At 45.7% G+C, this 72,089-nt stretch overlaps 4 protein-coding genes across 10 annotated transcripts in view; 1 reads left to right on the top strand and 3 right to left on the bottom strand.

Annotated features, from left to right (window-relative positions):
* Positions 1-27,389: 27,389 nt before the first annotated feature.
* On the top strand, positions 27,390-35,979 carry amigo1 (adhesion molecule with Ig-like domain 1). Of its 5 annotated transcripts, none has more exons than XM_035380584.1 (2): positions 27,390-27,563; positions 28,956-35,979. In XM_035380584.1, the coding sequence occupies exon 2, from the start codon at positions 29,048-29,050 to the stop codon at positions 30,629-30,631; it is 1,584 nt and encodes a 527-aa protein (XP_035236475.1). In that variant the 5' UTR covers positions 27,390-27,563; positions 28,956-29,047; the 3' UTR covers positions 30,632-35,979. The 5 variants fall into 5 exon arrangements, with proteins under 5 accessions (XP_035236475.1, XP_035236474.1, XP_035236473.1 ...); XM_035380583.1 differs by having other exon boundaries at positions 27,391-27,563; positions 28,959-35,979; XM_035380582.1 differs by lacking the exon at positions 27,390-27,563 and adding an exon at positions 28,208-28,500 and having other exon boundaries at positions 28,959-35,979.
* A 6,283-nt stretch (positions 35,980-42,262) lies between these two features.
* On the bottom strand, positions 42,263-48,686 carry LOC118208517 (cytochrome b561 domain-containing protein 1-like). Of its 2 annotated transcripts, XR_004761577.1 has the most exons (4): positions 48,168-48,686; positions 47,881-47,918; positions 42,677-45,837; positions 42,263-42,637 (listed from the first exon to the last, which is right to left on the bottom strand). XR_004761577.1 is itself a non-coding variant. In XM_035383273.1 (3 exons), the coding sequence occupies exons 1-3, from the start codon at positions 48,325-48,327 to the stop codon at positions 45,331-45,333; spliced, it is 705 nt and encodes a 234-aa protein (XP_035239164.1). In that variant the 5' UTR covers positions 48,328-48,686; the 3' UTR covers positions 42,263-45,330. The 2 variants fall into 2 exon arrangements, 1 of the variants encoding a protein (XP_035239164.1); XM_035383273.1 differs by having other exon boundaries at positions 42,263-45,837.
* A 1,547-nt stretch (positions 48,687-50,233) lies between these two features.
* On the bottom strand, positions 50,234-65,107 carry LOC118208516 (ataxin-7-like protein 2). 2 transcript variants are annotated; one of them, XM_035383272.1, is made up of 11 exons: positions 64,975-65,107; positions 63,704-63,772; positions 60,247-60,580; positions 58,697-58,917; positions 58,221-58,303; positions 55,910-56,121; positions 55,000-55,177; positions 52,951-53,072; positions 51,768-52,620; positions 51,603-51,713; positions 50,234-50,509 (listed from the first exon to the last, which is right to left on the bottom strand). In XM_035383272.1, the coding sequence occupies exons 1-11, from the start codon at positions 65,102-65,104 to the stop codon at positions 50,492-50,494; spliced, it is 2,331 nt and encodes a 776-aa protein (XP_035239163.1). In that variant the 5' UTR covers positions 65,105-65,107; the 3' UTR covers positions 50,234-50,491. The 2 variants fall into 2 exon arrangements, with proteins under 2 accessions (XP_035239163.1, XP_035239162.1); XM_035383271.1 differs by having other exon boundaries at positions 51,603-52,620.
* Positions 65,108-70,054: 4,947 nt separating this feature from the next.
* LOC118208416 (synaptophysin-like protein 2) overlaps positions 70,055-72,089 on the bottom strand; it is a 22,405-nt gene continuing 20,370 nt past the window's right edge. The window contains exon 6 of the mRNA XM_035383071.1: positions 70,055-72,089. This exon is cut by the window's right edge and continues 286 nt beyond it. The gene's annotated coding sequence lies outside the window, so the exon portion shown is untranslated.

Raw genomic sequence — 72,089 nt, 5'->3', positions numbered from 1 at the left:
GGGAGGAATTAAGGCAGAGATTTGCTGAAGATAGAGATATCGATGTTTCCGAGCTCTCCGGGATACCCCCTCTCCGTGATTGTCAGTCCTTTCTTTGAGGCCAGACATCCTGTCATCCCTGTACACCCCAGACCAGAGATAATGACTGAGCAGGGGCGAAGCCACCCTGGCCTCTGTCCCTGATAAAATGCTCCACTCCGAAAGACAGTAGATACCTGCAGTCTGAAAACAGCCCCTTGTGCCACCTGCTAAACTGACTGTCGCCCTGCGGACGTTTTCTGATTGGATTAGAGTACCGCAGGTGTCCAGGTCAGGCGAGAGAGCGCTGCGGTGGTAATGGAGTCACCATCGCCACAACACCTGTTACTCCAGTAACTGTTGCCTGGTGACCGCTGCTGTCAATGGCGTCACCGACGCTTAACGACAACTTCTGTTAATGGAGTAACCGTTGCTTAGCGACCACACCTATTAATGGAGTAGATGTTGCTTAGTGCATACGCCTGTTGAGCCCTTTGAACCGGTTCAGTCGAACACATTTCTAGCTGGCGGTTAAGACTGGCACTACACCATTAACTCCGTCTGTCAGCAAATTACAGCACCAGGGGAATGCTACTGTATCTTCAGGAATACCAGCTCCTCACGTATTTAGCGGGGGGAGCTGTTTAGGACTAGTGAGAGGTATGAGAAATGTCAGGGGGGGGGGTCTATCAGTCATTAGATTTACAGACACCTTTAATTAGTCTGGGAAAGCTGACAGGTAGAGAGATGAGGGGGATTTGAGTGTGCTTGTTCGCCTGGCACGCTGACATATTCCTGTTAGTAGAGAGCTATCGCCTGGCAGAAGCCAACTAGGCATTGGCACTTTTAAATCAAAGTCTGACCCTGTCTGAGTAGAGTGGGGTGTTGGGGACATTTGCAGTCATACCCAATGCCCAACGCCATCATGTATTGGTTGTTAATTTGAAAGGTTAGCCGTCCTGCAGCTCTCAAAGGGCAAGGCTGAATGCGATTGCATCAGACACAAGCAGACACACAGGTTCCCATTACTGAACACTTATACATGCCAGTAGACATGGAGGAGGCCACCCACTCATCCACACAACACCCAACACAGGCTCTGGAATCACCCACACAACACCCAACACAGGCTCTGGAATCACACAACACCCAACACAGGCTCTGGAATCACCCACACAACACCCAACACAGGCTCTGGAATCACACAACACCCAACACAGGCTCTGGAGTCACCCACACAACACCCAACACAGGCTCTGGAATCACACAACACCCAACACAGGCTCTGGAGTCACCCACTCAACACCAAACACAGGCTCTGGAATCACCCACACAACACCCAACACAGGCTCTGGAATCACACAACACCCAACACAGGCTCTGGAATCACACACACAACACCCAACACAGGCTCTGGAATCACCCACACAACACCCAACACAGGCTCTGGAATCACACAACACCCAACACAGGCTCTGGAATCACACACACAACACCAAACACAGGCTCTGGAATCACACAACACCCAACACAGGCTCTGGAATCACACACACAACACCCAGCACAGGCTCTGGAATCACACACACAACACCCAACACAGGCTCTGGAATCACCCACACAACACCCAACACAGGCTCTGGAATCACTCACACAACACCCAACACAGGCTCTGGAATCACTCACACAACACCCAACACAGGCTCTGGAATCACCCACAAAGCACCCAACACAGGCTCTGGAATCACACAACACCCAACACAGGCACTGGAATCACACAACACCCAACACAGGCTCTGGAATCACCCAAACAACACCCAACACAGGCTCTGGAATCACACAACACCCAACACAGGCACTGGAATCACACAACACCCAACACAGGCTCTGGAATCACCCAAACAACACCCAACACAGGCTCTGGAATCACACACACAACACCCAACACAGGCCCTGGAGTCACCCACACAACACCCAACACAGGCTCTGCAATCACCCACACAACACCCAACACAGGCTCTGGAGTCACCCACAAACACCCAACACAGGCTCTGGAATCACCCACACAACACCCAACACAGGCTCTGGAATCACCCACACAACACCCAACACAGGCTCTGGAGTCACCCACAAACACGGGAAGGAAAAGGCAATCAGCGGAACACGGATGGATACGCAGACAGAATTCTCCACCGATAAAGAAATGGCCTCTGTTACACGTGGAGGTTTTCCTCAGCACCACAGATGGTACCCTGGGGCTTTGAATTTGAAAAGGTCACGCCGCAAGACGGGAAATGTCTGACTGCAATTAATGTTAACGTAACTTCTGCCCCGACGGCCACTGAGGGCTAATCCACATCAAAGACGGGCCACATTTGTTCATCTATTCACCCGCTCCAGGCCACAGAAAGCCGAACAGTAATAAGCATGCCGTATCCCCAAAATTCGGATCTGAAAATTACCAGTACCCTGGCGGAAAGCTGCAAATGTTTCATGTAGTTTCAAGCGCTTTAACTCCATTTCCTCTCAGCAGCCTCTGTATATCGGTGTGCCTGTGCTGCGTATGCTTTGCTTTTTTTCCTGATCTCCACAGCCTTATTGATCCTGTCCACCAGAGTCATGTGACTGGCAGACCCTCAGCAACGATACCAGATCCGTGGAACTGCAGTTCCCCCAAACCATTTCTCAAAATACCCCATTCTCAACCGACTCCTGTACATATTTACAATGAAACTTCACCCAATAATGCTTCATAAACTCCCCCATTTAAGGGGGGGGGGAGGGGGAAGACTGGCACCCCTGCATTTTCAGCTCTCAGTCTCTTGCGTTCCCCCTGACGGTGCTGTATCTCGCGTGTCACTCCCAGCTCAGTCTTTTGCGCTCCCCCTGACGGTGCTGTATCTCGCGTGTCACTCCCAGCTCAGTCTTCTGCGTTCCCCCTGACGGTGCTGTATCTCGCGTGTCACTCCCAGCTCAGTCTTGTGCGTTCCCCCTGACGGTGCTGTATCTCGCGTGTCACTCCCAGCTCAGTCTTTTGCGTTCCCCCTGACGGTGCTGTATCTCGCGTGTCACTCCCAGCTCAGTCTTTTGCGTTCCCCCTGACGGTGCTGTATCTCACGTGTCACTCCCAGGGGTCTCTCAGAGCACACAGACACACTGCCTGCCTGGAAACTGGGCAGGTGGTACAGATACGAAGGAACGTCCCTAATGAAGAATAATTGAGCGGTGTTTTCAGCCTCACTAATCACCTGCCTGGCTTTAATGAGCTGGAGGTCTCTGCTGGCTACTGTCTGAGCTGGGGAGGGACTCTCTTAGGTGGCTCAGTGACTGTGGGTGTGGCAGGTATTTATTCTTTTAATCATAAGACCATCTCTAGCTTGCAATGGCTCCATCAGACCACTGTGCCAGCCAGTGTTTCCAAGGTTCATTTTTTGTTGTTTTTTTCCGCTTTATACAAAAGTCCATGCCTTCCCCATGATCACCCAGCTTAGTGAAGATTCTGCCCGGTCGGTGTCCAATTTCTGTGCTAACTGGGCAGGATCCCATGCAACACCCTTGCAGACCAACCCTTGAACAGACTCAACATCACCTCACAAGAAACTGTTAAGTCACAGTCGTTATACATTTTTTTCGGATGAACTTTGGTTTGGGAGAAACAATGGCTGTCTATTATCAAATATTTAGATTAGAATAATTATATTAGATTGGGAAAACTTTATTATCCACGCATGTGACTACACGTGGCACATGAAACACATTACAGGCAAAACACATAAGCCATGTACTCGTAAATATTGTCCAACAAAGACATGCAAATACACAACAATACAGTACATTGTTTTCCATGTTTTGGAATTCAGAGTGCTTACTGTATTCGGAACAAAGAGCCTCTTACAGAGAATCTTAGTGGCTCTAGGCATCCTATAGTGCATCATATAGTGCCTCCTGTTGTGCATCCTATAGCACATCATAGAGCACCTCCTATTGTACATCCTATAGCGCATCATAGAGCACCTCCTATTGTGCATCCTATAGCGCATCATATAGTGCCCCCTGTTGTGCATCCTATAGCACATCATAGAGCACCTCCTATTGTGCATCCTATAGCGCATCATAGAGCACCTCCTATTGTGCATCCTATAGCACATCATATAGTGCCTCCTATTGTGCATCCTATAGCACATCATAGAGCACCTCCTATTGTGCATCCTATAGCGCATCATATAGTGCCTCCTGTTGTGCATCCTATAGCACATCATAGAGCGCCTCCTATTGTGCATCCTATAGTGCATCATAGAGCGCCTCCTATTGTGCATCCTATAGCACATCATAGAGCACCTCCTATTGTGCATCCTATAGCACATCATATAGTGCCTCCTATTGTGCATCCTATAGCGCATCATAGAGCACCTCCTATTGTGCATCCTATAGCACATCATATAGTGCCTCCTGTTGTGCATCCTATAGCACATCATAGAGCACCTCCTATTGTACATCCTATAGCGCATCATAGAGCACCTCCTATTGTGCATCCTATAGCGCATCATATAGTGCCCCCTGTTGTGCATCCTATAGCACATCATAGAGCACCTCCTATTGTGCATCCTATAGCGCATCATATAGTGCCTCCTATTGTGCATCCTATAGCACATCATATAGTGCCTCCTATTGTGCATCCTATAGCGCATCATATAGTGCCTCCTATTGTGCATCCTATAGCGCATCATAGAGCACCTCCTATTGTGCATCCTATAGCACATCATATAGTGCCTCCTATTGTGCATCCTATAGCGCATCATAGAGCACCTCCTATTGTGCATCCTATAGCACATCATATAGTGCCTCCTATTGTGCATCCTATAGCGCATCATATAGTGCCTCCTATTGTGCATCCTATAGCACATCATAGAGCGCCTCCTATTGTGCATCCTATAGCGCATCATAGAGCACCTCCTATTGTGCATCCTATAGCGCATCATAGAGCGCCTCCTATTGTGCATCCTATAGCACATCATAGAGCACCTCCTATTGTGCATCCTATAGCACATCATATAGTGCCTCCTATTGTGCATCCTATAGCGCATCATAGAGCACCTCCTATAGTGCATCCTATAGCACATCATATAGTGCCTCCTATTGTGCATCCTATAGCACATCATAGAGCACCTCCTATTGTGCATCCTATAGCGCATCATAGAGCACCTCCTATTGTGCATCCTATAGCACATCATATAGTGCCTCCTATTGTGCATCCTATAGCACATCATAGAGCACCTCCTATTGTGCATCCTATAGCGCATCATAGAGCACCTCCTATTGTGCATCCTATAGCGCATCATAGAGCACCTCCTATTGTGCATCCTATAGCACATCATAGAGCACCTCCTATTGTGCATCCTATAGCGCATCATATAGTGCCTCCTATCGTGCATCCTATAGCGCATCATATAGTGCCTCCTATTGTGCATCCTATAGCGCATCATAGAGCGCCTCCTATTGTGCATCCTATAGCGCATCATAGAGCACCTCCTATTGTGCATCCTATAGCACATCATATAGTGCCTCCTATTGTGCATCCTATAGCGCATCATATAGTGCCTCCTATTGTGCATCCTATAGCGCATCATAGAGCACCTCCTATTGTGCATCCTATAGCACATCATATAGTGCCTCCTATTGTGCATCCTATAGCGCATCATAGAGCACCTCCTATTGTGCATCCTATAGCACATCATATAGTGCCTCCTATTGTGCATCCTATAACGCATCATATAGTGCCTCCTATTGTGCATCCTATAGCACATCATAGAGCGCCTCCTATTGTGCATCCTATAGCGCATCATAGAGCACCTCCTATTGTGCATCCTATAGCGCATCATAGAGCACCTCCTATTGTGCATCCTATAGCGCATCATAGAGCACCTCCTATTGTGCATCCTATAGCGCATCATAGAGCACCTCCTATTGTGCATCCTATAGCGCATCATAGAGCACCTCCTATTGTGCATCCTATAGCACATCATAGAGCACCTCCTATTGTGCATCCTATAGCGCATCATATAGTGCCTCCTATTGTGCATCCTATAGCACATCATATAGTGCCTCCTATTGTGCATCCTATAGCGCATCATAGAGCGCCTCCTATTGTGCATCCTATAGCACATCATAGAGCACCTCCTATTGTGCATCCTATAGCGCATCATATAGTGCCTCCTATTGTGCATCATATAGTGCCTACCTGAGGGGAGTTACACAAGACATCCACAATCTTTCGCACTTCCCTCTAGATGCGAGCCGTAAGCAAATTTGAGCTGCGTCTGAGTTTTCCCCACAACCTGTCTACCTATATTCATCTCGCTCATTAACACATCTGGGAATCAACACTCACTGGGAAACTGGCAGAATGACTGTCTCCGACTTTTAATATCACTTCATATCATTTTATACTGAATGTTGACTCCTGTTCATCACCTCTGTTCAGTCTCTATTAGGGATGCGGGCAGAGGCAGATGCAGGTGTGAAACAGCTGGGGCCACAGACACAAGTGTGCATTTTAGCGACTGATTTAGCATTTAGCTGATTAAACAGTCTCGAGAGGCACTCAAGTGCTTTTCAAAACCACACCCAATATGTATGACTACGTGACTGACGTTTTCGCGCATTAATCACGGTGAATCCCATTATCTGCAGCCAAAATGTGAACAGCTCGCAAACACTGGAAGAACTGGATTTCCATGGCAACATTCAGCAGCGTTAACAGTTTCATCAAGATTAACAAGCTTAACCTCATCTCAATTTACCCCAAATTGGGCTAATCTTAACAAGAGTCCCACCCCCTCTTCCCTTCCCCCCTCCCACTTATTTATTACATGTATGGGGTTTATTAGATAGGTCAAGATATAACCCTGACCTTCTGTCTAGTACAGTGTGCCGTACAAAGCCCCCAGCCTGTAGCGCTATATCTTTTTATGATAATGAATTACATACGGATTAATGCATTGCATGGTTAATAATGAGAATGTACCTTGGAGGTGTATTAAATGACCTTTTATGTACTAGTGTAAGCTTGCCACTTTCCCAGCCCTGGTCCTGGAGCTCCACTGTCCATGCTGCCTTTCGTTCCAGAAATTTCTTTATCAGTTGAGGTGACTAAATACAAGCACTCAAGTTCTTCCATAAGCTTGTGCTTGAACCCGACTTCAACAGAACGCAGATTTGGCAAACTGCCGTTTACTTGTCTCGGAACTTGTCGTTTTCCACAAACAGTTTTAGTTTCAGGGCCAAAAAAGGTGCAAACATTTTCAGCTCTTAGGACTTCGCTGATTTCAGCCACAGGTCCATCGGCTAGCTGAATGAAGACGTGTCGTCTTTCATGAGAAAACAAAAGCCTCGGTTTGAGAAGCGATCTGATCGAGCATCTTGAAATTAATATGGAGCGCTCGCTCTTTGTGTCATAAACAGCTGTCACCGGCATAATGCGGCACTCAAAAGGTAAATTGTCCCTCGTTAGACATTAAAAGTGCCTAATTAGAAACAGTTAACAACTGATTATACTTCAGGAAATGCAATTATCGCTGGAATGTAAACAAGCATGCAGGGGAGAGGCCCAGGAACATGGATAGAAACCCTGGCCTACGGCTAGTTAGTACAATGTTTAAGCATAAAACGTATCATCTAGAGACACCTACACTGGCTGGGTTACACAGGGAAGGGGCGTGGTGACTTCCCAGTTCTGTCTATTACCTTAATTAGCCTAGCTGATAGCTGGTACCAGTAAGCTATTAAGCGCCTAAAGCTATCTCACGAAAATTTCTGTATCTAGAATGAATGTACTGACATAGCTGATAATATGGTGTATATAAATGTAAATTCCCGCACACATGTGCCAGCAGATTTTTGTGTGCCCGCCTTGCTTTCAACTGCGCAACAAGTATAGAGTCACGCTTATTTCCATACTATCATTAACAAACAGTCTTCTTTAAGACAGATCTACCGCCTGCCCACCTCCCACACACTCACACACGCGCACACAGGCGCGCACACACACACACACACAGACACACACACACACACACACACACACACACACACACACACGTGCGCACACACACACACACAGACACACACACACACACAGACACACACACACGCACACACACGCACACACACAGCAATAGCTGCCTGTCCTTTTCGCAGGTTTTCACAGCACAATTAGCCTACTATTAATCAGGGGGAATTGCAGTCATTAGCCCTGCAGCTGGGAGGCTCCAGCAGGGGGCTGGGAGGCTTCAGCAGCAGGCTGGGAGGCTTCAGCAGTGGGCTGGGAGGCTTCAGCAGCAGGCTGGGAGGCTTCAGCAGCGGGCTGGGAGGCTTCAGCAGGGGGCTGGGAGGCTTCAGCAGCGGGCTGGGAGGCTTCAGGGCTGGGAGGCTTCAGCAGCGGGCTGGGAGGCTCCAGCAGTGGGCTGGGAGGCTTCAGGGCTGGGAGGCTTCAGCAGCGGGCTGGGAGGCTTCAGCAGGGGGCTGGGAGGCTTCAGCAGCGGGCTGGGAGGCTCCAGCAGTGGGCTGGGAGGCTCCAGCAGGGGGCTGGGAGGCTCCAGCAGCGGGCTGGGAGGCTCCAGCAGTGGGCTGGGAGGCTTCAGCAGCAGGCTGGGAGGCTCCAGCAGCAGGCTGGGAGGCTCCAGCAGCGCCCTGGGAGGCTTCAGCAGCGGGCTGGGAGGCTTCAGCAGCGGGCTGGGAGGCTCCAGCAGCGGGCTGGGAGGCTCCAGCAGCGGGCTGGGAGGCTTCAGCAGCGGGAGGCTTCAGCAGCGCCCTGGGAGGCTTCAGCAGCGGGCTGGGAGGCTTCAGCAGCGGGCTGGGAGGCTCCAGCAGCGGGCTGGGAGGCCAGGGCTGCTGTGCATCTCTAATCCGGGGGCAGAGTGAAGTGGCTCAGCCTGGTCCTCTCTCTTCACCTGTACCTGAGAGCCGGGCCACCGTCGGCTCTGCTGGCTCAAAAGCACCAAGGACAGGTCCACCTGGGGATAAGGTGCTTACCGGGGTGCTTAATGGAGAAGGAATGGCTGGAGAGCTTAACAGACTGACAGGTGTGGTTTTAACAGACCATTGGTCAGTTCTATTAGAGGCACAACGTTAAAAGGCAAATAATTCTACGCTGGAAAATATTAAAGTATCTCAAAACAAAGTCAGAAATTTGCAATGTACCCACACAGAAATACAGTTCATGTTTCACTGAATAATGAATTAGAATATAAGTCCAATCATATTCATACAGCGCTTGCACAAAAAACAAGGGACAGGTAAATAACTGAAAAGGAACTCTGTTAGCATAGAAAGCAAGGTAAGGTATCGCCATTTCCAAAAATACACTGTCATTTCTACAAAGCTCCAATCAAAACTTGGCTTGCACTGACAAATGTAAACGATTCCACCCACGTCAGTCTATGACAGCTTATGTTCTTGTTATTTATGGCACAATAATATAACAACAAGTTGGGGAAATACATAAAAATTAAAATAAGTGGCACAATAGAGAATGATCTTTAGGACAACACAACAATGTCTAACTTTTATAGCCATTCTATGTACAGAGTTTGAAGTTTTATCACAGTTTTTATCACAGTTTGCATTACTTAAGGTTAGGAATGCACTGCGGTCATCTTGATAGATCTTCAGGATCCATTAAATTCCCTGTGTGACTTCAATCCTCACATATAGCCAGTACAGCCTGAGACAGAACTGTCTGTTTCAACAAGCCTTACCCCCAGACAATGGAATTCATTCCTACAGATTTAAATCTGTGTAACTAAGCAACTGCAACCTGTATCTAATATTTATGACATACTGACTCTACCTTTTAATGCTTTTGTGCCCTACGATATCTGAGAACTGTTGCAGTGTATGATTTTGTCAATATTTTAGCCTACATAAATGTAGTTATTCCAATTTACATTACCTTACAATCATTTATCAATCATTCTTACCCAGACTGATTTGCAATACAAAAAAACAAAAACAAAAAAGTACATTCACCCTATATGAGTAACAGTCCCAGAACTGGCTAAAAATGTTCTCCAACCAGTGAATGTATAATATATATTATATATTATTTAACATAATTAAAGCACTAACGAATGCTAACTAAGCTAACCCAGAACCGCAATATAAAACAAGACACAACAACCAATGAACTAATTGTGGTCTTCAGTCGGATGTGTTAGTTCTGGGCTAAACCAAAAAGCATCATCCACACCAGACATTTTGGATAACACTGGACACTGCTGGTTTAGAGAATTGCACCCCCGCCCCAAAAACTTTTCAAATGGTCCGTAGTTGTGCTACTGGCTGCATTCCCTTAAATGCTAACCACTGACTTCAGTGCCCTCACCTACACCACAGTGATGAGCACTGAAATGGCTGTAGAATGTCTCCCAGGTCACATGTTCAGGAGAAGCTCATGGCCCCAGTCATTACATTTCCTGTTTCTGTGAAAGTGCCCATGGTCTGACATTGTTCATGAACTCCATAACCTACAGTGCCACTGCCAGGAGTAGATGGGAGAGGGGTCCTTGGCCAGACATTGAAAACCCATGAGGAGGAGGAAGTGTGGGTTATCAGTGCTGATCTTTCCAGCACTGGGAGCGAGCTGCAGCAGCACTCACAGATATTAATTACAGATGGTATTCCCCATTCTCCAGCACTTAATGTGATTTGCTACAGTATGTACTGTACATGCCCATGGTCCTGCCTTTAAGAAAAATCCCACAAGGCAAAACAGGAAGTACCTCTCTCCTTTAGCAGGGGTCTGATGTTTTACTGCACAGTATTACTAAAATAATGATAATAGTGTTGTGTTTGCCTGTAAGGACGTAACACAGCGCTATATAATACATCGGTCTCCTCACGGGCAGGCAGGAGTGCTGCACAAAGGAATTACAGCCAGGAGGAACTACAGGCCCCATCATCTCACTCATGTATGGTACTACCAATCCCAGAATTCTCAGGGCCATGTGGTCTCCAGGAAGTAGTGTTTGGTCTAAGGGCAGAGCCTCTTATGTTTTAATGTTGCTTTTTTAAGTAAACACAGCCAGCTCTCCCAAGCCAAGTCTTATCATAAATCTTTGGTTATTTCTGGGCTACACTAATCAGATTGGTCAACAAATTATTTATCTGGTACAACTCAGTCTGACTGTATTGCATTAGTGTTGTGTTGTATTAAAATCAGTAGTGAAAACTGCTCATTTTACCAGGTGCTGAACATGGATCTTGGATTGGAATTCAGGACAGAAACGGACCATCAGTTTCATATTAACATTTCTCATTCTTTCTCCACATATTAGAATATTCTATTCATTTCTACTGATTAGTTAATGAATTGGTTTATTGATTGATTACAATAACTGAAGTCGAAGGAGGTGATCAGGTTGCCTGTTGCTAGGTGGTGGGAGATGGAGAGAGAAACGGACAGAGAAGTGGTGATTGATTTTTAAATGGTGTCCATCAATGAGGTTAGCTTCATAAAAGGACTCGGGGGAGAAGAGGCCTTCCCACTGCTTATGTGATTACAATGAGCCAGAGGGATACAACAGCCATCAGCAGCTGAACCTATCCCCACACACACACACACACAACACACACAAACACACACACACGCACACACACATACACACACACACACACACACACACGCACACACACTCTGTTGTTGAACCTATCCCCACACACACACACACAACACACACACACACACACACTCTGTTGTTGAACCTATCCCCACACACATACACACACACACACACACACACACTGTAGTTGAATCTATCCCCACACACACACACACAAACACACACACACTGTAGTTGAACCTATCCCCACACACACACACACACAAACACACACACACACACACACACGCTGTAGCTGTTTTTTTTGTTGTTGTTTTTTTTTGTATATTTTTTGTATACTGACCACCGCATACTACAAATATGCACTAAACAGTACACAGTATGCTTAGCAGAGCATTAGGACATGAGAACACTGAAGGCTGATTCTGACACAGCCCTATTGATCCCCATGAAACTAAAACAAATGGCCTCTGGGTGGTGATAAATATGACCAATCAGAAGCAAAGCCAGAATAACAACAAAAACCTGGACCCAGACATGGATAAATATATGTAAGTACTCCTGACAAACTCTCCCCTTTCCAGCATCCCAGTACTTCCAGCAGTCAAAATTAATTAATTTTTTTATTTATAAATCCATTACTTGAATTATATAGCTTTAATTAATAAATTTTAAAGTCAACTTTATAAAATTGCTGTTAAAACACCATCAACATGAAAAATGCCACTTCATGGTTACCAATATCACTGAAGAAGTCACAGGGAATGGACCAAAGCTCTCTGACCGGTAGAATGTAGATCTTACCAACAGACACAATTTCTCTTTGCAAGGCAGGTGAACCAGACCCAAATCTGGAGTGTACAGTATCAGGGGGAAGCGTCGGTCCAGATGGAACAATCATGCTAATGAGAGAAAGGAGAGCAGAGACAACAAATCCAGCCCTGTTCCTGGAGATCTACCATGCTGTAGCTTTCATTTCAACCCTAACAAAGCACACCTCATTCAACAGAGCTGCTCAGCCCTGTTCCTGGAGATCTACCATCCTGTAGGTTTTAATTTCAACACTAATTTGGCACGACCGTTCTACTAATTAGCAGCTGAACAAGATCTCTAGGCTGTTGAGTGAGGTGTGCTTTTTTAGAGCTGGTGTGAAAACCTACAGGACAGTAGTTCTCCAAGAATTTGAGGGCTGGGAAGCCCTGTTCTAAAGTAATAGGATGGTTTGAAATGTATGATAAACCGAAGTGTGATAATGGACATTTCAGCATCTTCAGCCTGACAAATAAATGTATATCTAAGAGCGAGGAAGGCTAAAGACAACAGCAATTTGAGGACTGTCATCTTCTGCAAAACCACAGCTCCATGTTGACAAAGCAGAGGATTCTGGGTAACTGGAGATGAAGGGACATTAACACCTTTGGAAGAAGAGAAAAATGAACTGTGATCGGAAAGGGTGGAGGAGGGGAGTCGGGGGGTTTGGAGGAGCTGTTGCTGTGACAACCAGGAAGATTCTCAGCAGGGTGCTGATACAGCAGATTTTTCAGGCCTGGCCCCCACCTCACGAGCCCCCCACCCTTCCTGCTCTGCACCCTGCCCCCACCCGGGGGTCCCAAGATCTGACTGACCCCAGAACGCATCTCCGGGCTGAGCAAGGAGAAGTTAATGTTCAATTTACCCATTAATAAAATGTGAAAACAACATTTATACACTCTCAGAAATACAGATACAGTGGAGGTACACTTTTGTCCTTTAGGGAATAAATTTGCTAAATGTACCCTGAACGTACAATAATGTTCTATTTGGGTACTAATAAGTACCTTTTACAAAAAAGGTACTAATTAATTATGTATTGCTGGGTAGGGGTAGAGTTGTATGTAGGCCTACCTTCGGCAGCACCCCAGTGACACATCATTTGTATCTGTACAGGAATTTTTTTTCTTAGAGTGTATTTTATTTGTGAATTTAGGATGTCAAACAAGTATCAACAAAAAGTGCAACAAAGAAGTTTTTTTTTTCTGTAGAGGAAGCCTCGTGTGATAGCTGACGGCAGTATTTTCAAGAGGTATTAAAGCAACACAGCAAAGCAGCAGACCTTGCGGACATGACAGAAGCTATCAGAACATTGTGACACGGATTATAAACTTGCTTACAGTTGTTGCCTCCTTAAATTAATTAAATGGCACAAAATGAAAACACTTAAAGTTTGGTACTGCTGATCGTGTAGTCCACAAAAGGAGCAGCTGCCTCTTTGGTAAATTTGGCCAATTTTCATTATCTGATATTTTTTATATTATTTTGAGCTACCTAACCCTAACCCTAACTACACAAGTATCTTTGCTGAAACCATTTTACTGTTGTCTGATATAGGAGTAAACCGGCACTGCTTTAGCTATTCAGAAGATGATGGCAGGATATTTGGTTGGAACTTGGAACAAAGCCCAGCAAACACACTGGCTCTACTGGAGTACAGCTGTGTACCACAATGGCTGTGTCAGAATCAGCACACTTGCCTACTATTGAGCATACAATGTGTATAGTCAATAGTAGGCCAGTGTGCAGATTTGGACACAGCCATTGCGGTACACGGCTGTACTCCAGTAGGTTGGTGGACTTAAATTGCAAATGTTCTGTTTCATGTTGTTTTCTGGGGTGTTTGCATTCAAAAAGGTTTGAGGTTTATGATTGTACTCTAGGTAAAATGATACAATAAATACTGTCAAAACATACAAACATTTATTTAATATTGAAAATCTAATCTATCAACCATCTCTTCTTAGCTCTAGTGCCAACATCAGGAGATTTAAAACCTGCGTTAATATCCCGTCAATATAACTTCTAAAATAACCAGACTGCACATTGGAGTGCACATTTTTCATTACCAATTCTAACCAATTCATTTATGCAATATATTCATAAGAATTTTTCCTCATGAATATATTTATTATTTTATATTTCACTTAATGTGTTTTGCCATGTAGAACCAATTATCTGACTAATGTTTAAATCTAATCTCTAATTGACCAATTATGAACAAACTGATATTGTAATTATTTTAACATGCATAATATATTCTTAATACATACAAATTCGTTTCTTTGTAGAATTCTTCCAATATTGTGCACAAATTGTCTAATGCGTTGCCAAGGATACGAGCATCTAAATGCTAACGTTAATAATTCTTGTACTCTGGCAGGTGTGCCTGGGAGAAAAGACAATGGCAGAGCAGCATTAGGGAAGGTGACCTTGAACCGGAGAGGCAGATCGGGGAAGAAAATAATATCCTGATGACGACACATCCTCAATGCAACACAACACAGGCCAAGGCCTCGTCTTAACCACACTTCTGTTCCCGATCCTGAAAGGTCAGGAAATGCGTTTGCTGGGCGTGTGAAGTGGACGGGTGTCTCAGAAGCAGGGCCTGATGGCGGTATGATCTTCATTAGCGATGTGGGGCTCAGTCTAACATGCGTTTGCTGGGCGTGTGAAGTGGACGGGGGTCTCAGAAGCAGGGCCTGATGGCGGTATGACCTTCATTAGCGATGTGGGGCTCGGCCTAGCGCCGCGGTGACTCGCGGGATGATGAAGAAGGAGGTACATCTCTGCGCTGGTGCTAACGCGCGTGAGAAATGAAGCCTAGCGCGGCCTGACGAGGAGAGAGGCTCTCGGCACTCTGTAATTAATTGTTCCATTTTAGCATGAAAGGAAGTCCTTGGCAGGCTGCAGGGCTGAGTACGTGCTGGAGAATGAAAATTAGCACTTTGGATCCAAACTTCTGTAGGCCTCATATCAGAAAGCTAATTATGCAGTGAAACGGAAACGTGTGCGGGCCCAGGACCACAGCTGAGGCCTTGAGCTCAAGTGGACGGACAGATTAATGAGCACACCCCCGACTAACTGTCCCTTTTTTGCACCGGTTCTTAAAATACAATCGGGCAGACCCTGTTTTTGTGTCGCGTCAGTTATGAGCGAGTCACGCGGTCACATGGTGCTTCGCAGGCGGCCTAGTGATGACGGGGGATCTCTGGCTTTGATTCAAGAGCGATGGAGCTCAATTAGGGTCGAGGTTTACGTAATGGGGACGGCTGAACTTCTTCTTCTTCTTTTGGCTATTCCCGTTAGGGTTAGGGTAATAGCCACAGGGAATAGCCACAGCAGATCAGATCCGCATATTTGATTTGGCATATGTTTTTAAGCCGGATGCCCTTCCTGACGCAACCCTCCCATTTATCCGGGCTTGGGACCGGCACTATGAATGGCGCTAGCTTGCGCATCCCCAGCGGCTGGGTTTGGGGCATTGGCCGGGGTACGAACCCGGGCCGCCGGCGTGGCAGGCGGGGCACTACCACTGAGCCACCAGCGCAACCCCAGGGGACGGCTGGACGAGAGGTCAAAAAAGTTTGAGTCTTTATTTAAAGCCCGAAACAGGAAGATCATGCCAAAACTCAGGAGCCCTGAGGCCACAAGCTCTACCACCAGTTTTGAGTTGTGAAAAATTTGGCCATGGCAAGACAGCCCACATACTGTGATCACAGAGGCCTATCTGGTAATGCAGAGATATGGACACTCAGGAGGTTTGCTGGTCTGATCCCACATGTTGAGCTTAAAGGTTTAGAAACAACATTTCATCATCAGCTTTTTTACCACAGTATAAAAAAGCGTGTTCTTGTTAACGATGCCGCCAATGCGTACATTAGTTTCTTGCTTGGGAATGGAGCCTTCTGAGTTATCAGTTCAGCTTTTCATTATAATCCCCATGGGGCAATTTGGTTGCAGCATATAACCATGACATGGAACATACACACAGGCAAAAAAGACAAAGACATTTAAAAACTAGAAGAGTGCGCTCAGTAGAGTGCAGATCTCCGCCAGGCGTGTCTGTCTGTTTGGAAGCAGTTGTTGATCACTTGCAGCCCCTACCGGCCGGTTAGGAGGAGTGAGGAGTTAGCACTCAATGTATTTCAATGGACAGTGATGGAAATTAATTCAAATAAAATACTTGTCATTGACCGATTTGCTAAATATTCGAGAATTCAGGTCCTTGGCCTGCTGCCAGCATGCACAACAAGTATTAGGCTGATTGGCCCAGTAGGATGCGAGATTAGCTGCGGACAGATACACAAACACACACACACACACACACACACACACGCACAAACACGCGACCAAACGCATAATCCCCTCCATAATAATAATAAAAAGATGACAAAATACAAATAAATAAATAAGAATTATGGTCCAAACTGATCTAGAGTAAGAGAACTTTTGGGAAGATAAAGGTAGGTTTAATAGACTATCAAACTCTCATTAGACAGGAGGGCATAAACTACCATAAAATCAAAAAGGTTTGTATTTGATGAGACCTAAAGCACCATGGTGTCGTAAGGAAGTGTGTGCCCAAACAAACTATCACTGCTCCCTATTATACAGTAAACGATTGGGTCATACCACAGAGGGAGAGCACGATTGGGTCATACCACAGAGGGAGAGCACGATTGGGTCATACCACAGAGGGAGAGCATGATTGGGTCATATCACAGAGGGAGAGCATGATTGGGTCATACCACAGAGGGAGAGCACGACTGGGTCATATCACAGAGGGAGAGCATGATTGGGTCATACCACAGAGGGAGAGCACGACTGGGTCATATCACAGAGGGAGAGCAGAGATGGCTCAGGGTCACAGATTACTGAGACACTGCTAAACCTTTTCCAACCAATCACAGGCCTACTACAGTAAGTATATGATACACACATCTGTAAGTAAACTAAACACTATGACATATTTCAGCTTAGTCAACTCTTAATCATTAATCAACTAATCACTTATTTGTCTAATAATTAATATAATTGGGTTAACTAATCATCAGTTAACATTATTTCTGATTTCTCCTGTAAGTTCCCACTTCAGCAGCTATAAGCCTACTTCCCTTGCCGTTAGTCCCTGCATCACCGCCCAGGGATGTCCGTTTCACAGAGGAGGCTGAGGTGTGGAGGCTCCGGAGGGACACCCGCTCCACCTCCTGCGTCATTGTCTGGAGCAGCATGCCTCACGCGTGAACGAGGGCACCACCAGGGATTCTGGGTCCCATGAAGAGATCGCCCCACCACCCTGAAAAAACTTCATGTTCCACAAATGAGGGCTCCTGTCAGTCTAGGCCAGGGGTGCACAACAGGGGCCGATCCGTTTCAGGATTTTGTGCCAACTTCTCTTCTTAATTGTTCAATTAGCTCAATCATATCTTGATCTGAAAATTGCATGAGCACCAGCTACAGCTCACTGCACTGCAAGCGTATCCTAAGGAGTTTACTGTGCTCAAGTCCAGGAGTTAACCAGCCTAGTTTATAGAGCTGTCAAAAAATTAAAACTAAGGTAATTGGTTGGAACAAAAACCAGCATGCCCCCCAGGACCGGAGTCGTGCAGGCCTGGTCTGGGCCCTTGGAAACATCCTAGCTTTCCCCCTCTTTTGTGTGAGCCCGTTTGCTGTTAGAGTTTGTCTAAGATAACATGGCTGCTGGAAAATAAAGGCACCCTATATAAACATATAAATGCAGTCTCATATATTATGAAACGGGGGGATGCCACGTGTGAATGTGGATGGATGCCACAGAACCTGCTACCGTGTGCGGTGCTGATCCCAGGTCAGTTCACTGCGCTTGGACGGTCTGACTCCTGCATTCGCTGTGAACAGAGCTGATCCCAGGTCAGTTCGCTGCGCTTGGACAGTCTGACTCCTGCATTCGCTGTGAACAGAGCTGAACCCAGGTCAGTTCGCTGCATAAAGAAGGACTGCACCTTCCGTGGGCCCGGCACAGCAAACACAGGACCAGCGCCGCTAGAGTAAACACACGGCTATAAAGCAGTCTCCCGGCAACACCACCCGTGTCATAGCAGGCAGGGGAGGCAAACAGGCCATTAACCCTTTAAGGTGTGTGAGGTCACAAATAAGTGATTAGGATGTTCTTAACTCAATGTTCTAATGCTGATGTAACAATCGCTACTGGTAAACTGAAAGCAATGCAGCTCTAGAACAGTTACATAGAATTTGAAAAAAAGCATTCCAAAAAAGCTACCTACTCTTCATTTTCAGAATCACCCAGCCCAAGTGAAAACATAGCATTGTATTACAGGCCACTGTCAATCATGGTGTTTGTTGTACGGGTCACAGATTTCAACCAGAGGCAGATAAAAGGTGATTTTTCAGGAACTGGAATTTTGGTGTTGGTGTGTGAAAAAGAATCGCGAGCTGCTTTGCTCAGATTATATTTTTTATACATCATAGGACAGCAAGATAAATAACTGCTTAATCACAGGAGGCTATTTATAATTAAAAAATAGCCACTAACTGAGGGGCATCTGATTAATATTCTAGGACAGAACATTTCCAGCCTTCATGAAACTACCGGAGTGATTTGTAACAGGAAATGAGCGGACGTTTTTTTCAGCTAATGATGATGTGTATTTAAATTAACCCTCCTGTCATTACTCAAAGTCACTGCCAGGCTGAAATGCTGACAGTGAACTTATGCGCAAAGGAAACTTAAAGCCTGAAAATAAAGTCTAAAAAAAAAAACAAAAAAAAAAACATTAATGTCCGTAGACAGGTATAAAGGTATACCTATAACCAAAACCTACATTATTAAATTATTTTTGGAAATGTTGTACAATGGTACATTGTATCAACAGCTGATGCAATAGCGTGTTTGATTTAAAATGCTTTAATATAGTATTCTCTGCTTGAATTGCATTGACATTTTTTTTTAAACTGCAGCACCTTGACAGGTATCTATCCCGAGCACCAACAGTGAGCTCCATAAAGTTTGGATAATCAAGCAATTCACATGTGGTTAAAGTACACATTCTCAGCTTTCAGTACAATACATGAGTATTTTCAATTACATACCATTAATATGTCCCAAACTTTATGGTGCCCTGAAATGGTGGGGGGGGGGGGGGGGTTATATAAAAAGTGCTGCAATCTCTACATGGTGAAACCAAAATGTATAAAAAATACCCTTTAATAAAAGCTGAAAATCTGCACTTTAACCACATATGTCTTTCCCAAACATTATGGAGCTCACTGTATTTTCCCACAACACTTCAGATATCCCTACGTTCCGCTCTCAATGCGAGGGGCAGTCCCGGCCCTGGCTTAGAGGGGCCCAAAGCAGGATTTTATTTGGGGGGCCCCCCAACCCCATATATAACCACAATGAATAAATAGGGGCCCCTGTCGGTAGGGGGACCCTAAACTGCCTATCTCTCTTATGGGGCCGGTCCGGCTTTGGCCAGGGGTGTCCAATTTTATCCGAAAAGGGATAATGTGGGCACAGGTGTTTGTTTCAGCCCAACATTAGACAACCTGACTCAGCTAATTAACCGCTCATGGTATTCAGCCGAGACAGGGATAAGCAGAATCAGCCTCAGTACTGGGCTAAAACACAAAACCAGATAAGAGTGGACACAACCAGTCCGCCCCTTCCGGGCTTTTTCCTCTCCTACGCACGGCACCCATACGGAAAAGTAATACATTTAAGTATATGGCAGGAAATTCAAAATGTGCTTAAATATATTGTGTAACATATGTTGAAATAAATGAACACCATGTATTTAAATATATTTGTAAATATATATTATACATAAGTACATAAGGCTAATTTTCAATATTTAAATATATATATTTCACAATATATTTGAATTGTGTGTAAATATATGATGTAAAAATATGTGTTATAAATACATTCAAAATATGAGTACATATTTAGTTCCCATATATTCCCATATATCATTGTCCATATGGGCAGTACCTAACATTAAGTGCTGTCCCCACATTGGGCGGCAGGCGAACTTATTTAAACCTTATTTATTTAAAACTTATTTTTACTCGTAACAACCATTTTTGGCCTACAGTAATGCTGAAATGTGATGTGTGCTGGATAAAAAACAACGCAGCTCAAGGTTCAATGCAGGGACATTGACAAGTGTCCGTCGCCTGTTTGAAAACACCTATTTATCAGTGCCACTATTACACGAAAGCCATTCATATCTTGCCTGCTACTGCAGGTGCGAAAACAATAATTACCATTCCGCTGTGATGAGGCTTGCTGCTGGGCACTGTCATTGTTGACTTTATTTAGAATTTCTTAGCATTGTTTTGTGTCTTTACACAACCCCTAAACGCACCTCCACAATACGTTCATGTTCCTTGTATGTCGGACTATAGATATGTTTGTAATGTTCTACATTTGTTAATAAGTAAAGCAATTTATTGTATATTTTAGCACTATAGTTGCGTAAGAGTGTACTGCACACATACAATCGTAAAGGTTAACATGCTTATTAGCCTACGTCTGTTTGTTAGCAAACTCACTCAAAAATGGCATTTGGCTTTTTAAAGCTGGTCTTTGAGAGCTGAAGAGTGTAATCTCTCTCTCTCTATCTCAGATTTCTCTACCAGATTTAGGGAAGTTTACATTTTTAAGAACCATTGAACCAACGGACCGAACAATGTACCGATGCCCCAGTGCAGCGGACACAGACCCATGGGAGACATTGTCTTTCACATGAGACTTTAAACACAGCCTCATTCCCAACCAGGCCAAATCCCCAACCTGGCCTAATCCCCAACCTGGTTAAATTCCAAACCTGGCCAAATCCCCGACCTGGCCAAATTCCAAACCTGGCCAAATCTCCGACCTGGCCAAATTCCAAACCTGGCCAAAATTCCCAACCTGGCCAAATTCCAAACCTGGCCAAATTCCAAACCTGGCCAAATTCCAAACTGGCCAAAATTCCCAACCTGGTCTAATATCCAACCTGGCCATATCCCCAACCTGGCCTAATTCACAACCTAGCCAAATTCACAACCTGGCCAAAATTCCCAACCTGGTCTAGTATCCAACCTGGCCATATCCTCAACCTGGCCTAATTCACAACCTAGCCAAATTCACAACCTGGCCAAAATTCCCTACCTGGCCAAAATCCCCAACCTGGCCAAATTCCAAACCTGGCCTAATCCCCAACCTAGCCAAATTCACAACCTGGCCAAATTCACAACCTGGCCAAATCCCTAACCTGGCAAAATTCCCTACCTGGCCAAAATTCCCAACCTGGCCAAATTCCAAACCTGGTCTAATCCCCAACTTGGCCAAATTCCCAACCTGGCTAAATTCCAAACTGGCCAAAATTCCCAACCTGGCCAAATTCACAACCTGGCTTAATATCCAACCTGGCCAAATTCCCAACCTGGCCTAATTCCCTACCTGGCCTTTAACAGAAGGGTAGCGGCAGCTCCGTTTTCCAGATGAATGTAAAGAGTTAAAAGATTGGGGCGGGTAGGGGGGGGCAAACACACAGCAGCGATGCTTTTAATGGGAGAGATTGCGTAATGGCCGTCCCTGGGCCCTCTCTGCTCAGACAGATTGGGCTCTTCCCGCCTTCGCGGAGGTGTGAAGTGGCAGTGGGAGGTGCGGGCTTGGCAGGTGCGGAGCGGGGCACCAGAGACTCACAACGTTTCTCCCGACGTTCTCGCAACGTTGCGAGGACATTTCTGCAGTGCGGTAGCGTTGCGGTCACGTTGCGGTAACGTTGCGGTAACGTTGCACGGCTGTCGCTGCGTCTGCGTGCGCACTGCTAGGAATAGACAGACGAGTTCTCATTACACACAGCAAAGGGCCTGTCGGAATAGACCCTGTTACATAAAGCTATCCAGACTCCAGCTATCCAGACTGGATAACGACCTTCGTACCTTTGGCGAGTCGGCGGGCAGCGCAGAATCCCTGACGAATATTTTGCGATCGTTACCTGAACCGAAATATATTTAAAACGTGCTGACACATTATTGGCTACGATGTAACGGTGGAGCTCACAGAAGGTAGCCTAATCTGTTAATCCCAGATTAGCGATATACAGCTGGTTTTCAATTACACATTAGGGCTCTGTTTATTTTCTTTAGGCACGATGCCTGAAGGGCTTGTGATTTTGGATCTGCACTCTGTCATGCATATGACACTGTTTATGACTCATTGGCAAAGTAAAATGAAACACAATTGTTCAGGTTGAGTTCTGTCAGCAGAGCAAATGGGGGTCAGTGGTAATTAGCAAAAGATATAAATGGGAGCCGAGTTCTCAATGCATAGAATAGCGTGCACCAGAGCCAGAGACGCTCTGTGGGGTTCGGGACCAGGCGTGATGCAGTCTTTTGGGAGGTTCTGTTCTGTAGGAGCAGGCCTCCACAGGGCTCCCATTTTAGGAGCATTTGCCCCTGAAATCGATGTGTGCTAACTGAAAAAGCCTATTTACAGTAGGAGCACGCCTGCTAATCGGGATGCATTAGTGTGCTCCTGCATTTCTCAGCTTAGTGCATGTGCTAAGTCTTGGGAAAAGTGTTAGCGTAGAGCCCTGAGCTATAAGATGAGCCTTGATGGGCTCCATGGCTTGCTCACATCATCGTGTATTCTTGTGTTCTTAAGCGAGTAGAATGCCGCTCATCAACCCAGATAGGAATGCAAGTCCCTCTCTGGCCCCTTAACAAAAATGCACACACTCTCACCCTGTCTGTCTCTCCCTCGTACCTGCAAGCTTTTTTCAGAATCCTGACCCCCAGCACCCTCCCCCCCCCTCCCTTATAGTCAGAAATGTAGAGTCAATGGCTGTCTTCCAATGCAGACTGAAGACCCCACCCCTTCAGATGTCTTGGCTCCACTTGCTCGAGACTATTTCTTGGCATTTCACCAAAATCCCCCCGCCCACCACATAGCACTTGATATAGTGTAACACTCGATGTGTTAACAGGATAGTTGATTGATTGGCAGGACAGTTGACGATGACTGACAGGACATTTTATTATGCAGACAGTACACGGTTGATGGTTCCAGTTCCTGTTGTGCCTGTGGTACTGGTTCTGAGTTTAACGGCTTCTGTAGTTAGTGCAGCTCTTCTAACCCTATTGTACGTACTTTGATCTATTGTATAAGTGTGTCTGATAAATGAATAGATAGGATTCAATGTTATATTTCATCCATCCAAATAACTGTGAGGAGGGCTGTGTAGCCCTTGTGCCCCAGCTAGCAACCCACTGCAGTGACCCACTAGCGGCTCGCAAACTGGCACCATAGTGGTCTGCTAGCAGACAGTCAGGTGAGACAGTGGAGATGAACATGAGCCGTTACAATGCAAAGAAGTTGGTGAATGCTCCTCTGGCTAGCAGACGTAATGCTAGTTTGAAAACGGTGCGAGTTCCAGTGCCGACAGCTGTTGCCAACAGCAGTCCGACGTGTGCCTGCTTGCTGGGGAGAGCCAGGAACGTTCATACTTACCCAGCCTGCAGTGACAGGCGATGTGACATCTGACCTCTGGCAGCAACAGACAAAAGAGATGGTGGGGAGATGACGGGCAGTGGAAATGGCAGAACTTATGGGGAATACAGGATTCCCATTAATGCCAGATCCAGCTTGAATGCACCTGGAGTACATGTGGCAGCCTGGGTTTTCGAACAGAACATCCGTTTTTCAAAATGATTTGTACATGTCCAGTTTGTGGTCCCGACCAGACAATTTCATCTCAGATATCGGTTCTGAGGCAGACCCCACCCCCCCCCCAGTCCAACAGCTTCCAACCTCGTTCCTGATTGCTTTTGACAAATTACAAATCTGGCAACCGTAGAGGCAGCTTCAGTGGAAAGTGTAGCAGCAGTGTAGCACAACTGCTAGCAGGAAATATAGCAGCAGTGCAGCTTAATGGCTAGCAGGACCAGGCTTGGTACTCCAAGATTATAATAGGTTGCGTCAAGACCAGGGTAGCAAGCCCCTGTGGTTTAAACCTGAAGCTTTACCTCCCACTGAGCACACTGCAGTTCATGCAACATGTTCTCACTATACAGCCAGATCTTCACTACATTTGAACAGTGTAGACCTTGTGCATATGCTTCAATGAATGCATCATTTAAATGAGGATTTTTAAAATGTGCTGTTACACGTTTATTTGAAAAATGTGTTTTCGTTAGTTTAGCATGGCATGCTAATCCCTTTCTCAGTTTATGGTAAAATGCTGCATGTTCTCTTATTCGCCTCACACTTCTCTGGCTTCCACAGATGTTCAGTCAGTGTCGCTGGTACTGAGCGTGTCTGAATGTGACCAAACACCGCATGCTGTTTAGCATCTCTACCAAATGCGCGAGCCAACATCCTCCTGTCCCTCTCAGGAGCCCTGGTCCTGGGTTCCATCCCCATAACAGCAAAACAGCACCTGTCAGTGACCCCGGCTGCCATGGCAACCAGCTCCACAGTCACCTGGTTACGCGGTTTTCGCAGGCAGCTCCTGTGACACCCCGCGTCCTGAGAAACACACGCCCACCACTGTGGAACAAAGAGAAACTTTTTCAAACAAAAAAGGTACAAATGACTTATGTATTACTGGCTAGGGGTACAGTTTTATGTACCTATTGGGTACCACCCCAGTGACAAGCACCTGTACCTTTATAGGCACTTTTCTTGAGGAGCCGGAGGAGTTTGAAACAAGTATGGCCAATAGGGTCGGCTTGCTGGGCTCTCCTTGCATCTGATAACCTTGGCTTCATCTGACCAGGGGATTCATGTCAATGTAAGTACTGTACAGGGCACTACAGTGGAGGAGGCTGTAGAATGAAAGCTAGGACAATAAGGCTGTTACAGGTCATCCCGGCCTCTCCCCAGGGTGACCCCTACTTCATTACCGGCTGTAATTACCGATTAGGTCCTATCCACCCTGGTGCAGTTCCTCCTCCACTGCACCAGAGGTCCACGCTCCAATTACACCTCAGGAAAGCTAATGGGGAACAACCGTCTCACATTGAATGGGGTGAGCACGCCACTGTTTGGCTGTATTGCTAGTTTGCAGCTAAAGTGAAGAGCTGAATATCTCAAAAAGCGAAACAGTGTGGCTCATAATTGGTCTCGGAAAGGGAGCCTCATTGTGCTAGAGTCACAGTGGTACTCCTCCGAACCAAAAACTGCACACCCCAGATGGAGCCCTGCAAAGAAGCACCCTTTTGCTTTCCAGTAGTTGAGTTCTACTCTGTAGATAATCCCTAATTTGGTTTTTTAATCTGCCTCAGATATAGCTATTTTCTCTGAAATTGGCTAGTTTAGCTAGCTAGAACATATTGTAAACAGTCATACATCATCAAAATTATGCTTATTAAGCTGCTTTAAAAATAGACATTAGAAGGGGTGCTTCGTTTTTTTCTCACTATTTTTATGGTCATGCTTTCTGATAGCCTGCTTCAGATTTGAAAATTTTTTTCTTCCATCTTTACATTTTAAAAAGCAAAGGAGTGTTCCTGTTCATTTGTCGTCTCACACTCGTCCACCTGTCACTTTAAATCTCTTCCTGCTTCGGGTCCTGTCGCAGACAGGCCTTCTGATGAGCCGCAGGCAGCCTGCCGCGCTCTGACTCAGTGTGACACTGTCAGCATTAAAACCCGCAGGCCTCTCAAAAGACACCTGCAGTCAACATCTGCGCCGTAATGTCTGCCCCAAGTTCCCCAGAAAGGCACAAGAAGTCAAATGTTTCGGGAACAGCAAAGCCAGTGGTAGAGTGTCATGTACAGAAACCAAATGGTGAAATTAGGGCCTATTATTTTGGAAAATCAAAACAGCCCAGTGGATATAACAATTACAAACATAGTTTTCATGCAGTGCATCATTAAATTTGACAAGATTACAATGAGAAACAGCAGTTTCGGTGCCTCCATCCCTCATCAATGATTGTGCTTAAATGAAATACTTCAGTCTGTCACTGTTAGATAATTACCTGTGCTATCTAACACCTGGCTCACCACCGGCTAGGCTCCAGACGTATCTGAGTGGTTCCTCTGATCGCCAACGATATGCTTAGCAGCCAAGAGCCATTATCCTGCCTTTATGAAAAGCGACGCAGGTCAATAAATTGTAAAATACGGTGTCTCAGTCTGGACAATATAATTTTAATACTATAAAAAATATGAACACATTTCATACACCATGCAAATTGCTTTAAAAATCGAAAAAATCGGAAACAAAAATACAATGTGCATCATAGAGTACATGTAACAAAATATATTGATACTTTTTATTTTTACCAAGAGTTAAAACTCAAAACAAATTAAATGGGAAAAGATCATTATTACCTCCATTACTGTGAAACATAACTCTGCAACAATATATCTATTCGGACAATAAGACCGTTAGATATGGCGGGCACATTATGTAACCCACGCTATATATTATGAATTCAGGATGGCTCGGAGGCACCTAGCTTTGAAAAATGAGATGGCTCGAATGTAAATAATGTAACGCAGCCTGGCAGTGTGTAATTACAGACAAGCTCACACGGGAGTTAGAGTGAGCGGGACGGATGGATGTCGCAGACTGCGCAACTGTATGCCAGCTGCATTTCAGTGTAATAAAAAACCTTCAAAGCGATGAATTCCCTTTGCATATATATATATATTTTTTTTTTTAAGGTTTGAATTATTGTGATGGAAGCTGCAATACAGTGATTTCTCTGTGTGGGCCTAACGGCCTATAGTACGAGTAAAGTAGCCTATATTTTATTTAATAGTTGAATACAATGAAATGGGCAAAACCATTAGAGCCAATGTGTTTTAATTCAATCTGTCTTTCTTATGTCATAACGATACAACTGACATTAAAAACGACATCCACAGGCAGTAAATTATGGAATGTAATTTGCTGTTAATTATTATTACAACGCGGAGGTCAGTAATTTACCGTAGGACTTTTCACCTCAACGCAAATGTGACTTCGTGCAACTAGCCGAAGCACCCAAAACCCCTCGCCGCTCTCCTCTCCGAATCCGAAGCGCGAGAAGCTCCAGAACACTCCAGAACTGCCCAACGACAGGACCAAATGTGCGACTACACTGCGATGAAACGGAAGACACCTTGGAAAAGGTGGCGAATCCTTTGAGAACACGCGCGTAATTTAATAGCTTCGTTGACCTTTTGTTTTTCAAGCTTTATAAGGCGACTTTTATTCCGCCACAAATACCTGTCTGTTTAAAACAGAGAACGACTGCGTCACGCAACGGTGGATTCATTTATCGGTTGTTTTCAGTTGTTTTACTTGTAGCTGGATGAGCACCCGATGATGTAGCCTAGCAGTACAGTACTGCACACCACATCTTTGACGAAGCGCAGCCTATATCCCGCGACCGATGGATAATAACTCGTCTGAAGATACATTTTGCTGAAGCAGGAGCAGCCTTACGTCTCTCACACTGAGAGCACACGCAACTCCGGTTCACCTTAATTCAGGAGCGACAGCTAGCTAGAGCGCTATTGATGTCACGTAAGAAACTGCTTTCACCGTCTCCGTTTTTATCAAACTACGATTCGGTGTGGAAGGACGTCGCGCATCCCGCTGAAAACGGATTTCCATTCTCTTGCCGGGGGAGTGGATACTTCCATCTTATTCGCCCTTATTAGGAGCAGAAGACAAATAACGGAGGGACGGCGGACTGTACCACAGAATTGCATTTGGAATGTATCATGTTTATTATTGGCCAGTTATCTGAGGAGCTGCAGAGCTCTGGCAGAGATGTTTGTTTTCGTTTTCTTCATGCACTTGCGTAATCGTGTCTTTACATGGGAAATCGTCATTAATTAGATAACGTGTACCTCGGCTTCGCAAGGATGTCGTCCTAGCCTTTTCTCATCTCAACCCAGTGCTTTGTGATTTTTATTTATCTTTACCAAACCATAGAAGGGCTTCCTTTCGTCAATGAGCGCTTTCCTCTTCAGTTGAGGTTGCTGAGGACAAAACACATGGATACGGGGTTATAACTGGACTTTAAATGAAACAGCTCTTGGAATTGTGGAGTTAATTAGAGTAACTGTAAGCTAATCTACCTTTTGTTCTCGTTATTTTTACTAGAAACGACATCCCTGTAATAATTTGTGCATGTCTGTTGAAATGGTTCAGTGCAACGCTTAACTCACGGTTAAGAACGCTTATTTCAGGGAACACTCTAAGCTCTCACCAGGAGCAACAGCACGTGCATATTTCTGCGATTGAGACTCGACACGTTTGTAGTGTTGCACAGGCGTCTTTATGCATTTTTATTTATTTCCTTTGCATCCTGAGAATTCCCCGCCCCCCCCCCCACTCATTGAAAATTTTGCAGGCTACATGGTAATCGTAACCAAGTGCATGTGGCTGTATTACAGCATGCTGGTCGATTTATGTTCATGAGGGGAGGTGTAATGAAAAGTATGTAACCATGACGATTCCCAGTGCCTTTTCCCCACAACAAACATTGTGTCTTTCTGTACTTTTTTTCCCAGCAGCCTCTGATTCATCATGCCAGGGATCTCGCCAGCTGTTGTCGCTCGCCGCTCCGTGAGCTTCGGGTAATCAAAGGAGCGCGGCAGCGACCATGCCGTTTCCGTGCGGGGCGGATGGGGACCCCGCGCGGAGGGACGCCTCTCCCCCCCCTCGGGGGGCGCGACGGGGGCGGGCGCTGAGTCTCTGGCTCTGCCTGGCCCTGGTGCTGATGCCCGGGACCCAGGGCTCCAGCCTCAACTGCCACAAGACCTGCATCTGCGCCAGCAACATCGTCAGCTGCTCCAAGATGAACCTGACGACCGTGCCCACCGCCCTGCCGCTCTACACGGCCGTCCTGGACCTGAGCTTCAACTCCATCGCCCGGCTGCGCGCCGAGTGGACCACCGTCAAGCTGCTGAAGCTCCACAACCTGCTGCTCAGCCACAACGGCATGAGCTTCCTGTCCAGCGAGGCCTTCGCCTACGTGGGCCGCCTCCGCTACCTGGACCTGTCCTCCAACCGCCTCCGGCAGCTGGACGAGTTCATCTTCGAGCCGCTGCGGCAGCTGGAGGTGCTGCTGCTCTACAACAACCACATCTCCCAGATGGACCGCACGGCCTTCTCGGGCCTGGTCAGCCTGCAGAAGCTCTACCTGAGCCAGAACCAGGTGTCCCGCTTCCCCCTGGAGCTGGTCAAGGAGAAGAGCCGGCCGGAGAACATCAGCCTGCTGGACGTCTCCGCCAACCGGATCAAGGTCCTGCCCTTCCCCGACCTCCAGGCCCTGCCGGCCTGGATCAAGAACGGGCTCTACTTCCACAGCAACCCGCTGGTGTGCGACTGCGCCCTCTACAGCCTGCTGGCGCACTGGCACGTGCGCAAGCTCAACTCGGCCCTGGACTTCAAGGACGACTACACGTGCGTGCTGCCCGGCGCGCAGAAGCTGACGGTGGGCGTGTTCGAGCTCAACGGCGACTACCTGAACTGCAGCACGTACGCGGAGGCCGACGAGGAGGCCTACCTGGACCAGACGCTGGTGCTCGCCTGCGACACCCGGCACCGGGACATGCGGAAGAGCTGGGCCGCGCCCGGCAACGTGCCGGTGACGGCGCGTAGCAACGGGAGCGCGGTGGTGCTGACGGACGGCAGCCTGCGGATCGCGCCGGCGCGGGCGGAGGACTCGGGCGTGTACACCTGCTTCGCCGTGAGCGAGGAGCTGAACGAGACGCTCTACGTGACGGTGAGGGTGCACAACTTCACCCTGGCCGGGGGCGGGGACACGCTCAACACCGCCTACACCACGCTGGTGGGCTGCCTGGCCAGCGTGGTGCTGGTGCTCATCTACCTGTACCTGACGCCCTGCCGCTGCCGCTGCCGCCCGTGCGGCGGCGGGGCCCAGCGGCAGCGCGAGGACAGCATCCGCTCCTCGGTGCTCAGCGCCACGCCCACCCGCGACGACCCCGCCGCCGCCGCCGCCCGGGCCGGCCTCAGCCGCCACGTGGTCTTCACCGACTCCAAGGAGCTCCAGGGCCAGAACGGCAAGGTCAAACCCAACGCTCAGGACGGGGAGGAGGAGGAGGGGGAGGAGGAGGAGGAGGAGGAAGAGCGGCGGGCGCTGCAGGGCAGGGGGGGGAGGAGGAGGAGGTCGGACGCGGACTCCATCAGCTCAGTCTTCTCCGACACCCCCATCGTGGTTTGAGGAGCGGACGCCCATCCCCCCCCCCCCATGGCCCATGGACACGCTTCCTCCCTTGGCAGGGTTGGGGGTGGTGGTGGGGGGGGGGCAGTAAGGGAACCCGTTTGGTGGAACTTCCTACTGTGATGTTCTGGAAAACTCCATGCCGTGGAGCGGATGGTTGGTTGGCGGTGGGTGGGGTGGGGGGGGGGGCGGCCTTTGTGCCCGCCCTTCGCCTTGGCACAAGACAACCCACCGGGACAAAGACGCGAGTATCAGTTTAATTTCCCAGCATTTCGATGTGTAGCACTTAAATCTGAATACTGTGAAAAGGCAGCGGCAGTGGAATCACGTTGCGAAAACAAAAGAGAAATCCTAGAAGTGGAGGAGGGAAGGAGCCCCCGACACGGTTCGAGAGGGAGCGGGGGGCGTGCTGAGAACGACAGATGTGCCGTCTGAAGAAAAGGGGGGAGCGAGGTCGTGGGTTAAAAGAATGCTGCCAAAAAGATGAAAGTGAAATGTCCCATCTGCGGAAGGAGAAAAGCTCCACAGTTATAATTAATTAAGGAGCGCAAGCCTTTCAGAAGCCATTAAATATTTAATTGGAATCGCTCGTTCTGAGTCGCCCGTTTTCCCATAGAAGTTAGCGCCAGCGCATCCCTGCTCTGGCAGGCCCAGGATGGCTGGTCCATGAATATTCACTGTCACTGAGTCATTATCAAAGTGGCTGCAGGAGGAATAGCATCCAACAAACTCAACAAGACATAAATTCCCGAGCTGGGGGTGGGGAGGGAGGGTTATCGCTAGAGAAAATGGGACTCGATTCTTATTTCTGGGAAGCAGGCAAACAATCAGATTAACCTTTCAGATAACCACTTTAGAAAAGCATTTAAAAAAAAGATAGTAAATGTGAACGGCTAGCATACTGCATCAAAAAGGCAAAGCTAAAATTGGTTTTGGGGCTAAAGGTTTGGGATCGAATGAGCAAATATAAAAGTACAGCATTTCACAGCGTTTCTGAACGAATAAGGAACCATGAAATTTCTCTCCAAAAGAGAGCTTTCAGCTGCAACGGTCAAAGCCATGATTACCAAACATAAGCCAGAAAAGACGCTTCTGCACATGCTCCATGGTAAAGGCATACCACGTGCTTGTCTGCACGGAGACATTGTACCACAGTCGGTCCCTGCTTTCTGTTTGTTTCGCTAGTCCAGTGAGAGGTAGAGAGTCTATTGTTGTTTGTTGGCCAAAAGCTGCTCCTAGAAACAGTGTTGTCCAATGAAAACAATACACAATATGCTACTGTTATTGGGGGGTGGTTCTGTCAAAGAGCAGAGATGTTTAATTACCAATTATGAATTGAGGGCACCTTGAGTGATTAAAAATGACTTCACATTCTATTCATGGTGGGGAACACAATTCATTTTTAATATAACAAAGCCGCGGTTTTGATGAGATGTGCGCTGTGAGACTCTGAGATTTGCAGTCATTACTCGGTGCGTTTTCCACAGTGCTTGGTGTCCTCTTAACTCGTAATCACAAGCTGTCATTTCTAGCTGCTTCATGTGCATTCTTTGACAATTCGAGGATTACCGAGCTCATGGAGTTGTGTGGTTATGTATAGTAAAGGAAATAATAACGACACTCGTGTAATTTCCTAACTTAATATTGAAGGTCAAGGTGCGCTGTTTTACATCGAATCTGTCTTGGTTATATGATCTCTGTTAAATGGTACATGTAAGACCTCATAGACTGTTCCTCAGGCTTTGATTGCTTAGTCTTTGAAGGTTGGCATTGACCTGCGGACGTCGGCGTTGGATATATTTCTGTAAGGGAGGCGTTATTCACAGGGTCAGAAAGTCATGCCAGGCAGACAGTGAATGACTGAATGAATGTGGCTGCTGGCTTGCTGGAGTATATTGCTTTTTGTGTTGGATGGGGATACAGAGGACATGCTGATGCAGTCAGTGTCTTAGATATGCAAGAGAATATGTGCTCTACCGTATCTCACCCTGATTTTAATCATACTACGGACAGGGAATGCTTCTCACAATAGGCTCTCTGGCATTATGAATTTGGACTTCTTACATAAATCCAGAGTCAGCTCCCGTAACAAGTTTACTAAGGTTTAGTATACAGCTATGCCAAATGCCATAAGGGTTCAGTCTGCTTAGAAATTATGACCAGCCATTACTGCGGAATTGCTTTATATATGATCATAAAGCCAACTTTTTATTCTTTGTGCATATATGAATGTAGGTATTTCTTCCCTTATTACATGTGTCAGAGAGATACAACTTACTGAGATATATTTATGTGAGATATATTTAATTATGGTTAGCAGAAAGGACCGAGGTAGGACCGAGAGAGAAAGTTCTGGGAGATTGAGGTTTCATCAGCCCCATAATGGGTGGATTTACGAACTGTCTGTCGCTTGTTTCGACCAATTAAAATGTTCTGGCTGTGACAGCAGAGCACAGCGATTGGGTGAAATCAGCAGGTCACTGATAGCACATGGTAGCTTCTCCCATTTTGTTGTCTTGACGTCGCATTCTGCCATAACTACTGTGAACCAACCAGGACAGTTAGTGATGACTCATCAGGGCTGGACATGAGAAGCAACATATGCCACTACACTAGGCAGCTGGACTAGTAGCTTGTCAGGGGAATCTGTGAAATGTCCATGTGACAGATTTGTACATTTTAGCCCTGTAGGCGGAGAACGCTTACATCACAACTCATACGAAAAGGGCACAGTCTGTGAATTGTAGTAATAATTCTTAAATGACACCTTTTGCGGTTGTCACTTGAACAAAGGATTAAATCTGTAATGCAAATTAACTCTGTAGCGTTCCTCAGATGCTCGCAGCCAAACACCAGTCATGTTTTTCTGACAGTGTTTACCAACCGCTTGCATCTCCTGCAGAAAGGGGGGGGGGGGGGGGGGCGGGGGAGCTTACTTTATATTAGGCAAAGCCTGCCTGTTATGATCAGACTATAGCTGTGGTATTAGAGAATGCTATTTACAGCCTTTGATGGAATGAGGCAATAGTCTGCCTGCCTCTCACTGTGAAAGTAGAGATATTTCATATTTGCAGTGTTTTCTTTCCACCAAATCTACATGCCCTTTTGTCTCTTTGTGCCGACAGCCTCGATTGAAATTGGCCGAGGTAACTTTTAAGCCTGTTCCGTCAAGTTTATGCGCATATGTTCTCTTCCTTAGTCATCGCAGACAGTCCCCGTGGTTACGCGCCCCCTGCCTTTGTGCCGTTTGGTTACGGACCGCCCCCCCCCCCCCCCCCCCCCGGCGGGTTTATCACACCATTCAGTTTAGAACGCTGAGCACAACGCCAGCAGGACGGGACGGGTCACAGGAGCAGCCGAAGCCCCAGACTGTCTGTCAATAAGCAGGTAGAGGCATTACACTGCCTCAGGCAATAGAACGGTTTCACACTGTCGGAATTTCACTAGGAAATACAATACGTGGTTAGTGTCTTCATTTATGTTCGGTTGGAACCCTGAACATGTTCAGCCTCGTAAATTCTGCTGTTCATACATTTTTGTCTACATAAGGAAAATATATTCAAAATATGAGAAATATTTTTGATATTATAAAACAGGGGTGTCCAATCATATCCGAAAAGGGTAAAGAAAAGGGTAAGGGTGTGGGTGCAGGTTTATGTTTTGCAGGTTCTTGATTGAAGACCTTGATGGGTTAAATAGGTGAATCAGGTTTCATGGTGCTGGACTAAAACAAAAACCTGCACCCACACCGACCCTTTTCAGATAAGATTAAACACCCCTGTTCTAAAACATACAAGTGGTATTAAAAATATAAATAAGAAAAAACAAAAAAAACATGTGCTATCATGTTTGTAATTGTATTTTTACATTGCCCAATGTATCCTGAAATTGGCAATAGCATCTATTTTCAAATATGTGCAGGGCACAATTTGTCATACTTAAAGACATTCCTTATACGGGGGATATTGTGTTCCCAAACGTATCATATTTTGGTAAAGGTAGCTAAGCACACAGACGCTGTGAGACCGAGTGCAGTCGAACTCTCCTGCAGCTTGTGTTCGCTGACGGGCAAGAGTCTGAAACGCACTACGGAGTTCTGCGGTTCACTGAAGGTTGTGAGGCACAAACACTGAAATCACAGGCTCTCTTTCTCACCATTATGAATGAACATACCATAGGAATCTTGTCAGTTATTTAATTCACTGTCTACCAAACAGAGCTTTGAAGGACCCAAGAAAAGCAATCAGCGTTCTCCTGTACACAGTGCTATACTCAGTTTAGTACAATATACATACCAGACATGTAGTGCAAAACACCTTTGCAGATGTACGTCATGTAAGTCTGCTAATGGCTAGTGCCTGACAGTGATTATAATGTTGTTCTGTTTAGTTTTACCATCCATACCCAAATACTGTATGGTGAGCCAATGTTTCAGCTTGGTAGGGTCTGTTTATAAGGACATGTGTCTCAGTGAAGTGCTGGAACCTAATTATACAGCTCAGGGAGGAAGTCGAAAAAGGCAGCTCTGTTTGCATCCACAATATTAACAACTTTTTTTTTTAAAAACACTACCCCGCCAAAAAAAAGTCACGGGTGCTTTTACTGCGGTTTTTTCTGAAAAGCTTTCTTAAAGCTTCATTTGGGCCCAGGAAGAAGTGGCTCGGAGATGTGTTGATGCAGAAGGACAAAGAACAAGGCCTTCATCCCATTATATGTGTAAGTGTTCCAATGCAGAAAGCATTGCTGACTAGCGTTGTATTGAAGTATTGCTTATCCGTGTGTGTGATAGAAACAGTACCTTTGTGTTAGCCATTGCTGTTAACAGTTGACAAACCTTTGTCTGTATCGATGATGCGGATTCCTGTCTCAGTCTTCGTTGTCAATGTTATTAGCCAGATGTTGACTTCACGGGGCTGGAAGCATCTTGACTTCTCGGGAAGAACATGATAAAACTGGTCTCTCTGTACGACTGGCCTGAACGACCATCGAAGGCTTCTGCAGTTTGTGTCAGCTGACTGTCCGTCCATTCCTCTGTCTCCGTGTCCGTTCTCAAAGCGCGTGGGTCCTGGAGACCTGCGTCTGGGAGAGCTCTCCCTCTCTCCCTGGACGGCGAATCTAAACCGCGACGTTGTCGCTCCGGAGGTTCACCACAAAAGCCATCGACAGCAGCACAGCGGAAGAAAACACTTCCGGAAAGTCAGGTTTTCCTTGGACGGGACCGATTGGGAAGAGACTGTGATGTTGTTCATGTTCAGACTCTTTTGAGTGTGCTGTCTTTTTCCGGGGTACCCATGGGGTACCCATTAGTTCTCTCAAAGAAATAAATAAATTGAAATTTATTGGACGTACCGAGAATGTCCCGTCTAGCGAAATAACATTTCGGACATGTTCTTTTAGCCTGTGAGAATGTTGTGTTCTTGTGATCTCTTTGCGTCACAAGCACGTCTTTAAGATGTTTTCCTTTAAAAAGATGTACAAGTGTGATCTTGACCTAGTTACGATATAGCTGAAAAGCAGTGGTTTGGGAGTTGGTAAAAAAAAAAAAAGTTGCTACAGTATTGTTATTCACCACCACCATTGTGTGAAACACTGCATTAACATTTTGTGCTAGCTAGATTAACAGTGTATGCTTGATATGGCCAACACAACACCTTCCTTGGGTCAACAGTCAAATACTTCATGACTGAAGGGGAAAATTCAGGTCCTGAAAGTAATATTTTGTTCCAATCACCTGGATTTGCTGATTAGCACAATTCCTTAGCCATGAGGTAGAAGTAATGAGTGAGATCAGCAGGCTGAGTTCATGGGAGGAAGAGACACGAGGCAGGACTTTTACTTGCTTTTCAAGCCCAGGTCCTGGAGAGCCACAGGGCCTGCAGGCTTGCATTGTTACTCAGCACTTAAGTGATGAGTTAAAGCTGCTGCTTACACCTCTGACTCATCTGCCCTGGTTTCTCGGGTCTGAAGTGGTTGCTGATCTACAGATGAAAACAAGAACTGACAGCCATGCAGCTCTCCAGACCCCTGTCATAAAATGCCATGAAGTGTTTGAAAGTTAAATAATTAACACATGAATGGCATCTAAAGTACTAAGTGGTTCTCAAGATGAATTTACAGACAGATCTGCTTCTGAATCCATAAAAAATCTGTAAGACGGAATCTGATGTAGTATTTCCAAGAGGAAACACGAAACGCAAATCCAAACGACTGGATTTGTTCCGGGTCAAGTGTGGTTGTACAAGCCAGCGGGGCAGTGCGGTGTTAACATGTGAACTAGAACAAGGAACTGCTTATCAGGGTACCCCACAGAACCTGACAACAGCCCCTCAGATTTGAAAAGCCGTTTCCAGATCAGGTGTCGCTGAAAAGCTCTTCTCACGTGGAGCCCAGACCAAGCTGGGGTGAAATGTGCATCTGAAACACTCTTAACTCTTTCACTGGCAATAGAATCTGAGAGCTCGCCTGTGGTTCCCAGAGAATTGTCAACAAAAATAACAAAAACATGTAATCATATGAAAGAAGAATGGTTTAAATATCAATGAACATAGATAGTTTTTTTTTTTTTGACAGTGATCTGCAATGATTTCACTGGTATCTTAAGGCTTAAAGTGTTTCAGATAATTATTTCACCCAGTTCTGATCCACAGCATTATTAAAGATATTTACATGCAGCGGTGGTAACCAACTCTTCCTGGAGATCTACCATCCTGTAGGTTTTATTTTCAACCCTAATTCGGCACACCCGATTCTACTAATTAGCAGCTCAATAAGATCTCTAGCTGATGAATGTGTGCTTTGTCAGGGTTAGAGTGAACACCTACAGGACGGTAGATCTCCAGGAACAGGGTTGGTTACCATTGACATACAGCATATCTTTATGCTCGCAGTTCAGTGTACCCTGGGTGTATAGAGAAAACATTCCAGTTAGACAGTTTGTCCTCCTGTGGTAATTACATTACATTACAGGCATTTGGCAGACGCTCTTATCCAGAACGACGTACAACAAAGTGTATAACCATAACCAGGAACAAGTATGACGAAAACCCTAGAGAGAAGTACCGGTCCAAGTGCAGGGAACAACCGCATAGTTCAACTTGGACCCTGAAGGTTAAACTGATTAACACTAACACAACGAGAACGGCAACAACGCAGTCTATGGAAAAAATACAAGCAGTAGTTAAGACAGTTAATGCACCTAAGTCGCCTACGAAACAGCTGCCTAGTTACAACCCTAAGCTTACAGTCATTTACAGGGGGCTAGGGAGGGATGGGGAGAGGTGCAGCCTGAAGAGGTGAGTCTTCAGTCGTCGTTTGAAATGGGTCAGTGTCTCAGCTGTTCTGACCTCCACGGGGAGGTCATTCCAATTCCCCCAATTATTATATTGGCATGCGTTGTTTTGGGTTTTTGTTAGCTAAGTCATGTGACCGGCCAACTTCAAACTATGAAACACCGACTGTAAGGTATTCAGCTTCAAACTTGTATTCGCTACGTCTTGTACATTCAATGACTGCCCGGGTCTCAGGGCCGTTGTATTTCGTGGGCTTCAGGTTTGGTTAACATGACACTACACGGAAACTGGTATTGGTGTAATACGCAATTGTAGCACATTGGCTGACTGGCTAAATGTCACTGCCCAAAGGTGATGCACAGGCTGGGAGCAGGTATTGGTTTAGAATCTATGCAGTCTCACCCTGCAGTGCATTTTACCCGTAAGGCATTTGGCTCTTAAAAGGAATGGCTCCATTGGACATGACAGTATTTACCTACAATTCGACACTTGTCTGTCACCACTTACCTACACTGCTCTCCAAAATTATTAATATCATTGATAAACAAATAAAACTTCATAAAATAAATCATACACGTACTCAGCTATATTTTAAGTCTCAAATGTGGAAAATTTAATAATGATTCAATGGAATAGACCAAAATTATACATTTATTTCCCCCAGACCCCCACCCAAAAAAGTCACAACTAAACCCCTTTCACGTACTTGTGCTGCCTTCACAAGGGTAACACTACTCAGTTATCCTCCATAGAACTGTGTAATTTCCATAGAATTATGTGATTTGTTTACGACTCAATTAAACTTAACAAAGAACCCCAGGACCAACAGGTGCAAAACAACCCCATAACATCAATATCTCACCATAGATAGGCTATGATGTCCTTTTCAGCATAAGAATCCTTTGGCACAAAAGCCACCACTGACATCCATGGCCAAAATGCTAGACGTCCCAACACTGATTAGAAAACTCCAGATGCTTGTTCTTGTTCATTGCCTTCAACAGAGGTTTAGTTTGGCAACCATTTGGTTGGTGGTGGTGTCGAATGGTAGATCTGGAGACTTTGAGTCCCCAAGATGAAGCCAAGCTTTGTAGATATCTGGCTGAGGCTCTTTTAAAAAGCAAAAGAAACACATGTGGATAACATCACATGCACCTACAGTCCATGAGTCTGCTTTGTATAATGGACTAATTAATGATTGAGATTGAATGTTGATCTTTGAAAGTGAATTTGCCGATTGTGATGATTTAGTTTATTAAGGTGGGACCAATTAGCTGTTAATTAGTGTAGCAGGATAAACAGAAACATGGTCGGTTTATCGATTTTATATACATTTGAGGTTATTCAATTCAAATTTATTTCTATAGTGCTTTTTACAGAGAACTGTCATAAAGACCCTTTACAGAGTAGCAAGGCAAGAGACAGAGCAAAAAGAGCAAACAGAGCAAACACCAGACCTGAACCCCCAAATAGCACGTTCATAAGGTAAAAACTCCCAGTGGGGAAAAAACCCTTGAACAGTCATTCTGTTTACTACTTCTTTAGTAATGCACCTTGATTGGCTGGAAGATGGCCACACTTTCTCTGATATTAAAAACTGATGTAGGACCAGCTTTCTCAAATCTAATCATACATCTAGACCAATATATGAAAAAAGTGGACAGTTTGCTAGGGCTCAAGATAGAATGTTCTTAATCAAACATCTCTGGCAGATTAAACAGAGGAAAATGTGCATTTTATAAATCACCTTCAACCAAGCACGTTTTCCTTTGAAATAATGACTGAGTAGAATGCAATTCCTGCACAGATCACCCAATATGGATGCAAAATACCCTCAAATTAAAGCAGACAGCTGGCACTTTAATTCATTGTTTCATTTCAAATCCAAAGTGCTGGAGTACAGAACCAAAACAACACAAATAGTGTGACCGTCTCAATGCCGTCTCATCTAACAGTAGATATGGATTGATATAATTTTACTGAGGAGTTTGTAAAGACAGGCTTGGTAATCTATTGTTGCTCTCGGGGCATCTGGGCGGTGAGTAATGTTGGCTGGGTACCGTGACGACGGGCAGTCTCCGCTCAACAGCCGCACCTATTGCATCACTTACCCGTGGCAGTAATCTGAGAAGCATGGGCCCGGTGCTCGAGCACGTTACATTATGAATCACACAGAACGAGGAACAGGAACCTCAGTCTCTATTCGCAACGGTGAATCACACGTGTATACATATTCATTAGACCAGGGGCATGTGTCATGGAGCAGGATTACAGAGAGAGATGGATGACTGCGCTGAGTAAAACCCGGAGCGGCTCTTTTTACTTCAGTCCACGTTCCCTATGGGGGAGGGTTCCGGGCTTTACCTGGTGTGCCATAGGGTATGCAAGTTTTTGTTTTCACTTTAAAATCAGCACCCAGTTCAGGTCCAAGAGACCAGGTGAGGTCTCTACCCAGATAGCCAGCGACTCTGTGCCGGATCTGCAGCGGCAGTGCTGACTTCGGGCCAGAACCGGCACAGATCCGGCACGGAGACGCTGGCTATCTGGGCACGTATTCATCTAATTGAATTGATCGATTTGGTGTAATGATGAAAACCAGAGGGTGTTTGCAATGAAAACCAGCAGACCCCGCATCTCTCCAGGACCAGGATTTGGGGCCCTGTCTTATCCAATATAAAATCCCACGAGAGCTTATGCAGATGAATGAAAATAAGGGTCTAATGAAGGATTTCATTTGATAGATTTTTTTTCATTCGTCTGCTACAATTCAGTGTGGGCGTACGCCCATAGGTCAGATTCGCAATGCAACTAGCATACAAATGGATCTCCAGGAGTCTGCGTTGTGGAATAATTACCATGAGATTTATTGATGTGATTTTGTTTCGAAGGCATTTCTGAAAACTGAATAATAAACGGTAATTGGCGCCATCTAAATGCTGGATATGCAACTGCGATGTTAAAACGGCAGACCTTTTTATTATCATGATGCCTCGTAAGGATTTTCACACTTATGCACTACTGCCATCTAGTGGTCTTTGACCATATAGCATTTCCTCTAAATAACCACGCGGGCTTTTTCCTTCTCTTTAAATTGAGTGTTTCCAGCTGCCTTGCCAAAATAGGAAAAGGTAAACACGTGGAAGATTACATGCCATCAACAGTTATACAAAAGAACCAAATATTAGCAGGAGCCTAACATTTGTCCTTGGATGTCGTGAATTTATTCTAAATCTAAACAGGTGTAATGATTTAGTGACTGAACAAACTGTTTAACCAGCGATGTGAACCATCTTGCCAGGTAGGACAGATTATGATTTATCTTCAGGTGTGCCGTCAGGCAGGGACAGCGTGAAAAATCTGAAACTTTCGAATCAGTCATAAATTGTCTGTGAAAAACAAATAACATACACCTATGCAAAACAGATTAGTCCCAGCTGTTCATTCACACATATGCTCTAATGGTTCTTTCCTTTTTATTTTTTACACTGCTTTGGCCTACTTTGGCCTACTTCTACCAAAGCAGTCAAACTGTGGCCCCTCTGTTTACTACATGCTCGTTTTAAAAGGCAAAGTTGGGGATTTTCCACTGTTTACAGTGGAATATTTGCATTAGAGAAAGCATCCATTACATCCAGTTGCTGCTGGCGGCTCCTTTCTCTAGCTGACAGATGATTCTGCCTTGTTAATGTCTCACACATTAATTGATGTTTGTTTTTCATTAAAGGGGCCTATTGCCATCTTTGGTTGATTTGTCACACTGGAAATTGGGCTAAATAAATTAAATGTGTGTGCACTGCACCACACAGATACTGTCACCCTCATTTACTCAAAGGCGTGCTTCTCATAATGTGCATCTGACATTCCCTCCAATTTTTCATCTCCCCTTATTAGGTCAAATATTTAGCCAATCAGTGATATGATTGCTCACTTTACTGTGCCTTTCAAATGCTTACCTGTACCCCCTGGAGGATAATGATTGAAACTGAAGCTTAAATCCCTGAGGGTCATGTGACAAATCGATGGCCTCACCCATAACCAATGACATGCTGCTCAATTTACACATGCAGAAAAAAACTTTAGGATTGAGGATTATAGACTATTCACGTCAATACTCAACTTTAACCCATCCCAAGTCACAAACCATACCAAACCCAAAAGGTGACTCACCTAGTCTGCTGGTTCTCACTGCCTGAATACCATTTCTGTTTCTTATTGTTCTTCTCATTCTTATTAAATAATAATAATAATAATAATCTATTTTGTACTTTATCATAAAAAGCAGCCCACAGTGAATTCATACAGACATGGAAAAAAGAAATAAATAAATGCAAAACGGAAACAATTAAAGTAGTATTAAATTGTATTTATTAAGAACATTCCACTATTGAGACCTAGTAAGCCATTACATCACCATGGCCCTGAGGAAACTCCCACTGTTATAACTTTAATGCCACTTGTGCAGGAAGAGAACATAAAAATGGCGCGAACTACGTGTTTATAAGATCACCTGTAAGCACTTTCATTGCACATTATCAGGACTTATGTTCACAGAATCCACACATGAGAATACTACACTAGCAGCCCGAGAGAATAAATCACATGATTATAAACAACCAGAGTGTGGTTTCCCTGGTGAAGTAACTCCAAACCTCTAACCCTGAATAACATTTCCCCATTTTAAAAGGAGCCAAATTTAAGCACCTCTGTCTCTGAGAAACTGTGCATCAACTAACAGAGCAGGTTCAGAATGGAGAACATTAAGGCATCCCCCAGATTCACACATCAACAAACACTAAAACACAGAGAAGACTCGCTTTTGCTCATTTTGTCAGTAAAACCTACATTTGTTTAAAGACCCTGTGCAATCAAAATCATATTTTTTTACTGATTACAATGCACATAAAAAGTGAAAGCTAATAAATGCAACAGCCAGTTTTATTCAGTTGAGATTTTAAAAGTTATTTTTTATGTTGAATGCAACAGCTATTGTACTGTCCAACATAGAAGGCTTTGGTATTGGCCATTTTGATAGCACCTTTCTTGCATAAGCAATAGGGGTGTAACCACTGTTCATTGGGTGTAAAGATGCATTAATCTGGATTAGTTTAGGCTATCGGTTCAAAGGGCAGCAATTCAAACATGCAACATTCAAAAAAAGATCCATATTATTACAGGCATTTAGCAGACGCTCTTATTCAGAGTGACTTATATAACTTTTTTTAATATATATTTTACATTGCATCCATTTATACAGCTGGATATATACTGAAGCAATGCAGGTTAAGTACCTTGCTCAAAGGTACAACAGCAGTGCCCTACCTGGGAATCAAACGTGTGACCTTTAGGTTGCAAGGCCAGCTCCGTACCCTTTATACTACACTGCCGATATCGATCATAACAAAATATTTAAATGTGCAATCTTACTGCAGTTTTCTCTCAAGCAACACTGCCAACATCACTGTTTACATTTCTGACTCAACCTCATCACTCTGGCTAGTCACGTTTTTCCTTCTGTTAAACGTGACATCAGTAAGTTTTTGCACCCTCAAGCTTTTTTTGGTTGTATGCATACGTTGTAACAGGATTGTTAGCAGGATATTGATTGTCTCTTACTATGTCAGATCATTTTGGATTGTATCGTACCAAAATCTGTGATATTACCAAATACTGAGCCTTTGCCTGAAGAATCGAAATCGTATCCTATCCTGCTGTGGTCAAGCCTGAGGTTTACACCCCGAGTAAGTAAATGGTAAATGGACTGCATTTATATAGCGCTTTTATCCAAAGCGCTTTACAATTGATGCCTCTCATTCACCAGAGCCGTTAGGGGTTAGGTGTCTTGCTCAGGGACACTTCGACACGCCCAGAGCGGGGATCGAACCAGCAACCCTCCGACTGCCAGACAACCGCTCTTACCTCCTGAGCTATGTCGCCTCACAAGTAACATGGAGCTTTACATTTCAGCCAAGAAGTGCTGCAACCCCGTAGCTACTGGTCAATAAGTAAACCTTACGTTATTATTCATGGCAAACAGTCACACTGCGTCAGGGGTACATAGGAGAATTTTTTTTAAAATATTTAATTGTATTCAGTTGTATTCTTTTTAATGTCTTTTGTAGTACTGTGCTTGTCTTTTGTCAGTATATGGAGCTGTTGGCACGACGACGCAAGACAAATTTCTGAGTAATTAGACAAAGTATTATCGCATCGTATCATATGTCAGACCCCCAGCCCTCATGTATGGTCATGACATACATCTACAGCAAAAGGAAACTGTTATTTTACTGCTTATAAATTTGAAGTAAGTACACATCTTCATCTTGTGGCTTCATTAACACTTCAAGTGCAAGGAAGAAATGTATTGTACAAGGTCTTTAACTACATCTTGTGTGACTTGTACTGTATTTACTGACTGGTTAATCTGGTGAACTATACTGCCAAAAGGACAATTAAGCTGTAATTCCTGTTACAAGAGTGCTGAGCAAACACTGTGCTTCCTCATGTGGATAAGGGACAAACACAGCACTCACTACAACTGGGTGTGGAGGAGGTGTGAAATCACAACATTGCACAGCTTTTAAAACTACAGCCATCCTCAGAAGAGCAAACAAAGCAATGGAACAAGCAACAGGTTACCTGTATCTTTCAGGAAACAATCCCTGTTTCTTTAGTTTGGAAAGTTCCGGTTTTTCAGGGGGAAAAAGTAAAGAAACGATGCCGGTGAAAATTTGGCTACACAGGTATGTATCATTTAAAGTTGATGACTTCATAGATCTCAGAGGTGGGTAGTTTTACATCCAATATGTCTTGCACAGTGCTTTGCACAAAATATATGTGATTTTCTAAATTTCCCTGATTTATGAGGAATTACAGACTTTCAAGCCTTACGTGAGTCAGGACTTTGGTACATTGTGAGTATGAACACACAAGCTTCCACACTCTGACAGCTGACAGTGGGAGAGAATGTTCGGCAATAAGGCTAAAAACTAGTGGCCCACAGAGTCATTGAGGGTCGAAAAATGAGAACTTCCTGATTTATCAGGAAAAATCGCACTTCTGTTTCTCATGCGCAGTCTGACAAGCATCATTCTTTCAGTCTCTCAAACCTGTCTACAGAAACGGGGACCGAATGCCAGCCAACCTCACAATGGAGACAAAAGCCTCCTGGACCAAGCCGTGCGAGGACCGGCGAGACCTGCCTTTCAGACAGTGAGCTGTCTTCTTCTTGGGCAGGTAGGCCCTGGTGGTCTGGTTCTTTCAGATAGCCATCTTCTTCTTGGGCAGGTAGGCCCTGGTGGTCTGGTTCTTTCAGATAGAAATCTTCTTCTTGGGTAGGTAGGCCCTGGTGGTCTGGTTCTTTCAGATAGACATCTTCTTCTTTGGCAGATAGACCCTGGTGGTGTGGTTCTTTCAGATAGCAATCTTCTTCTTTGGCAGGTAGGCCCTGATGATCTGGTTCATCACCACCAGGGCCGGGAGGAGGGGAAGCAGGGACACGGGGTACCAGAGCAGGCCCCTCACCGTTGCCTGGAACCAGTCAGTGAACATGGCCAGCATCACCGTGGCGACGGCCAGCAGGTAGGCCACCAGGCCGCAGGTGGTGTGGTAGAGCCGGAGCCGGGGTGGGGAGGGGGCGGGCAGCGGCATGTTGGGGAAGAGCAGGCGCAGTCCGCACGCGGTCTGCAGCGCCGTGACGACCAGCGTGCCCACCCCCAGGACGCTGTGCCAGCTGGCCAGGTGGGGGCGCTCCGACACCCTCTTACTGGCCACCATGAAGCCCACGCCAATGGCCCCGCCCACAACCACCAGGGCCTGCAGGAACCAGTGCAGCCGCACCCTCCCCTTCCGAGACTTGAAACAAAATGGGGAACTCTCCGCTGAAAATAGCAGAATCCCCTCTGTCATACACAGGCAGAACTGAGAGCGGAAGAAAGAAGGGAGAAAGGGAGGGAGAGAGACAGAGAGAGGGGAAGAGGGGGGAGGGAGAGGGGCACAGAAAGAGAGAGTGGGAGGGAGAGAGAGAGAGGAGGGGGAGAGAGAAAAAGAATGGGAAGAGAGATATTTAATGCTGGATTTAATGAACATTAACTTTGACATTCAAAAAAAAAGGAAAAAAGAAAGTATTATTGTATTCCTTAAATAACACAGTTTGGTGAGTTCAGCATTTATTTGTATGTTAAAGTGAACCAAAAATGTTCATTGAAGACTATGACCTAAATCCAATCAATATTTGTCCTTAACTTTGAGACAAAGAAATGTTTTTTCTTCAAAAATACGAGTTAAAATGGGTGATTACTGAATTTTGTGAAATCCTTTGTTAAGGATCAAAAACAAATGCTTGCACATGATGAGTTAAATGAGAATCCTGGGCTAAGAAAGAATGGAAGTAACTCTCCAAACCATGGAGAGATATCAGCGTAGATTTACTTATGCGAAGCTACAACCATGAGGGCACTGAATATTAATAGCACACATTAATAGCTCACTCACTGGGATTCATATAATCCTCCCGTTGCCATTTCAGTGACAAACGGGCCTCACATCTAACGCATGTGTATGCACATCTGCAAACATGTACACTCTCACACACATGCACACATGCATATAACACACATGCATGTAACGCATGTGCATGCACATCCGCAAACATGCACACTCTCACACACATGCACACATGCATATAACACACATGTATATAACGCATGTGTATGCACATCTGCAAACATGCACTCTCACACACATGCACACATGCATATAACACGCATGCATGTAACACACGTGTATGAACATCTGCAAACATGCACTCTCACACACATGCACACATGCATATAACACACATGTATGTAACACATGTGTATGCACATCTGCAAACATGCACACTCACACACATATGTATGTAACACATGTGTATGCACACCTGCAAACATGTACACTCTCACACACATGCACACATGCATATAACACACGTGTATGAACATCTGCAAACATGTACGCTCTCACACATACACACATGCATATAACACACATGTATGTAACGCATGTGTGTGCACATCTGCAAACATGCACACTCACACACATGCATATAACACACATGTATGTAACACGTGTATGCACATCTGCAGACATGCACACTCTCACACACATGCACACATGCATAAAACACATATGTATGTAACATGTGTATGCACACCTGCAAACATGTACACTCTCACACACATACACACATGCATGTAACACACATATGCACATCCGCAAGCATGTACACTCTCACACACGCACAAGCACACACACACACACACACACACACACACACACACCAGCTACATTAGTTTATGCGTAAGTGGAGAGCGTAGGCTACCTGACAGTGCTCCTTTACACCCTCAGCCCTTAAACTTGAGCAAAATCTCAGTGTCTGTCCGCGGAACAAGGCCCCACCGAGAACATCGCCATTTGGTCTGTTCATAATTCATGAGCAGATGTATAATTCATTTCCTGTCTCGGCGCATCACGTCAGACACGAGAAGCAGGAGCCGGCTCTTTAGCATCGCCCGGCAGGGGGCGCCTACACCGTAAGCGCGTAAATATTTAAAACGTACAGGGACCGTAACGACATTACACGGCCATCAGCCGCACTAAAGCAGCATTTATAAGAGCCTTAAACTAATGACAATTAGAGATTCTTATAGCCATGCTGGTGACCAGTCGCAAATCTAATGACAGACAGCCAGCGAGTCCTCTGTCCTCTCTTAACCTTATGCACAGTGCCAGCGCAGTTCACTTACCAACTTATATAATTGACCTTAACTGTGTGTGTGCGTGTGTATGTGTGTGTGTGTGTGTGTGTGTCAACACCCAGTAAAGCGTCACTTATATGTGAGTTGCTCAACAGTATAGAAAATACTGGACCCTAAGCGATTGTGTGACTGGAATTACAAGTTTGGAAAGAGTAAGGAAACTTACAGAAATGGACATACACACGGGGTGCCAGGAGAAGAAACCTAGAACAGCAAAAAGCAAAGGGGTTAGTGATCCAAGAATACACCAGCGTCACAGCATATGAAACCACTTCTGCTTTGTCAGACAGGAAAACCTATTTGATCTTCATTCAATCCCGGGGTGAAATCTCGAGCTTGCTGGGTATAGTGAAAGTTTAGTCTGCTATTTACAATATTGTAGTCAATCAAGCTTATATTTTAGATGTGAAATGCTTGAAAAAATGAATAAACGTGAATAACAAACCAACTCACTTGTTCCAGGTCGTGACAGCAGCGATATTAAAATGGTAAACCCCAAGGCGACGACGTGAGCAGTGATCGTTGCGAGCCTCCGCGTCCACACATACATCCAGAATTCATTACTACTGCTCTGGCCCTCGCCGACCGGGCTGTACGGTATATCTATTTTCATAGCTTCAGTGCTGCGATACTGCGTCTATTAACTCGCGCTTCTATGAAATCGTCAATATAAGCGTACAGCAAAAGCGTCTTTATCATATCTCATTTAAAAAAATAAATGTCAACTCTTATCCAGTTGACGTAGCTGTCTGAAGTAAATGTACGGGTTTACAAAGTTTTCAAATTTGCTGCTGAACTGCATATTACCAATAGCTACAGCTGTGCTGGCTATAGCAGCAGTCTACGTAATAAAGTAGCAGTAGCGAGCTAGTTACCGTACCTGACCAAACCAGCTTGGTAGGTAGCACGAATACGATTTATTTAGCACAACCAGCCATACCTAAACGGCTTCGTGTGTTCTTCACGAGCACTCGCCGAGCTGATGTTATTTATAAAAACTGCCTCTGATGGCCTTGGGGATCATTTCCCTAAATTTCCTTAGACCAACACGTCACATGATTCACACCGCCAAGTATGCAACTGCAAGTTTCCATAACCCTCTACACTTTGGACTCTTAATTGTGTGAATTAAATGTAGCAGTAATCGGCTAAATAGCTTAAGATCCAGGTTTTCCTTGTCTATTTTGAATACGTGAGGTTATAAAGCACTCCGGAGGCATAAATTAGGCTACTGGCTGTGCTGGAGTCCTTCAGCGGAGAACTTTTCTCTTCCTTCACCAAAACCTACCTGACCATCAGGTGGTTTTTGAATGTAGGCTAGCCTACTTCCTGGAAATGACAGAAAGATTGTGAGTGGCGCGGGGAAGGACTGACGTCACCCTCCGGACTCTTCCCTATCGCCGACATTGCTACGCTCGAATGCGGTTTCGCGTTGTATAATCAGGTCCTAAATACTTTACAAACTAAAACCACCATGCTCGTCCACTTAAATGTTTTCACACCCAACGAAACAGAAACGTTAAATCTGAAACAAGTGCTCATAACAACACTTCCGCTGGCTGTACCCTACGCTGATAAATTAACGCAATTTTAAAGACAGAAGTGCTTTCAGAAATCGATTTCCCCTCAAAATAAACAAATATGACAATTAACGATTTAAAGACAAAATATGTACCACGAAGTGCAAAAAGAAAATCTTAATAGGCATAGATGCACTACCATTAGGCTATTGATAAAGTATGTCATATCACTGAATTATAGTTCATTTCACTCAGAATCCCAAAATGACCAAATTTTTAAAAAGATGCTTGCCAAATGCCTCTGATTCGGTTTACTATAAATGACCCAAGATGGGAAGATGATTACGTGCTTCTTTTCCTCTGACCTATACGGTTTGATATACAAAAGTTATTTTCAGGTAGCATTCAAATTGTTTTATCGTTGCGGAATAAATTACATGAAAATGCATCTGAAAAACGTGTTTAAAGGGAACTCCAACGACGAATGAAAATGTGGAAATAACCCATTCTAAACAAATTAATTTGCTGTACGTTGGGAGGGATCAGGTTTTACTCAGTGCAGTGATACCGGCCCCGGGCATGCTGCTGACGCACATTACATTACGCATCGCAAAATAAGAAGGGCAGGGAAATGTACGCGATCACTTCGAAAGCCAAGAACTACTAAATTGGCGGTTAACTGTATATTACCTTTTTAAATCCTCTAGAGACATAAAAATAGTCTTAAATGGTATATTATTGACCATGTTAATTTGTTTTCAGGTTTATGTTTATTCATAACAATATATTTCTGAAAGGCAAAATCGTTGACATAATTGAGATTCTGGGGGGGGGGGGGGGGGGGGGGGGCGACTACAAATACTGTCAGAGCAGGGCCTCGATAGGCAGTGAAGAACACCGCAATAAATACCTCCCCCCAAATACTCCACTCTGAACCACAAAATAAGACCCTAGGGCACATTCAAATAATCCCATAAAGGAAAAATAAGACATCACATATTCAAGTGAAATGGATATTTAATCCATTATTTCATATATCAACATATTCATCTGTTTAGCAGCATAACAGGTAGATCTTGAGGTATTTCTATATTTATACACAGGTAATTCATTCATTCATTCTCTCTCATACACACACTCACGCACACACGTCAGCATACAGGTACAGTACACGCACACTAGTAAAGTTCTGTGTGCAGTCTGTGGTGTCGGACTGCAGGACGGTTCTTCTCCTGGTGGCATTAAAGGCAGGCACTCTCAGTGATGTAGTTTTGGCTGTAAGAAGAGAGGGGGAAAGCTGCATCACTTTGGGCACTCTGTCTGAATGGATGTTTTCTACAAGGTTTTCACAACATTAACTGTCACGCATATTTAAATGGTCTTACAGGACTGTTCCTTCCTGTTCCTTTTAAGAGCTTTTTACATGCTGGTCCCATTGTATCTCAGTAATTGTGTAATGGTGGATTTTACCCAATATCTATTCCTTCATTTATCTGTATTTTGTGTTTTCTAAGCTCCCACACTGAAAACAGTACAATTAAAATTCCCCAGTTACAACGATTGCAGAATGCACTGTGCCTTCGTCCATGCAGTCACCACAGTGAGCATCTTATACATGCACAGTATTCATGTTAATGAGGAGTCAGCACTGATTTTGTCATGATGGTTTCTGGCTGAGGGACAGATCTTAAGCAGAATCTGGACAGGCAGAGTTTTCAAAGCATTACCTGAGAGAGAAAATGCCCTTTATGCTTAAGCCTCAAAAAGATCTGTCACAGGCTTATTTAATCATTAATGATGCGAGGACACAAATATGTGATTAGAATGTTCTTAACTGAACATTCTAATGATGGTGTAACAATCACAACTGGTGACTGAAAGCACTTCTCTAGAGTTCTAGAAAACTGAATTAGAAAAAAAAAAATCAGAAAAACCTACTCTTCAAAGAATTAAACTAGCAGAGCTCTCATCGATAAGCTGGAGTGACTGCTGAGTAACACAAGGTACTCAAACTCCCAGAAGCCTCCGCTGTGATGCAACAGTGCACCAGAGTGTAGTGGGAGACTATTCTCCAATAGGTCTTCACTCTGCACCTGTGGATGTGCTTTGGCGTGTGCACCGTTAGGCACTCCGCAGGCAAAGCATATCCTTGTGTGCGTACTGCCTAACTTTTAGGTTTTGTTTCCTTGAAGGGCAATATTTTCTTAAATAGGGATATTAGTTTGATTGCACTGTTCATTAACTTGCAAAATAGTCTTAAAAACCAACATGAAAAAGAATCGTGATCATATCGTGGATTGTGATCATGCCTGAAACAAATCGTGATATGATATTTTTGCCATATGGCCCACCCCTAGGGGGCGCCCACCTTCTGTGCGCCGAGGCCCTTCCCCAGCCCTGCGGGGGCCCCGCCCGCTCTGCCGTCCTTCTTCCCGAGGCCCTTCCCCAGTCCTGCGGGGGCCCCGCCCACTCTGCCGTCCTTCTTCCCGAGGCCCTTCCCCAGCCCTGCGGAGGCCCCGCCCACTCTGCCGTCCTTCTTCCAGGAGAAGCAGCCGGAATGGGAGGCGGCCGACAGGCGGGGCACTTTGGAGGGGCGCGGGGGGGGCAGGGTCGGGGGACAGCCACTCTTGCGCTTCTTCCCCAGGCCCTTGTGGTCATAGCTGACGGCCTTTCTGTGGGGCCCGGGGCCCCCGCCTCTGCCCCGGGAGGAGGGGTCGGGAGGAGGGGGCTGAGCGTGACTTGGGGGCGGGGCGTGGCCGAGGGGGAGAGGCCACTTGGACAGCCCGGGGGAGGGTAGGCGGGGCTCCGGAGAGGGAGGTTTGGGGCGTGGCGGCTTGCTCCCTGGCGAGAGAGCGCCGTTGATTGGTCCGTGGGGGGAGGGCGTGGTCCTGGAGGAGCCTGGGGGCCGGCCCCTTTCGTGTGCGGAGCAGTTCCTTTCGCGGGCGGGGGAGGGGGAGTGGTCTTCTGGGGGGGGTTTCCTCCTCTTGGGGGGCGTGGGCGGGGAGGGGCGCTCAGCCTCCTTCAGGCGGGCCTGGTGCTTGCTGGGACGGCCCACTGGGTTACGAGGCCGAGTTTCACCCGAGGGGGAGGGCGTGCTGGTCTGAAGGGGCGACGTGATTGGCTGGCCCCCGCCCTTCCCCTCCGACACCCTACAGGCAGAGCCCGGACTGGGGGAGGAGTTTGAAGGCCGCCCCCCCCTCCCCGCCCCGAGCGAGGAAGAGGAAGAAGAGGAAGCACTAGTCCTGAGGGAGGAAGCAGCACCGTGAAGCCCTGCCCCTCTTGTGATGCCGCCTGTGGAATGCTGAGAGTTGAAGTGTGGAGAGGTGATGGTAGGGGGTGTGGCCGAAGTTCGCTGAGACTGAAGGTCTGTAGCTTGAGGTATTTTCCTACAGAAGAGGAAATGTTCTAAATTTCACGCATCTCCCAACCGCCCCCCCACACACACACACCACTCAATGCAGACAATTAGACACATTTAAAGTCACTATCTGAGGAGCACCTATACACACCATACAGACTAAATTTCCCATATTTACATGTTAGGACTTAAGATTTGCTATTATGTTATATGGCAAATGATCCCTTTAAAAAGTGGTTAACTTTTTTGATTATTCATATGTTCTTAAGGTTACTTTCTTATCTAGACCAGCTGGAGAAGCTAGTTAGCTAGGAGGCCAATGGCTCAAAAAGTGAGATGGAGACAGGGACACACTCACTTCCACAGGTGAGCGCTGAGGTGATGCTCCACCATGGTGTTCAGAGCCGACCGCAGGTGGTGCAGCCTACGATCGAAGGTGAAGACGCTGCGGCCCAGAGCATGACTGCCGAACGAACACAGCTACAGGAGAGATAGAGAACAAACAGTCAGAAACTATCCCCATGGTAATGACCCCAATGGAACACAGCTACAGGAGAGATAGAGAACAAACTGTCAGAAACTATTGCCATGGTAATAACCCCAAACAAACTGGGCTACAGGAGAACAAACCTTCAGAAACTATCACCATGGTAACAACCCCAAACAAACTGAGCTACAGGAGAACAAACCTTCAGAAACTATCACCATGGTAACAACCCCAAACAAACTGAGCTACAGGAAAACAAACCCTCAAAAACTATCACCACAGTAACAATCCCAAACAAACTGAGCTACAGGAAAACAAACCTTCAGAAACTACCTCCCCATAGTAACAACACCAAACAAACTGAGCTACAGGAAAACAAACCCTCTGAAACTATCACCATGGTAACAACCCCAAACAAACTGAGCTACAGGAGAATAAACCTTCGGAAACTACCTCTACAGTAACAACCCCAAACAAACTGAGTGAATAAACCCTCAGAAACTATCCCTATGGTAACCACTCAAGCTACTGCAAAAAAAGGGGACTCCAGGTGGTTATACTAAAGTAATGAGCTGTTTACTGTGAGCAAGCTTGGGAATTTCAAACTGGGAGGGTAAAAAAACTACTGCATAATATCTACCCCTCTGAAACTACTCCAGACTAACTAACCCATAGTAACAACCCAGTGTAAGATCCTCAGATCAGCCCTTTATACATTAATAGTCCAATATGATTTGTGGAAATTCAGGAGATGCGTGCAAGTTTGTGTGTGATCTGCAGGATATAATGATGATGTTACACAGCACACTGTGCAGTGTGTAATAAACACTTCTTTAGTTCGCTGCACATCGAGCCCCACGCAAGTCAGCGGGCGGACATTTTAAATGGGCGGCTGGCTTTAATGCGCCATCTTAAATCAGCTCCTCTTCCTGTAGAGACTCCGCTGCCTGTGCACTTCCCGCCACAGAGAAGCTCTGGAGCGAGACCGAACGACGTCGCCCACCCAGGGCCGTGACTGCCCCTGAGGACCCTGGGTCATGTCCTCAGTATTTTACTTTCCTAAGCCCGTGTTTCACTTCATTCTTTAGTGAGAACATCAGTTGAAATCATTTAGGAGTGGAATGAGTAGGCTTACATTTGAGTAAATATTTAAGACCAATCTAGTGGCACAATTACAACATTTACACCCTAAAACATATACTAAAATAAATGACTTAAAGTCATACTATGCAGGCTTTTGTACCTTGAAAATATTATGATTATGATGCAGAGGCAAACGCTGTCTTTACGCACTTTCGCCAAATCTGTGCACCTTTACCTGTATGTTATTCTAAAATGTGCTCAGGACGTTTCTAGGCATGGCGCTCTTTTCTGTGTGGGGAGGGACGGGTGTGGCTATAGAGCCAGTGTTAAGCTTGCTAGCAAAGATGCAGCTGACAAGGCTCGTTCCTCTGCGTCGTCAGCTGACGTTTGCCAAGGGGATGAAAAGCGACACGGAGTTGACTTGTTTTCTGTCGAACCTGTAAATAGCACTACCTGCAGTGTGAAGCTAGAGACAATAGGGACTTTAAAATAAAAGTCCCAAAAATAAAACCGCTATTACGGTCAACATAATGGAATTAATGAGGCTATAATCGAATCTGCCTTCTAGCTGAAGCTCACTTCACGGTACTACCGTTACCTTTAGCCATCCAGCTAGCTGTGTCAGGTGGGGTATTTGAGGTGAGTGGGCAGGGTGAAGACAGAGGAGGAGACATCTTTGACTGTAAACCCAGAACCAGAGTAAGGCTAAACAAATCCTGCATAGTATGCCATAAGAATGCCCGGCCTAACCCTCCACCCCCACTACACCTTACCCCACCCAACCTGAGTCTCTTGACCTCCGCATTTTTTAGGTCCTAAAAACACCCCCAGTCCTACCGCAAGTGGTTTAGGGTGCCAGGGGGTGGAGGGGAGGTCCGGGGGCTCCTCCTGCCCCTCCCCCTCGCTCTCCTCGCTGGAGAGCCGGCTGTGGGCGGGGGTGTGGGTGGAGGCGTGAGGGGGCTCCTCCTCCTGGTGCTCCCCCTCTTCCGCACCGCTCCCCGAGGGAGTCCTGGACCTGCCCAACACAGACACAGCATATAAATCTTATACTCACAAAAGACACGCAACATACAAAACTCACAAAATACATACAACATACAAACAATATACTCACAAAATATACACAACATACAAACAATATACTCACAAAATACACACAACATACAAACAATATACTCACACAATGCACACAACATATAAATAATATAGTCACAAAATACACACAATATACTCACAAAATACACAACATATAAACAGTATACTCACACAATACATAAAACATACACAATGTACAATATACATAGCATACAATACAGCATAAATGCACACCCCTCCCCCCATACACACACACACACACACACACGTGCGCGCACCAAACCCAGTCAAATGTGTATTTGTTTTGGATTCAGATACTTTTCTGTGCTCTGTTAATCTTGCCTGGTACAGCTGAGCCTGCCAATAGAACCAGAGGGCGGGGTTTATGGGAGTATTTATTTCATAGGTTCCACCAGACAAGATCCAGAAAGTGCAGAAAAGTGTTTGACTTCAAAACAAATACGTATTTGACCCAGGTCTGACGCACACACACACACACACACACACACACACACACACACGCACACACGCGCGCACACACACACACACACACATGCGCGCGCACACACACACAGTACAGGATGAAAGCCCAAACACAGCGGCATTGCCGATGCACGCGGCGTCACACTGAATCCCGTCGGTGCAGTCGTACCTGGGCGCCGCACAGTTGACAAGCCGCCGCCTGCAGGCTGGGCCCCCCGTTTGGCCCCCAGGGGGCTCGGGGCTGGGGGACCCCACCTCGGGCCCCTCCCTGGCCTGCCCCGCCCGCTCTCGAACCCTGGAGCTCATCTTCAGCTCGGCCACCAGCTGGTTGAAGCTCCTGCTCCTGCCCGCCACCTTCCGACGCTGGTGGATGGAATGGATCTGCGGGAGAGGTCAAAGGTCATGTCACCAGGGGACACAAGCAGTCCTGGTTTTCTGGAGGATGTGTGAATGATTTGTTGTGTTCCACTAATGTTCCATTTTTGGTGGATTTGGTGGAATCTGTGGTGACTGGCGGTCACAAAAGTTCGTATTCACACCCAGAATTCCATTCGAAACGAAACTTTTACTAAAAGCACTTCTTTTTTTTCTTAGACAATCCAGCAGTAGTGTATTTTGGAGAAAGAAGACTGCCTAGAGACAACCAACAATGTCGTCTGACACGGTAATAATGAGCAACATGGCAAACCTCGTTTTAAAGACCGCTTTTGGACTTTAGACTCCAGCCCTTTCACATTCGGCACGCAAGTTCCTATGTGTGTCATCACATCTGAATACTTTTGGGGATCTTCCCACCCAACACCACCAGCGGCAAACAGCATACAGAGGAGCAATTTATAAATGCAAATGCATCAATGTTGCTTTGAGAGAAGGTATTAAATATGTTTTTTTTTTTTAATGAAAAAATTCTTGACTGACACTTTAAGCATACATGGGCATTCTGCATACGTCCACACTCTATAGTACGTCCAAGAATAAAGATTTCAGAAACACCCCTGACATGGCCACTAACTGGAGTGTGGTAGGACTCTATAAGCTAAACTTAGACAGACAACTGCCTGTTGAACAAGAGTCAACAAAGCACAATGAAACAGGACAAATTAGTATCAATCTTGGGCAACAGGAAACCTATTGTTAATTATAACTCCTCTTGTTACAAAAAAAAAAAAAACCACAGCTACTAAAAGGTGGAGAAAATCCAAAGGCGGATTTGCCGTGCGATCCAGGTGCGGTGCGAACGAGGCTTCGCGCGGCCCTGAAAAACCAGCCGGGTTGGCGGCTCGACAGGCAGAGCAGGAAAGTCCCCGTTTTAGCCGAAGAAACGCTGAAAGAACATCGACTCTGATTCCCCATAAAAGGCAGCGAGCTCACGCCGCGGCCCGGTTTGTAGCCAGGCCAGATGGTTGGACAGGACAGTCAACGATGTGATGGTACAATAACACTGACAGTCCATAACGTCTTTGAGTAACGGCGTAGGAAACAAACGCTCCAGTCCAGTCTCAGGAAACACCAGAATGTCTTTTTCTCCAGATACTGCAGAACCTCAAAGACACGCAAATTTCGTTCGGAAACTCAGAAATTTCCGTAGCTTTGAAAGTGAAGTCGAAATACACCGATTATTTATTTGGCTGGACTGCAACCGCGGGGCCAGCCCTACAAATGCAAATGTCTGTGACTGAGTGACTGACTGACTGAAAACACGTCTGTCCAATCTGCAACTGCCTGACCAAAAACACATCTGTCCAATCAGCAACTGCCTGACCCAAAACACATCTGTCCAATCAGCAACTGCCTGACCCAAAACACATCTGTCCAGTCAGTAACTGCCTGACCCAAAACACGTCTGTCCAATCAGCAACTGCTTAACCCAAAACACATCTATCCAATCAGCAACTGCTTAACCCAAAACACATCTGTCCAATCAGCAACTGCAGGACGCAAAACACAACTGTCCAGTCAGTAACTTCCTGACCGAAAACACATCTGTCCAGTCAGTAACTGCCTGACCGAAAACACATCTGTCCAATCAGCAACTGCCTGACCTAAAACACATCTGTCCAATCAGCAACTGCCTGACCCAAAACACATCTGTCCAATCAGCAACTGCCTGACCCAAAACACATCTGTCCAATCTGCAACTGCCTGACCAAAAACACATCTGTCCAATCAGCAACTTGCATCAACAAACCTTGAAGCTTTTCTGTTCTAAACCCCTACTTTTTTAGTATTATTACTATTAAGTATTATTAGTATTAAATATTACTATTGTTCCTGCTTTAACCTCTGCTCTGCTTTTTAATTACTAATGAATCATTTTTAATTAATTCATTATTTTTAATTACTGTACACAGCTGTCTCATTCCCCATGAAAGAAATGAAATCTGGTGCAGATGAAGTGACTGACTGACATAGATGTAAGCCAATGGGAAGGAGGGAACAGCAGACTGTGGTGAGGAAGAGGAGGAAAGGGGAAGAGTTACATTGCACGTGAGCAGCCTGGTGCAGAGCTTCTTCCTCTCCGGGTCCAGCACTCCACAGTGCTTGTCCAGGTTACACTCTTTTGCTGGGTGAAAATGAAGAGGACACACAAACACGGTTTTCAGTGGGGGAATAACTGTACATGGGTAGGGAGAAACTTTCAGTGTTCCAAATATGGAGATGGCCATCTAGTCAGTGTAGAGAATCTGTGGCTTCATCTGTGGTGATGGCGGTGTTCATGTCTAATGTACAGACAGTGTCCCAAAGACACAGAACTCCATACTCAGTATACATATACAGAAAGAGCAGGATCATAATCATCACTGTGGGCACTACGGTATATGTGTATGTGTCAGAGCCTGTGAGAGCATGTATGTGCGTGCGTGCGTGTGTTCGTGTGTGTGTGTGTGCGCGCATGTGTGAGTGAGCGTGAGTGTGTGTGCGTGTGTGTGTGTATACGTGTAGAATACAGACTCACCGGGGACTTTCTTGTAGGTCTTGCTGTAGGTTCTGGTGGTGCGGAGGGTGCTGGTGAAGTCTGGGGGCCGGACCAACTCCCCCTGCCTAGGGAGGGGCTTCTCAGAGGGGGAGGGGCCAGACCGCTGGGGCCAGGGGGGGTCCCGGGAGCCAGGAGACAGGGAGTACGGAGGGGAGTCCGGAGGGGGCGGGGACTGAGAGGCCTCTTCCGCTGGCGACAAGCTGGGAGGCAAGAAGAGAAAGTTTGGAGATAAGAGGCGGAGCCAGTGAAGAATCAGAGGGAGGAGCCTAAAGATAGCCGTCTCTCCTTGCTGAAGAAACAAACTTCGTACAAAACTAAGAGACGTAAAATAGCGCATTCGCGGAAAAAACAAAACGCCACACTGACTTCGGCCACCGCAGTGCGCACGTCCCTGCGGCCCGAACTGGCCGAGACATTCGCTCGCCGATGTCAACGCGGAGATCACCTGAGATTGGTCTAAAACGTCACGCGGGGGCGACTGCATACTCTCCATCCCATCTCCTTGTCTGATTGGACGGACAAACATACAGTCTTCTTTTCTCTTTTTTTGCCAGCGCTAAACGAAGCCACGTTCAAATCGCTGTCTTCCTCCAGCTGTTTTCCGCGTTTGCGGTAGCTAACGCTGCCACTTCCACGTTTCCCGTGGTTATGACAACCGCGGAATGCACGTACGCCCCCCACTGGCAGGGAGTGTGACTATACTAACAATTCGAATCCGCAGTGAGTATACGCACGTTCGTGTGCCACATCCTGTTCAGCTGCGGTTAAATTTGAGTTGACAATCTTATCAATCTGTGGTTTCATCTTTATGGCTGTGTAAATGTGATATTATAGTGCGCCAAAATCACAAACTTTGGTTTTGGACATGGTTAACTTCAAAAGGGAACATTCTCATCATCATGAAGACTGTCATGTGCACTACTGCATGCATGCATGTGTGTGTGAGCGTGTTTGTGTGAGCTTGTGTGTGTGAGCGTGTGTGTCTTTTCTCCAAATTTGAAAAGCCGAAGGGGACTGTCCCATGGCTGTTGCAGCATCCCATAACAACTCAAGAGAGCACAGGCTCCCTGAACAGCACCCTTCCAGTTGCCAGCTCTCAGCACCGTGCAGTCCAGCAGCTAAGCCAATCAGGTGTTGCTCTGTGGAGGTGTGGACCAATCGCAATCAGAGTTGGGGCTAATTCCACTTCGATTCAGGCGATGAACTGAAATTCAGTTCATAACTAAAAAATCACAAGTTCACCTCAGTTCATACCCTCAACTGAAATGGGATTCATCCCAAACCCTGGACACTACATTGAAACTCTAATAATTTGTTTCTTCATTCAATAATTAATTAAAAATGTTCCCCCAGGAGGAGAAAGTGGATCTCCACATGAGTAAATATACACAGTTTTCTCCATTTTGTGTAATATTTGCGAAAAATAAGGAATATTAACCGCAGGAACAAAAATAAAACACAAGATCAGCTAACGGCGGCGGCGCAGAACGTTCCGGAGAGGTGAGGCGACGCGCAGGTGCGCTCCTTACCCGCTCCCCTCCTTCAGCGGCTTGGAGGGCCTGTGCTGGGCCAGGGGCAGGGGGGGCTGCGGCGGGACCCGGGGGGGCCCCGCCCCCTGGGGCCTGCCGTCGCGGGCGGAGCGGGAGGGGGCGTGCCCTGGGCGGGAGGGGGCGTGTCCGGGGCGGGGCCTCTGCCCCCCGGCGGAGGGCGAGGGGTGGAGCCGGCCGTAGAGCTTTCCCAGGGGGCCGTGCCGGGCCTCGCAGTGCCGCTGGAAGGCCTGGGGCTTCACCACCTGCCCGCAGTGGCTGCACACCACCAGGTAGAAGTCGTCGTGCGCCGGGCAGAGGCCGAAGGTCGACATGTCTGCGGAGACAAGAGGCAGAGCGGCCATTTTCTCCAGGCTTCTCCACGGTTACACACTTAAACCAGGAGGAGCCCCGCATTTACAACGATGAGTCACAGCAAGAAGAGCAAAGAGAAGAGCGTCAGGTATGACAATAATCAAACAACAAACAGGTAAAACATTAGTAGAAATTAAACTGAAAACATTTGTTAAAATAATTACAGAAAAAAAAAAGTTTTAAGGTTTATCCCATTCAATTGTATTTATTCATTTAGCATTCAAGTCAAAAATAACTTTTCGAGATGAAATAAATCACATTTGTTGCAAAGTCGTTTATCAAGACCAGATTCACCCATCGCTGCTTCGGATTTGTCCAGTGAAACCAATCCGTCACGTTTCAAGTTTCGTTTTGAACTGTCATCGTTGCTAATGTTTCCGATCTTTTAAAACGAACCAGATCTTACTACCATCAGATTTCAGGCACGCATTTGTTCATAAGCATATTAATAACAAACATTAAAATGCATGAATCCAAGAGTGTGAGTGTCGCGTGAACTCTGCAAAGCTGCCACCACGCATCATTCAACAGCTAGAGCAGGACTGCCCAACCCTGTTCCTGGAGATCTACCGTCCTGTAGGTTTTCACTCCAACCCTACCAAAGCACACTTCATTCAACAGCTAAAGATCTCTGTGAGCTGCTAATGAGTAGAGTCAGGTGTGCCAAATTGGTGTTGAAATGAAAACCTGCAGGATGGTAGATCACCAGGAGCAGGTTTGGTTAGCACTGCCGTAGAGCAGGCAGTGGGTCAGAAACACGTCTCAGGCCTCTGAAGCCGCCGGGCTCTCTGAAGCTCATTCAGGCTCTCTAAAGCTCATTCACACTCTCTGAAGCTCATTCAGGCTCTCTAAAGCTCATTCACACTCTCTGAAGCTCATTCAGGCTCTCTGAAGCTCATTCACACTCTCTGAAGCTCATTCACGCTCTCTGAAGCTCATTCACGCTCTCTGAAGCTCATTCAGGCTCTCTAAACCTCATTCACACTCTCTGAAGCTCATTCACACTCTCTGAAGCTCATTCAGGCTCTCTGAAGCTCATTCACGCTCTCTGAAGCTCATTCACGCTCTCTGAAGCTCATTCACGCTCTCTGAAGCTCATTCAGGCTCTCTGAAGCTCATTCACGCTCTCTAAAGCTCATTCACACTCTCTGAAGCTCATTCACGCTCTCTAAAGCTCATTCACACTCTCTGAAGCTCATTCAGGCTCTCTGAAGCTCATTCACGCTCTCTAAAGCTCATTCAGGCTCTCTGAAGCTCATTCACACTCTCTGAAGCTCATTCACGCTCTCTGAAGCTCATTCAGGCTCTCTGAAGCTCATTCACACTCTCTGAAGCTCATTCAGGCTCTCTGAAGCTCATTCACACTCTCTGAAGCTCATTCAGGCTCTCTGAAGCTAATTCACACTCTCTGAAGCTCATTCACGCTCGGCCACCTGCTTCAGGGCCAGGCCTGTTTCTCAGGGCCTTCCTGTGCAGCTAGGGAGGGAACAGCACCATCTACAATTTGCCAAATGAATTATGCATCTGATATCTAAATCCTGAATAATTTAGAGGGGAGAAACCCTTGGTGATAGACAAAAAAAGGGTTCATCTCAATATCCCCCAGCAGGGTGCCACAGAGCGCCTTCCTTTTCCGGAAACCGAAGCAAATTTAAAGGCGACGCGTCTCCAAAGTCCTTGGTAGAACTCTGCTTGGGCACCCGCTGCCACCATCTCCACGCTCTGCACCCGCTCCCACCATCTCCACGCTCTGCACCCGCTGCCACCATCTCCACGCTCTGCACCCGCTGCCACCATCTCCACGCTCTGCACCCGCTGCCACCATCTCCCCGCTCTGCACCCGCTGCCACCATCTCCACGCTCTGCACCCGCTGCCACCATCTCCACGCTCTGCACCCGCTCCCACCATCTCCCCGCTCTGCACCCGCTGCCACCATCTCCCCGCTCTGCGCCCACTGCCACCCCCCCGCACTCTGCACCCGCTGCCACCCCCCCCTCTGCTCTGCACCCGCTGCCACCCCCCCACTCTGCACCCACTGCCACCATCACCCCGCTCTGCACCCGCAGCCAATCCTCCCTGCGCTCTGCACCCGCTGCCACCACCCCCCCGCGCTCTGCACCTGCTGCCACCCCCCCCCACTCTGCACCCGCTGCCACCACCCCCCCGCTCTGCACCCGCTGCCACCCCCCCCGCTCTGCACCCGCTGCCACCACCCCCCCGCGCTCTGCACCCGCTGCCACCCCCCCGCTCTGCACCCGCTGCCACCATCGCCCCGCTCTACACCCGCTGCCACCATCGCCCACTGCCACCGTCTCCCCGCTCTGCACCCGCTGCCACCATCGCCCCACTTGGAACCCACTGCCACCATCACCCCACTTGGAACCCGCTGCCACCATCGCCCACTGCCACCATCGCCCCACTTGGAACCCGCTGCCACCATCGCCCCACTTGGAACCCGCTGCCACCATCGCCCCACTTGGAACCCGCTGCCACCATCGCCCACTGCCACCATCGTCCCACTTGGAACTCGCTGCCACCAACGCCCCGCTCTGCACCCGCTGCCACCCTCTCCCTGCTCGCTTTTTCATCCTGGCTTATTTCTTTAGGCTTTATTTCACCAGCAGGCTCCTCTGCCCAGTCTCGGATTTAACAACTGTGAAACGTCAGCAATCCAACGTGGGGATTTACAAGGTGGATTTGGCGTTTATGGGGCCATTCCACAGTCTGAAAGGTCAGCTGTAGCTACCCAATCAGCACCCAACACCAGCTGCACCAGCCAATCACAATCCCCTCTTTCTGCTCTCACTCCGAATCAGAAAATAACTGCTTTTAAACCTAGATGCCACACCATTAACCACTAGCAATACAGTGTTAAGAAATATATATACATATATATATATATATATGTAAGATGAAGTAACAATCTAGCCAAAGGATTCGCTCAACTTTTCTCATTACATTATTTACACTACATTACATTACAGCAATGCCGGTTAAGTACCTTGCTCAGGGGGTACAATGGCAGTGTACGTGGGAACCAACCCTTTAAAGTGCCACTGAGCACCGATGATGCCACAGACTTACCCTCTTTCCTGAGAGTCATTGTTTCCACCTTTCTCTTTCCATTCTTGCTACATTCCTCCACTTCACACCCTAAAAGAAAATGGCCATTTTATTAGTTGTGGTGAAATACATTATGCACGCCAAATTTACAGTGTAAAGGCATAAGCAAATTATCTACAGCCCGTCACGTGACTGTCCGTGTACACAAACCAGCCAAAAATAAAGTGGAAATAGAAAGACTTCCAAATCCCAAATGAAACTGACTAATTTTCTGTACAGCCGCGTGGATGGTGTGCCGCATCCAACACCCCACACACCAATTTCCTTTTATGCAGGTTGTGAGAGTAAATATTAAAACGATAAACACAAAAACACACACAACTGTGGTGTGTGTGCGTGTGTGTCGGTGACTGCGAGAGAGAAAAGGGGACAGACACCGGATTTGGTATGGTGCATTAGTTTGCATCCGTAGGAATGGATACAGAGTTCGTGCGCTTTGGAACTCAAATAACGAGCAAGCTGCAAAGCACACAGGGCACCCTGACCTAGCGTGCTAATATATATTAATAAAATATGAATAATAAACTTCAAGAGTGCGAAACACTTTTGGAGGGATGGCGTAACAATGCGAGCCGCAGACGCACACCCATGTTTGATGACATCCTCACTTAAGAAGCGAGGCTTGAGTGACTTCAATCTGCCTCGATACAACAGCGGTGCTGGGGGCTGGGAATATATTTTATGCATGCGGACGGAAGCGTGTAATGTTGCGTTAAAATGTTCCTTCATATCGTTGCTACCTAGTTCGCTAACTAGCTGGCTAACACCGCTTGCTAGCAACGAGCCTGCGAAGTAAGCCATCGAGCTCCTCCTCTGCCACCCGTCTACACTGTCTTACTACTAGACAGCTAGCCGCACACTTTTTCTCCAACTAATTCAGCGAGAAAGGGCTATCTAGGCAAGTCCCATGGGGCCCCTTTAAGTAGTTTGATTACTTTTTACAAATAAACCCGCAAATAGCCACCAGTTGAACTGAATATTAGCGACAACGATTTGTAATGTAATCACACTGACATTTCATTCGTTCAATATTTTTTAGTTGTCCTGCCTGCGCTAGGACCCGGGAGACGTCCTCAGGCTCATGGCTTGATATCTATCCAGCACTAGGACCCAGCGGGTCCTTTGTTTGGGTTATAGTGTTGGGGCGCCTTGCGTTTTAACGAAAATAAACCATGGCAAATGGGCTGTCTGGTCCGAAAGTGTGCTGTGTTGAGGCCGAGGTCATCACTCACCTTCCGATACAAAAATCCCGGCCCTATCTATCCAAGAACTCCAGCTCTGGCCTACGAAATCATCGAGACTCGGTATCCGCCGATCCAGAGCAGCCATTGCTGTCGTTGCGCGTTCACGCACCGCCATCATCACTGCGCGGGCACGCAGTCACGTCATTATTCGCGCTCCCGCAGGTGCAGGGGTACCTGCGTGCTCGGGCACGCAGATGGGAGGACGAGGGAACAGCAGATGTGCTCGTTTTAAACAAGGAGCAACATCTTTCTAACTTATATTTTTAAACTGAATTCCAGATCATTCATGAAGAATTTAATTAACTACTCAAAATACTATTTAATGTTCAGTACGGCTGCCAGTGTGCCTCTGTGTAACTTCACAGCATTAATGAGAGACCACTAGAGTTTAGAACTTAACTTTGGTGACCAGAAACTTTCAGTATATGTTTATTTAACAGCATTTTCATTTCCTAAAATCAAATCTGGAAAATTTGTAAATGGCAAAAACTATAATGACAAAAAAAGACAAAAATAAATCATGCAAAGTTGTAAATAACTATCTATATTTTGTAAATATAATTATTGTGTTTATAGGATTATAAATCTATAAATATAATTGATGTCTTAATTAATTTAGTTATAGTTATCTTTTTGTAAAAATAAAAAAAGATTCTTATAGACAATTATTGTCATTTGAGTATTTGCATTTAAAAAGATGCCAAAAGCCAAAATGTAATACAACAGTTTCCTTCCACCACATCACAGCTGGGTGCATGGTCAACCAATGCTAATCCAGTCATTTTCAATTCATGGGCACTTTTTAAAAGACATCCAGTTTTAGTGAAATTATATTTCTTGTAAATCAACATCAACCAATCCTCACTTCTGACTTCGGTTCCCAGAGTGAAATCGGTCCCTTCTCAAATAAAATAAAACCTTTATTGTTCCTTTTTTTTTTTTTTTTTTTTTTTTTTTTTTACACCAAGTGTGGCTGGAATGGCTCTCCCCATTACTGCTCCTATTTTACCGCACCTTAGTCATAAAGCAAAGGAGCACCAGAGCACCCCATTACAGCTTCTCATCACAAGTTGAAAGACTTAAGAGAGGAAAGTCGGAGATTAGGCCAGAAAGGATCAGGCTTGTTCATCACGTGAGACCTCTTAAAGTCCAAGCCCCACTAAAAACACCATTTAGCATTTCAGGTAAAACAATAAATGGATGAATCATAAATCAATAATTTATTTTTGGATTTTGTTGAGCACATGTCAAGTTGGGTGAATAGGCTGGCTTTTCTATGTTTGGGCGTGAGGTGGTACTGCAGCTGTTGAAGGCTGTACAACAGAGGCCCTCAATCTTATCCAGAAAGGGCCGGTGTTGATGCAGGCTTTTATTTTAACGAAGCAATTCAATAATCACGGTCCTTAGCAGACTCTAGTGGTTGACTAGTGTAATCAGGTGTGTAACTGCTTGGTTGGAACAGAAGCCTGCACCCACACTGACCCTTTCTGGATAGGATTGAGGACCCCTGTTGTACCAACTCTATTCTGCAGACCAGTGGTTCCCAGCCTTGATCCCGTGGCCCTCCTGTTTATGGTGGTTTTCATTCCAAATATAATTGCAATCCCAGAATTTCAAACAAGCAGTTATTTTTTCATAATTACGTGCTTTTCATGTTTATAGGGACTATTTGACCTCATAAGACACATCATGTCAGAAATAGCTCTGCATGCCATGAATAATACATGTGTCATGTTCACGTTGTGCTTGTTGTGCTATATTGCAAAGAAATTCAGAAGAGGTAACAAATTTATTTAACCAATGAAATTAAAGACCAAGGCGAATCGATAGGCTCCTAATTGGTGAGTATGTGGTCACATGGCCACTAAACTACCCATTTTGTAAATAATGAAGTCAAAGATGAAGCAAATGATAAGGAGCCAAACCTGCATCCTGTTAATAGGTTTAAGGGGAAAAAATTAAGCACTTAAATACATGTTCAACAACCTAATTAGGACCCTATTGATTCCCCTCAATCTTTAATTACATCAGTTAAAAATTACCTCTTTTTGTAATAGTTTGCAATATGGCACAATAAGCACAATCTGAACGTTTTATTCCACATGGCACGCAAAGCTATTTCTGACATAATGCGGCTTCAGGGGGTAAATAATCCCTCTAAGCATGAAAACCACCAAATAAAAAAAAAAAAGAATGAACAGCTTGTTAAAATTCTGGGATTGCAACTGTGGTTGGAACAAAAACCCAGAAAACCAGTGTACAACAGGGTGGCCCCTGGACCAGGGTGGAGAAACTCTGCCCTCGACCACCCATGATCCCGCTCTGAGGACCAGGACTTTAACACAAGGCCAGCAGCCACACTTCCTCCAGAATCACCCGATACTCAGCGCCATGTTCCAAAGACTGGAACTGCGGTCCCCCTTCCCTCGAAGCTGAAACATTCCAACTCAACGCACCTTCTGCAAGTTAAGATCAGATATCCTTTTATTGAACCCCGTGGGGTAATTTGTCCTCTGCATTTGACCCATCCTGATTACTTAGGAGCAGTGGGCAGCCACAGTGCAGTGCCCGGGGACCAACTCCAGTTCTGAGGCCAGTGCCTTGGTCAAGGGGAACTGCAGGAGCGCACCTAACATGCATGTCTTAGAGTGTGGGAGGAAACCGGAGTACCCGGAGTAAACCCACGCAAACACGGGGAAGAACATGCAAACTCCACGCAGAGAGGATCCGGTCAGACCCGGATTCGAACCCGGAACCTCCTTCTTGCGAGGCAGCAGTGCTAACCACTGTGCCACCATGCCCACCCAAAAGGGTGCGATAATACTGTGGCCATTTACATCCTGTACTATAATTCAGCAGCAGGAAATCACATCACTAACTAGAAACCCACTGCAGTTAAGAAGAGCAGATGGAAGGAACACTGAAGCCAAGTCTTGGGTTTTGTCAAAATTTATGCTGTGGAAGCTCTGAATCCAGCCCAGTCAACTATTGCTATTACTATCATTAACTAACAAATCAAAGCCAATTCTATACTGGATTTAAGATTAAGGACATTTATTACATAAACAGGATATGGTGATTAGAAACAAAAAATAGAATCATGCACATACATATAGGCTCATTTCTTATAACTAACTGAAAAGAAGGCATTAGCAGGAAATTAAAATGAAATTACAAGTGACCAATAAGTAATAGAATACCACTTTCAGTGTCAGCATGACAAAAAAACAAAAAAAAATAATGTAGAAAATTAAGATCAAAACACAAACTGAAGAACTACCACTAAAGAAGAAAAGAGATCTCCAAAATCTCCAAAAGCTAAAAACTAAACTTCTGGTCAGTCGTTACAAATACTTACCCCCAGCAAGGATTTAGGATGCTGACCCTGATTGGTTGAAGGCTCTGAAGAGGCTCACGTTTGTTTATGGTAATGACTGACTTACAGTAGATCCGACAAAATTAATATTTGTGAAAAGCAACTGAAGTTGTTCAAAGCAGAGATGAGAATCATTGAATTATCACAACTTTCATTGTTTTCACCACTTTTTAAAACAGATGACATAAATATTTTATGAGCCAATTCAGCTTATCCGGTGAATACCTTCGACAAAAATGGTAAATGTGTTTCTTCCATGGACAATATGAGATGATGTTTGTAAACAGTAATTGCTATGTCCATGCAGCACCGAAATGTCCATTCTCACAGTTAAGAATATTGCCAGCACATGATGTGTGACACATGGACTTCCAAATGGGGAGGACTCAACAACCATTACTTACATGGAACTTAAGATCCGTAAAATCAATGGACATGGGTTTATTTCATTAGCAGCTCAGGGTATTTTAATAAAATGCAGCTCATCTCAGTCTATGGTGCAGCAAGAGGAACAGCGCCCCCTACCTGTGATCTATTATCAAAGCTCACACTCCTGTTCAATCACTCCGCTCTGTACCTGCCCGTCTCTTTGCTGATATTTCTCTTAAAGGTCCCAAAATGAAAAAAGATTCACACATCCAAAAAGAAATATGACTTCAGGAGCGATAGAAGATAATTGACATAACAACAAAAAGATCCGCGGACACAGAATACACGCTAAAAGTCACCTCAGTTTATTAAGTGTAAAAACAAGCTGACCTTTGTCAGAGCTTCTTCTGAGCTTCATTCGAGCTTTGTCAGAGCACTGGAAAACGACCAGAACACAGGCCATCGGAAAAGCTCCACCAAGGGTGCACCGACCAACTGCTCAGCTTTTTACACTTAATAAACGGAGGTGACTTTTTACAAATACTCAAGGGTGCGTGGATCTTTGCATTATCATTGCTCCAAAAAGTCCCCGGTTTCCACTACTCTGGCCCCCGGTAAGGGACCGAGCTCCCCGCCATAACCAGGACTGCAGAGTCACGACTGTCCGTCACCTCAGACTGAAAACAAACCTGTTCAAGCAGCACCTTGGCTCACCTAATGCTGAACTATATCAAACACATTTTATACCTGAAGCACTGCATTCTCAGTCTCCCTCTCACACCCATCCACCATGTCTGAGCTCTGTATTAACCGCAAGCACCGCTCTGCATCGGCTCTTTGCCACCTGAGCCTTTTTTATATGCACTTAAGCAAGTCACTCTGGATAAGAGCATCAGATAACGGCCTAAATGTAAGTTCAAACATTGCGTTCAAAAGGCAGTAGTGACCGTGCTACGACATGGCCGTGCTCAGCCGATACGCCCTGTTCTGGCATTTCTTCAGAGGGTAACAAAACCTTCCAGGAAAGGAGACACGAGAAAACCTGAGATTTGATTAAATACAAAGGCCTCCTTTGGACTTTTAATTGCCAAAGGAATTCCAAACAAACCTTATCAAAACATACAGTTTCTCATATAAGCATCTGGCAAGCATAAAGAATCTTTGCAGGGCCTACTGGTTAAGTACTGCCATCCCATCCTGATCAGTTCACCGCAGAAACCCTGCCAATCGGCGGCATCACAGTGAAAACGCCACCATCTAGTGGTTCGTTGTGATATTGCACATTTTATTTAATGTGAAGTACCTGTAACTGACCACAAGAGGCACAGAGAAAGCACACGTTTTAATATTACCAGCTCTCCTCTTTTAATATTTTACAATACAGAATATGTACAGATCATTCAAGGTCTCTTATTTACTTTCTGCTCACTATGGAAAACAGATACAAAGATAAAACTCACTGTCACATTCCAAAGAAAAAAAAACCTCTGTAACAAGGAACATGACAGACTTGTGATTTCCATTTTCTGTTAGCATTCAACTTAAAAATGAATGAACTGAAATAAGTGCGGGGGGGGGGGGGGCAAACCGAAGCAATAATGGCGATGAAATGTATTATGATGAGGACAATAATGAGCACACATTCTGCTTTCCCTTTCAGTACAGAGGTAGTAGTAGTGTCCGCTGGTATCAAACACTTCTTCAGGCTGTTCTCAGGTTTCAGTACCCTAACTGAATGGCACGTTACTACAACAAGCGCAAAGTCGTTAATACCGGTTAATTTTACCTACAGGGCACTCGTTAAGTGTTTACGGGCTGGTGTATTCCATTAAAGGTTTGCTTTGTTAATTTAAGGCACATGTTATCGTTACAAATAGAAAACCATGCAGGATGCAAAACAATTAAATAAGAAAATAAAAAAACCTTCACATGGTCAGGTTAATTTGACAACACTGGATACCGACCTTCCGGTACTTTCACTAATTTCCATCTGTTGAGCTTGAAAACATGGTAACGAACTCCACATCCACCCACCGGCGCAACTCTAGACACGTCACCGCAAACGCGAGGCACGGGCTGGTACAACCGATGCAAGAAAATTACAAATGTGGCTAAACGAACTCAGAAGCACAACCGGTTCCTGCGGCAAACGCACGGCAGTCCCGGGCTTTCGGTGAGAAAATGACCTGTAGAATGCACTGACCTAACCGCGTATGAAGAACGTAAAAATGGTATTCCAAAAAAGTTTAATTTCCGAAAAAAAAGTTTTCATAAATAGCCCACATCAGGAGGGTTAGAAGTTGTGTCTGAAGAGCGGCGGTGCGTTTGGATCCGTTGCTTATTAGCTGGTGAGAAATGTAACGTTTCTGTAACCTTGGCACGCTTTCCAAGGAAGGAAGCAGTAAGGAAGAGCGTCAAAACGAGCACACAGTACCAGTATTACCAGTGCATTACACAGCTTGGGCCAATGTTAACTAGAGCTTACTGTAATTCTACTGTGGTGACCTGATTTAAATGCGCTCACTCCGTCAGAAATGGTGCCTGACAAAGTTTGTATTTTTCTCAATCGATTTTGGTCTTTTTTGAATTAATAAGATTTTAATTTTTTTTTTAAAGGATCTGATATTCTGTATGAAAACAAAAACACACGTTTTGCATAGTAAGGAGTTCACAATGACCACGTTTACACACATACGGACGCACGCACGCACGCACAAACACACACACGCACATCCAGAGTGCCAGAGGATTCTGAATTATGTGAAATCCGACAGAATTCCACGTTGGCTGCTTACACGCACGTAGCGGGCACATGCACGTGTTCGGGATGGAGACAACGTGTGCTCTCCATGTACAGCGCTACAACCCCGTTAGACACTGTGGAAGGCTGAAATGCTAATGCTAAGATTTGCAATTTGAATAGCAGCTAGACCGTAGCAAAGCGTGATGCTCAACCGGCATTCCGAATGCGTTCGAGCGCTGATTCGAGGACTGCATCGATCACGTGACACACACTCGCTCGCCCGTTCACCTCCTCCATTCAGAATTTTGTGTTATTTTTGTGCCACCAACCTTCCAAATGTTACAATAGCAATTCAATGTATTTTGCTTGCCGGCTACTAGCATCATGTAGAATTATACTAAACTGGTTGTGATGAGGACACACACACACACCACAGGACAGTCGTTCTGAATATGCACAGAATTCTGAATACCACCATTTTCAGTCATATACACAAGCCGGACTATTTAACATAAGCAACATCCCAATCTCCCCGCCTTGCATTAATCAGAATACAGAGTTTCAGAATATGTCTTTTTATATTCAGAATTCTGTGAACATTCTGCCTGACGACAG

This window comes from Anguilla anguilla, chromosome 11, assembly GCF_013347855.1.
Source record: "Anguilla anguilla isolate fAngAng1 chromosome 11, fAngAng1.pri, whole genome shotgun sequence".
Classification (NCBI taxonomy): Eukaryota; Metazoa; Chordata; class Actinopteri; order Anguilliformes; family Anguillidae; genus Anguilla; species Anguilla anguilla.
Note: the sequence above shows the minus strand (reverse complement) of the source record. Positions and strands in the feature narration are given on the sequence as shown.

Coding starts and splice junctions, on each gene's coding strand:
- amigo1 (XM_035380584.1), top strand. CDS start 29,048: ATGCCGTTTCCGTGCGGGGCGGATGGGGACCCCGCGCGGAGGGACGCC.
- LOC118208517 (XM_035383273.1), bottom strand. CDS start 48,327: ATGAAAATAGATATACCGTACAGCCCGGTCGGCGAGGGCCAGAGCAGT. Junction 47,919..48,167: donor GCTGTCACGACCTGGAACAA/GTGAGTTGGTTT, acceptor TTGCTGTTCTAG/GTTTCTTCTCCTGGCACCCC. Junction 45,838..47,880: donor CCGTGTGTATGTCCATTTCT/GTAAGTTTCCTT, acceptor TTCCGCTCTCAG/TTCTGCCTGTGTATGACAGA.
- LOC118208516 (XM_035383271.1), bottom strand. CDS start 65,104: ATGATGGCGGTGCGTGAACGCGCAACGACAGCAATGGCTGCTCTGGAT. Junction 58,304..58,696: donor GACCTACAAGAAAGTCCCCG/GTGAGTCTGTAT, acceptor ATTTTCACCCAG/CAAAAGAGTGTAACCTGGAC. Junction 55,178..55,909: donor GTCAACTGTGCGGCGCCCAG/GTACGACTGCAC, acceptor TGTGTTGGGCAG/GTCCAGGACTCCCTCGGGGA.